Here is a 72,089-nt window from a genome sequence, read left to right as displayed (position 1 = left end):
CCCTGTAACAACACACACTGTATACAGTATATAGAATTTTCTATATACCCGTATAAGTGTGACTTGTGACCAGGTTTAGCGCTTGCGGTCGTTCCTTTTATCCTTAGGATACCCGCCACCCCCTCCCAATAAATATTTAACCCCCTGATCCCCCCCTGATCACATCCAGTTAACCCCTTCCCCCCTGTCACATTGCACACTAATACACACGTTATATAGTTTTACTGTATTTTGTATTAGTGTGATTGTGACTTGAGTTTGCGCTAGCGAGTTAGTTTCTGTCCCAAAGGAGGTTTGGGGTCCCCACCACCCCCCCAATAAAGATTTAACCCCCTGATCCCCCCCTGATCACCCCCAGTTAACCCCTTCATTGCCCTGTCATAGTGTCACTTTTATAGTGTAGAGTTTTTTTCTGATCACTATTATTAGTGACACAGGTGACATTAGGTAGTGTTAGTGTCAGTCTAAAATAGCGCAGATCCCCGGCGCATAGTTAGAAACAACCCCTTGATTACCACACACACACACACGCGCACACACACACACACGCGCACATACACTTCCATTACTAGTAAAGTGTTTGAACAGATCAATATCTGATCTGATCAGAACTATACTAGCGTCCCCATAGTTTAGGGTTCCCAAAACGCTGTGTTTGCACGATCAGCACTGATTCCTGCCAGCACCTGCGTTTAAGCCCTCTGCCCAGCCCACCCCGCCCAGGCAAGTGTAGTAATCAATAGATTACTGTCACTTACAAAAAAACACAACACACAAAACCGCCGTGTTAGCAGGGTCAGGCCTGATCCCTGCTAGCATTAGCAGTTTTTTTTTGGTAGCGCTTGAAATAGTCCTTGACAACCAGGTGCTTTTATTACCTGTGAGTCACACTACTGTACCGGTAAATTTAGTTACCAAAATGTCCAAACGTTGGTACAGTAGTGCAGAGGCTTATAGTATACTGACCATGTCAGATGAGAGCAATAGGGAAGCCTCACTGGCAGAATCAGGGTCAGTATATGAACCTGATGACAGCAGCGGCTCCCTGACAGATAGCTCCGACGACGGATGGGTCCCTGTTAGACCCAGGTGTAGCCGACCCCATTCTGGAGTTGTTGAGATGCAGGAATCGCAGGGTGCTCGTATGGAGCAGAGTGTCAGTACTACAGCCGCTCATCCTTCTGGTGACCTGGCAAGCGCCAGTGGCCTAGTACACCCTGGACCTAGTACAACCAGCATTGCAGTAACACTTAGTGACGTGGCGAGTCCCATAAGTGCAGTTGAAGCTGGTGCGGTGGCTAGCACGAGTAGTGGCCCGCAGCTACCGCATATTCGAAGACAGGCCCGCAGAGCCCATAGTGCCCTCCCTGATGCGCTGGCATATCCCAATTGGCAACCCACTGATTCTACAGCGCCAGTACTTCCCCCATTCACTGCCCAACCTGGAATCCATGTGGAGACAGCTGGTTTTACGCCCCTCAACTTTTTTGAGCTGTTCTTCACAGAAGATCTTTTCAGATCTATTGTGGATCAATCAAATTTATATGCACAACAATTTATCGCCGCCAACCCAAATTCGCCCCTTGCCAGACCATTCGGCTGGAAATCTATAACGGTTTCCGATTTTAAAATCTTTCTGGGCCTTTCCCTCAACATGGGCATAACCAAACAGAGTGAATTGCGGCTATATTGGTCCACTAGCCCACTTCACCATATGCGCATGTACTCTGCCCCCATGTCCAGGGCGAGATATGAGCAAATTCTGCGATTTTTGCATTTCAGCGACAATGAAACCTGTCGTCCTCGGGGAGACCCTGCATATGATCGGCTGATGGACCACTTCAATCAGCGGTTTGCTGCCTTGTTTACCCCCGAACAAGTTGTCTGCGTTGACGAGTCCCTGATTAAATTTACTGGCCGCCTTGCTATGAAACAGTACCTCCCCAGTAAGCGTGCCAAGTACGGGGCCAAGCTGTACAAGCTCTGTGACAGGGCCACAGGCTATACAGTTAGTTTCCGGGTCTATGAGGGAAAAGATAACACTGTGGAGCCCCCCAACTGCCCAGACTACATAGGGAGCAGCGGCAAGATAGTTTGGGACTTGGTGTCACCCTTATCCGGAAAGGGGTACCATTTGTACGTGGACAACTTCTACACAAGCGTGCCACTATTTAGTCATCTTTCTGAATTACAAATTTGCGCATGTGGCACCGTGCGACCTAATCGCCGGGGCTTCCCCCAAAGGCTTGTAAAATCCCATCTTAGTCGGGAGGAGAGAGCCTGCTTGAAAACTGACAAATTGCTTGCAGTAAAGTGGAGGGATACACGGGAGGTTTTCGTTCTGTCCTTCCTTCACGCAGACACGACGATCCAAATTCCTACAGCAACTGGCGTTATGGAGAAACCCCTCTGTGTCCACAAATATAACCTTAATATGGGAGGGGTGGACCTTAACGACCAGCTTTTGGCGCCGTATTTAGTTGCCCATAAAGCCAGACGCTGGTACAAAAAAAATGTCTGTTTATTTATTCCAATTGGCTATGCTGAACGCCTTTGTCCTATGCAGGGCGTCAGGACGAACTGGATCCTTCCGAGAATTCCAGGAAGCGATCATCCTTGCCTACCTGTACCCAGGAGGCATGCCTGCCCAACTTCCCCTTCCAGATGCAGTGAGCCGGCTGCATGAGAGACATTTTCCACATGTCCTCCCGTGTACACAGTGGCGGCTGGTGCTCAAAATTTTGGGGGGGGGGGGCGCAAAAAGAAAAATGTAATAGGTATTGCTTTGCGGCAAAAGACGCAGTAAAAAAATTGCGTGACTTTGAGGTCATGGTATAGGCATGGCACAGGTGATGGTATAGGCATGGCACAGGTGATGGTATAGGCATGGCACAGGTGATGGTATAGGCATGGCACAGGTGATGATACAGGCATGGCACAGGTGATGGTATAGGCATGGCACAGGTGATGGTGCAGGCATGGCACAGGTGATGGTATAGGCATGGCACAGGTGATGGTACAGGCATGGCACAGGTGATGGTATAGGCATGGTACAGGTGATGGTATAGGCATGGCACAGGTGAGGTCACAGGTCGGCTTTAATCACTTACCTGCTCTCCTCCTGGGCTGCCTGCGAGATGTCCACGGCGCTGCTCCTCTCCTCGAGTCCTCTTCTTCTGACGGCGGTGGAATTCCGGGAACCGTCCACGGCACTGCTTGTCTCGTCCTCTTCAGTCTTCTTTGATGGCGGCGGGCTCTCTGGGTCTTCCGATCGGTCCGGGCGGCGGGAAGGAGATCGGGCAGTGACGGTGCGTGACTGACGCACGCACCGGCACCGCCCCCATTGCGACATCAGTGGGGTCAGCAATCGGATGTCCTGGATGATGATTGGTCCAGGCTGGAGACTGGACCAATCACAGCCAGGATATCACGAAAGTGGGGGTGTCCTAGTGCTATGACCTGCGCCCAGGTTACGTCCCAGAAGGCAGCCAATCGGCGCCTCTGCTGGGTCGTAAACCCCACCCCCCCATAGCCACCACATAGGCCGGCGAACGCGATTTTTTTTTTTAAAACTTTATTGTTCTTTTTGTAATCTTTTTTTTTTTTAGGGGGGGCGGCGCCCTGGCGCCCCCTATGCACAGGTCGCCACTGCGCGTACCCCTACCCAAACTCACCCCCAAAGAAGATGCCGTGTCTGTAGCAGGCGCGGATTTAGGCGTGACACCCACTATTATTGTCCCAGATGTCCTGACCAACCTGGTCTCTGCATCTGGGAATGTTTCGAGCGCTACCATACACTAGTGGAGTTTTAGTGTAGGGTACAGCACGACACAGTGTAGGGCACACAAACACAGGGTCTCGAAAGATGTTCAATGGCTATCGACATTTTGAGAGACCCAAGCTGGAAAATCGCAGTTCACAAAAAAAAGTGTTCCGAAAAAAAATAAAAAATCCAAAAACAGTTGTTGTGTCAGTCATTTTTTATGTTCTTCAACTCTTCCTACTATACTTTTACTGTACTTTGTTTGTTTTTCATTCTTTTGTTAACCTGTTTCTCTTGCAGGTACTCGTCAGATGCCACATTGATTTTATATATTCTGACACAAACAGTGTTTGCGAACAGCATATATGGATACCTTTGCTGGCAGCAGCCGTGGTGATAGGCTGATTTCAGCACTGCAGTTAAAATACCTTTTAGGTATACGTGGAATATTGTCATGTATACCCATCATTAAATTCAGTGGGTGGCTGTTTGGGCGGTTAATGGTGTGTAAGGGATCCGCCTGTCAGTTTTTTAAGCGGATCTGATCGGATCCTCCATGCAGCTCTATGGGGCAGCGGGTGTCAGCGGAGACACCTCCGCTGACACCCGCTGCCATCCGCATCCGATCCTGTGTGTGAAATCTGGACGGATGGAAACCCTATTTTTCCATCCGTTCAGTAATCGGATCGGATCTGATGAGAGCGGACAAGCGGTCCGCTCTCATCCGATCCCCCATAGAGGGCAGCGGGGGCTGAGACACCTCCCTCTCCGCTCTGCAAGCGGAGACGGAGCTGTCATCCGCCGGCTCAGCGGGGATCGCGGATCGATCCCCGCTGAGCAACACGGATCCGCCTACGGAGGCGAACCATGCGAAAGAGCCCTAATACTACACAATATTCCTGTGCTGATTTCTGTTAGGTTCTCTTTTTTTTCGTTCAGCCCACAGGCTGCATGAAAAAAAAAAAACCTACACTATATGCCAAACAAGGACCAGCTATGTACTGGTACGTTGCTGGACTTTGAGTGGTTATACCAGGATGATGCCTGCAGATTTAGGAATGGCTCCAATCATCTCTATGGCCTAAGCTACCGGAAGCTACGAACATTTCATGACTTCTGTTTCGACAGAAATAAACAGCGCCATTGGGAAATTGGGAAAGTATTTTATCACACCAATTTTGGTGTGGTCAGATGTGTTAAGGTCAGAGGAGAGATCTAGAGTCTAAAAGACCCCAATTTTTAAAAAAAGAGTACCTGTCACTACAGATTGCTATCATAGGGGATTAAATTCACTGTGATAACAATAAAAATTATTAAAAAAAAAAAAAAAAAAATGAAAGGAAAGGTGTCAAAATAACATAAAAAAGCAAAATAAATAAAAAAAATAAAAATCAAGCCCCCCCCCCGTGCTTGCGCGCAAAGGCGCACGCAAGCGTTGGTCTAGTGTCATATGTAAACCGCAATTGCAGCATGCATGTGAGGTATCGCAGCGAACGCCAGGTCGAGTGCAGTAATTCTTGCAGTAGACCTCCTCTGTAAGTCTAAAGTGGTAACCTGTAAAGACTTTTAAAGGCTTTTAAAAATGTATGTAGTTTGTTGCCGCTGCACAGGCGTGCGCACTTTTTAAAGCATGTCATGTTTGGTATCTATGTACTCGGCCTAAGATCATCTTTTAAATTTTCTCAAACAATTTGGAATTATATAGTGTATTTGTGAAATAAATTAAAAAAATAAATTTTTTTTCGCAGAAATTACGTTTGGAAAATCTGTGCGCAAATACCATGTGACAAAAAAAATTTGCAACATCCACCTTTTTGTTCTATAGGGCCTCTGCTTTAAAGAAATATATAATGTTTGGGGTTCAAAGTAATTTTCTAGTATAAAAAAAATATTTTTTCATGTAAACAAAAAGTCACAGAAAAGACTTGGTTTTCAAGTGGTTAGAAGAGTGGGTGATGTGTGGCTAAGATTGAGCATAAAATGCCGGGACAGTTCAAACACACCCCCAAATGACCCCTTTTTGAAAGGTAGACACCCAAAGCTTGCTGTTTGCTGAGAGGCATATTGAGTTCATGGAGTATTTTATATTTTGCCCTAAGTTTCGGGAAGATGACAATTTGTTTTTGTTTTTTTTACAGAAAGTTGTCACTAAATGATATATTGCTCACGCATGCCATGGGTATATGTGAAATGACACCCCAAAATACATTCTGTTGCTTCTCCTGAGTACAGGGATACCACATGTGTGAGACTTTTTGGGAGCCTAGCTGTGTACGGGACCCCGAAAACCAATCCCCATCTTCAAGTTTTCTAATGGCGTAAATTGCTTATTTTACCTCTGCACTACCGGTCACAATTTCAGAGGCCCTGAAATTTCAAGATAGCACAAAACCCCCCCAAATTACCCTATTTTGCAAAGTAGACACTCTAAGCTATTTGCTGAGAGGCATGGTGAGTCCATGGAATATTTTATATTTTGCCACAAGTTTCTGGAAAATTATTGTTTCTTTTTTTTCTGTTGTTTTTTTACACAAAGTTGTCACTAAGTGATAAATTGCTCACACATGCCATGGGTATATGTGAAATGACACCCCAAAATACATTCTGCTGCCTCTCCTGAGAACAGGGATACCACATATGTGAGACTTTTAGGTAGCCTAGCTGTGTACGGAACGCCGAAAAACCAATCCCCCTCTTCAGGTTTTCTAATGGCGTAAATTGCTTATTTTACCTCTGCACTACCTGTCACAGTTTCAGAGGCCCTGAAATTTCAAGATAGCACAACCCCCCCCCCCCCCCCCAAATGACCCTATTTTGCAAAGTAGACACTCCAAGCTATTAGCTGAGAGGCATGATGAGTCCATGGAATAGTTTATATTTTGCCACAAGTTTCGGGAATATTATTATTTTTTTTTTTGTTTTTTTACACAAAGTTGTCAGTAAATGATATAATGCTCACACATGCCATGGGTATATGTGAAATGACACCCCAAAATCCATTCTTCTGCTTCTCCTGAGTACAGGCATACCTCATGTGTGAGACTTTTTGGCAGTCTAGCCGCGTACAGGACCCGAAAAAACCAATCCGCACCTTCTGGCTTTCTAAGGGCGTAAATTGTTGATCTCACTCCTTACTACCTATCACACTTTTGAAGGACATGAAATGTCAAGATGGCACAAAATCCCCCCAAATGACCCCATTTTGCAAAGTAGACCCTCCAATCTATTTTCTGAGAGGCATGGTGAGTATTTTGCAGCTCTCATTTTTTTTGGAAAATTAAGAAAAAACAGGAAAATTATTTCTTTTCCTCTTTTTTCAATTTCCAAAACTTTGTGACAAAAAGTGAGATCTGCAAAACACTCAACATGCCTCTCTGCAAATAGCTTAGGGTGTCTACTTTCCGAAAAGGGGTCATTTGGGGGGGGGGGGGGTTGTGCTGTCTTGGCATTTCACGGCCTCCGAAACTGTGATAGGTAGTCAGGAGTGAAATCAACAATTTACGCCCTTGGAAAGCCTGAAAGTGGGGATTGGTTTTCGGGTCCTGTACTCGGCTAGATTGCAAAAAAAGTCTCACACATGGGGTATCCCCGTACTCAGGAGAAGTGGCAGAATGTATTTTGGGGTGTCATTTCACATATACCCATGGCATGTGTGAGCAATATATCATTTAGTGACAACTTTGTGTAAAAAAATATATATATATTTCCCGGAACTTGTGGCAAAATATAAAATATTCCATAGACTCACAATGTCTCTCAGCAAATAGCTTGGGGTGTCTACTTTCCAAAATGGGGTCATTTGGGGGGGGGGTTGTGCTATCTTGGAATTTTAGGGCCTCCGAAACTGTGACAGGTAGTGCAGAGGTGAAATGCACAATTTACGCCATTAGAAAACCTGAGAGTGTTGATTGTAATTTTCCTGAAAGTTGTGGCAAAATATAAAATATTCCATGGACTCACCATGCCTCTCAGCAAATAGCTTGGGGTGTCTACTTTCCAAAATGGAGTCATTTGTGCTATCTTGAAATTTCAGGGCCTCCGAAACTGTGATGGGTAGTGAGAAGTAAAATCAAACATTTACGCCCTTAGAAAACCTGAAGATGGTGATTGATTTTCGGGGTCCCGTACAAAGCTAGGCTCCCAAAAAGTCTCACACATGGGGTATCCCCATGCTCAGGAGAAGCAGCAGAATGTATTTTGGGTTGTCTTTTCACATATACCCATGGCATGTGTGAGCAATATATCATTTAGTGACAACTTTGTGTAAAAAAAAAAAAAAAATATATATATATTTCCCGGAACTTGTGGCAAAATATAAAATATTCCATGGACTCACCATGCCTCTCAGCAAATAGCTTGGGGTGTCTACTTTCCAAAATGGGGTCATTTGGGGGGGTTTTGTGCTATCTTGGAATTGTAAGGCCTCCGAAACTGTGACAGGTAGTGCAGAGGTGAAATGCACAATTTACGCAATTAGAAAACCTGAGAGTGTTGATTGGATTTCGCGGTCCTGTACACAGCTAGGCTCCCAAAAAGTCTCACACATGGGGTATCCCCATACTCAGGAGAAGCGGCAGAATGTATTTTGGGGTGTCATTCCACATATACCCATGTCATGTGTGAGAAATTTATCTTTTAGTGACAACTAGGGATGCACCGAAATTTCGGCCACAGAAATTATCGGCCGAAAATGAGCCTCTCTCATTTCGGCCGATAATGGGTTAACAGTGCCGAAAATAAAAATGGCCGCCGTGGGGAAGGAGGAGGGCGCAGCGCAGCGCAGGGCAGGTTTCAAAAGTCCCGCCTCTGGCCGGCCGTCCGCCTCTTAATAATGTCCCTACTACTCTGTGCATTATGAATGGACATACTAGGCGGGGGGCGGGGCGAGCGGCCGCTATAGAGAGAACTATTGTGATCCTTCACTGTCAGCTCCTCACGTCTATGTATGAATGAGAACTGAACTGAGCTGACACCGGGCGGGGGGGCGGGCGGAGCGGCCGCTATTAGCTGTGACTATGTGAGAGTTTCACTTCCCTGACAGGCACGTATCTCCGCTGACAAGGAAGAGAAGCTCTCACATAGTCACAGCTAATAGCGGCCGCTCCACCCGCCCCCCCGCCCGGTGTCAGCTCAGTTAAGTTCTCATTCATACATAGACGTGAGGAGCTGACAGTGAAGGATCACAATAGTTCTCTCTATAGCGGCCGCTCGCCCCGCCCCCCGCCTAGTATGTCCATTCATAATGCACAGAGTAGTAGGGACATCATTGAGAGGCGGTGCCGCCGGCCAGAGGCGGGACTTTTGAATGCAGGAGAGGACACCCGAGGAGGAGGACGCTGAGGCAGTGGGGGAAGGGGGAGGGGAGCTGAGGCAGCTTACCAATGCTATTAGTATTATGAGGCATGAGGGGTTAATGTATTGTCACTGCTGGTCACTCATCTATTAGTGACTGACCAGTGGCAGTTAATTAACCCCTTTTGTGCTGCATTAGTGCAACCAGTGTCAGTGTTAATTAACACTGGTTGCACTAATGCAGCACAAAGGGGTTAATTACCTGCCACTGGTCAGTCACTAATAGATGAGTGACCAGCAGTGACAATACATTAACCCCTCATGCCTCATAATACAAATACCATTGGTAATTAAATTAACCTCTTGCCAACCCATCACAGTACATATACTGTGACAGGGTGGCAGCGACAGGTGTAGGTGTACGTCGCTGCCTGTTTTTGGTTTATGTCCCTGTTCTATCCATTTCAAATTTTTTTTGGGGAAAAAGTCATTTTCGGTTTCGGTTTCGGTTTTCGGCCAAGGGCATCCTGCATTTTCGGTTTCGGCCCAAAATTTTCATTTCGGTGCATCCCTAGTGACAACTTTGGGTTATCTTTTAGTGACAACTTTGGGTTAAAAAAAATGTTTTAATTTTCCCAAAACTTGTGGCAAAATATGAAATATTCCATGGACTCACCATGCCTCTCAGCAAACAGCTTGGGATGTCTACTTTCCAAAATGGGGTCATTTGGGGGGGTTTTGTGGTATCTTGACATTTCAGGGCCTCCTAAACCGTTATAGGTAGTGAGAAAATGCAGAAAAATGTACGCCCTTTGAAATTCTGATGGGGTGGGGATTGGTTTTCGGGGTCCCGTACACAGCTAGGCTCCTAAAAAGTCTCACATATGTGGTATCCCTTCTCAGGAGAAGCAGCGGAATATATTTTGGGGTGTAATTACACACATACCCATGGCATGTGTGAGCAATATATAATTTCAATGACAACTTTGTGTAAAAAAAAAAACATTTTTTTTTTTAGTCATTTTTCAAACACCTGTGACAAAAAAATGAAATATTCAATGATCTCAACATGCCTCTCAGGACATTCCTTAGGATGTCTACTTTCCAAAAAGTGGTAGTTGGGGGGGGGGGGGGGGGGTTGTACTGCCCTGCCATTTTAGCACTTCATGACATGAGATAGGCAGTCAGAAATTAAAGCTGCGTAAATTTCAGTATTTACACCAGTTTGTAGATGCTATAACTTTTGTGCAAACCAATAAAAATACGCTCATTGAATTTTTTTTTGTCAAAGACATGTAGCTAAATACATTTTGGCCAAAATATATGACATAAATTGAGTATATTGGATATTTTTTAAAAAGACAAAGTTGAAAATGTAATTTTTTTCTCAAAATTTTCACACTTTTTTATTAATATCGCAAAAAAATAAAAAGTGCAGAGGTGATCAAATACCACCAAAAGAAAGCTCTGTTTGTGGGAAAAAAAGGATGTAAATTTCGTTTGGGTACAGCATTGCATGACCGCGCAATTGTCAGTTAAAATCACAAAGTGGCAAGTTGAAAAAAGGGGTCTGGTCAGGAAGGGGGTAAAATCTTCCGGGGCTTAAGTGGTTAAAGTGGTTGGAAAATCCTATAATCCACTCTATTATAATGTACAATGTGTGTTGCTGTAATATAATTGTGTCAAATACCTTTGTTATAACGCCGCTGGGTGCTTATGTGACCTGCCGGAGTTCTCTACCCCGCTCCAAGAGAGACGGGCCCAGATCCCCTGCTGCCAACCGTGAGAAGAGGAGGAGAGCAGTGGGAGGTCAGCTGGGCGACGCTGTAACAAAGGTACTTGGCACAATAATATTACAGAAACACACACATTGTACATTATATAATACTGTAATAGAATGGTTTAAAGAATTTTACACCACTTCTGGACCGGAAGGGTTTGCCCCCTTAATGACCAGGCCATTTTTTGCAATTTGGCACTGCGTTATTTAACAGGGAATTGCGAGGTTGTGCGACACTGTACTGAAATAAAATTGATGTCCTTTTTTCCCCACAAATAGAGCTTTCTTCTGGTGGTATTTGATCACCTCTGTGATTTTTATTTTGTGCGCTATAAACAAAAAAGAACGACAATTCTGAAAAAAAAAAAAACAATATTGTTCACATTCTGCTATATAACATTACCCAAAAAAAATGTAAAAATATTTTTTTTGTAACATTTTAGGCCAATTTGTATTCTGCTACATATTTTTGGTAAAAAAAAAATCGGAATAAGCGTATTTTGATTGGTTTGCGCAAAAGTTATCGCTTCTACCAACTACGGGAAAGATTTATGTAATTTTTATTGTTTTTTTTTTTGCTAGTAGTGGCGGCGATCTGCGATTTTTAGCGGGACTGCGACACTGCAGCGGACAGATCGGACCCCTAACTGACATTTTTTACACTTTTCAGGGGACCAGTGACATTACTACAGTAATCAGTGCTGTAAATATGCACTGTTACTGTAATAATGACATTGGAAGGGAAGGAGTTAACAGTGGGTGATCAAGGGGTTAAATGTAAGCCTAGGGGGAGTGTTTCTAACTGTGGGGGGGGGCTTTTGAAATGATCACTGAGACCTGTAATCCTAAATAGAAGGATCACAGGCACTCTGTGATAGTTCCAGAGAGAAGAGTGGTCAGCTGTGCCGGCCCCGTGCATCGGAGTTCCCACTGCCGAGAGGGGGCGGGAGCGCGCTGCCGGCGGCACGTGCTCGCCCCCTAGCAGCAGGTGCGCGACCATGTAGGGCTACATCAATTCACGCAGGAGGGCCTGCTTGGCGCAGTAAAACTGCGGCGGGCAGTCCTTAAGTGGTTAAACTAGGGCTTATTTTCGGGGTAGGGTTTATATTGCAACCATGCTGGAAAATCACAGTAGGTCTTATTTTCAGGGTAGGTCTTATTTTCGTGGAAACATGGTAGCTGTATAGTGTAGTGAAAAAATGAATACTAGATCTAGAAGAGAAACTGTTTAAACCACTGGCAGACTGCACTATAGCAGAATGATGGCTACAGCGTGGCCAGCTAGTTCCGCGCAAGCGGGCGGATTTCCTCACTCTGTCCCCGACGATCGGGGAAGAGCGGCGGTGATCACCGACTCTCCTCCCCTGGCCCGACTCCCACTGTGTCTGAATACAGTGGGAGCGAGCCTCCGGCAGCGCGTGCATGCCGCCGAGAGGGGGCGGGATCCAGCGACGTAGGCCTACGTCGCTGGACCCAGGAGAGCCACTCTGCCGCAGTAGGCTCAATGTGAGCGGTCAACAAGTGGTTAAGGTTATATTCGTGGACACAGATAGGCTTCTCCAAAACACCAGTTGCTGCATGAATTTGGACCGTCGTGTCTGCGTGAATGGAGGACAGAACGAAAACATTCCGTGTATCCCTCCTTTTCACTGCAAGCAATTTGTCAGTTTTCAAGCAGGCTTTCTCCCCCCGACTAAGACAGGAATCTACAAGCTGTTGGGGGATAGGCCTGGCGAATAGGTCGCATGGTGCCACATGCGCCAATTTGTAATTCGAGCAGGTGACTAAAAAGACCAGGTGCTTGGGTATGATGTCAGCTGGAATGTATGCGTAGTGATGAGCTCAGGTCAGGGGCATTATTTGAAAGCAGTGGGCTTGTGTGCAAAATTATAAGTTGGGCCCTCCCAGCTAGAAAAAGTGCAGCACGCCACAGCATAAATTGGGTGTGATTTTCATTGCGCTGAATACTGGCTGTAGCTTAAAGGGGCGCGGGGTGCAGGGGTTCAGTAGTAAGTGACACAAAGGTTCAGGAGTTAGTGAGGCAAGGTTCAGGGATTATTAGTAAGTGACGAGGAGTTCAGGACTTAGCGAGGCAGAGTTCAGGGGGTTGAGAGTAGGTGATGCAGAGATCAGTAGTAGATGACACAGAGTTAAGGGGTCAGTAGTAGATGACGCATCTACACACACATTATATACTCATATGTATATATATATATATATATATATATATATATATATTTATACATACATACATACACATGCCATTAACCACTTAACCACTTAAGCCCCGGAAGATTTTACCCCCTTTCTGACCAGGGTTTTTTTTGCGATTTTTTTACTGCGTGACTTTAACGGACAATTGCGCGGTCGTGCGACGCTGTACCTAAACGAATTTGACATCCTTTTTTTCCCACAAACAGAGCTTTCTTTTGGTGGTATTTGATCACCTGTGCGATTTTTATTTTTTGCGCTATAAACAAAAAAATAGCGTAAAGTTTGCAAAAACAACAATATTTTTCACATTTTTTTTATATGAAATTCCCCCCCAAAAAAATGTAAAAATCAAAATTTTTTAACATTTTTGGCCAATTTGTTTTCTGCTACATATGTTTGGTAAAAAAAAAAAAAAAAAAAAAATCGCAAAAAGCGTATTTTGATTGGTTTGCGCAAAAGTTATTGCGTTTACTAACTAAGGGAAAGATTTCTGTCATTTTTGGTGGTTTTTCTTTTTTAACGCGTAATGGCGGCGATCTGCATTTATTTTTTGCGGTACTGCGACATTGGGGCGGACAGATCGGACCCTTGACTGACATTTTTGACACTTTTGGGGTTACCAGTGACATTACTGCAGTAATCAGTGCTATACATATGCACTGTTACTGCAAAATGACACTGGCAGGGAAGGGGTTATCTTTATTGGGGAAGGAGGAGTTAAGTGTGTCCCTAGGGGCGTGCTTTTTACTGTGATTGGACATGGCTACTAGTGTAGGAACAGTGATCAACGGTCCTACATAGTAGAACCGTATGATCACCATTCCTACACAGGGGAGAATGACAGGTGGCTTGTTTACATCAGCCGCCTGCCTTTCTCCCTCTGCACCGACGATCGGTGAGTGACCGGCGGACATCGGGTCCGCCGGTCACACGCACAGACTTGCTAGGAAACGAGCCTGGGCGGGAGCGCGCCTCCGCGGGCGCGCGCTCGCCCGCTATTGGCTCCCAAGCAAGTGACAGGCTAGTGACGTATATATACGTCACTTTGCCTGGCCGGGGCTGACTGCCGACGTATATAGTCGTGCGGCGGTCGGCAACCAGTTAAGAACAGCCCCACATACATTTACTGCAGCAGGGCAGCCCCTAAGCGCAAAATCACATACCTGTACGGGATTTTTGTAAATGAGCGCATGCATGGCCAGAACCACACAGGGGGAGCCAATAAAAGGCCACCGGCCACCCGCGATCGTTCAGGAGAATGAAAGAAAGGTGGTCTGCCTATAAAAACAAGGCAGCCCATCGTTCTGTCAGACGGGAAGAGCGAGATCTTGTGCTTTTACTAATCAGGAACACAGATCTCTCTCTTTCTGCAGTCGGTCCACTACCCCCCCCCCCCCCCCCAGTTAAAAAGCATTCCCTAGGAGAACACCTAACCCCTTGATCGTCCCTGATGTTAACCCCTTCCCTGCCATTTATACAATAACAGTGCATATTTTTAGCACTGATCACAGTCCCACTAAAATCACTGTTCGCCGCCATTACTAATAAAAACAATTGAAAAAACAACAAGAAAAAAAAAGAAGTCCATAAATCTATCCCATAGATTGTAAATGCTATAACTTCTGTGCAAACTAACTAATATAGGCTTTTTGTTTTTTACCAAAAATATGAAGCAGAATACAAATTGGCCTAAACTGATAAAGAAATTTGATTTTTTTATTTTTTTTATTAGATGTGTTTTATAGCAGAAAGTAAAAAAAAAAAAAAAAAATGTTTCCCCCCAAAATTGTCAGTCTTTTTTTGTTTATAGCGCAAAAAATAAAAACCACAGAGGTGATCAAATACCACCAAAAGAAAAAACTTTATTTGTGGGAAAAAAGGACATCAATTTTATTTGGGTACAACATCGCACGACCGTGCAATTGTCAGTTAGAGCAACGCAGTGCCAAATCACCAAAAAAAAGGACCTGGTCATTAGGGGGGTAAAACCTTCTGGAGCTGAAGTGGTTCAAGTTTATGTGCGTGTAAAGGCAGGTTTCCCAATACTTTTGGTAATATAGTGTATGTGTGTATACACAGTATCTCACAAAAGTGAGTACACCCCTCACATTTTTGTAAATATTTTATTATATCTTTTCATGTGACAATACTGAAGAAATAACGGAATTTTTGTAAAATCTTACCTGTAAAATTCCTTTCTCTGAGTCCTCCGACAGTCGCCGCCTCTTCATATTCGTCACATATGGGGGTATTAGACTTTGCTCCGAAGGAGTAGCTAGGCAACAGAATATGTTAACAATAAAGCTTTAACATATCCCACCCTCAAGGGGTGGTCCCCTCAGTCAATACCCTCCTACTTCCTGCAACCATATCTCAGTTTTAGTGGAATAGCAGTAGAGTATACATTCAAACCCCAAAAGAGGGGCGGGGGCGGCGACTGTCGGAGGACTCAGAGAAAGGAATTTTACAGGTAAGATTTTACAAAAATTCCGTTTTCTCTTACGTCCTCCGACAGTCGCCGCCTCTTCATATTCGTCACATATGGGGACGTCCCAAAGCAGTGCAAACATGAGGGGTGGGAAACGCATCCGCGCCGAAAGGCAACGCAGTCTCCACATCAAAGAAAGGAACCTTACCAAAGGAAGGAAACCAGCTGGGCAACAGCAAAAATAAGTGCTCAACAGGAGCAACAACCCAGGAAAAGACAAAAAACCCAGGGGATACAAAAAACTATCCCAACAGCCAGGAGTCCCCACAAGGGACCCTAGGGAACAGCCGCACTAAGAACCTTGCGGCCAAAGGAAGCATCCGCCGATGCCTGAACATCTACTTTGTAGAATTTTGTGAAAGTGTGCACGGTCGACCAAGTCGCCGCCTTACACACCTGGGCTACAGAAGCCCCATGACGGCAGGCCCAAGACGTACTCAGAGATCTAGTAGAGTGCGCCTTCACAGGCACAGGGGGAACCTTCCCCTGCAAGGCATAGGCCTGTTCAATGGTCTGCCTGATCCATTTGGCGATGGTAGAGGCCGAAGCCGCCATGCCCTTCCGAGGACCCTCTGGAAGAACAAACAAGGAGTCCGTCTTACGAAAAGACTCAGTCGATTTAAGGTAAACCCTTATCGCCCGAACAACATCCAGAGAGTGCAATCTCATCTCCTTTGGATGTTTAGGCTTCGTGCACAACGAAGGCAAAACAATATCCTCGTTAAGATGGAATTCCGAAACTCGTTTCGGCAGAAAAGAAGGATTAGGTCGCAAGACCACCTTATCCAAATGAACAACCAGGTACGGAGACTTGCAGGACAAAGCCGCCAGTTCCGACACTCTGCGAGCCGAAGTGATCGCCACCAAAAAGGCGACCTTTTTGGACAACATAGACAACGAGATCTCCCTGATCTGTTCAAAAGGAGCACGTTGTAACACAGATAGAACGAGATTCAAGTCCCAAGGGGGCAAAGGATCCCTCCTAGGAGGAACCAGATGCCGCACACCCTGAATAAAGGTGCCAACCAAGGAGTTGGAAGCCACGGGACGTTGAAACAGAACGGCCAGCGCAGACACCTGACCCTTTATCGTAGCCAGCGCCAAACGCTGATCGACACCCGTCTGAAGGAAAGACAGCACACGGGAAACCGAGTACGTGCGGGGTGAAAACCCCCTGGACTCACACCAGGCAAAATATGCCTTCCAAGTACGGTAATAAACCTTCCCCGAGGAAGACTTCCTCGCGTTGATCAAAGTATGAACGACCTCTGGAGAGAGACCCTTCTCCTTCAGGACCTCGGTCTCAACAGCCAGGCCGTCAAAGCCAGCGACTGTAAAGCAGGATGGTAAATCGGTCCTTGAGACAGTAGATCGTCTCGAAGAGGCAGACGCCAAGGGGCGTCGACCGCCAGATTCACGAGGTCTGCGTACCAGGACCGGCGAGGCCAGTCCGGTGCCACAAGAATCACCGTGCTGCGTTCCGAGTGTAACCTGCGAAGGAACCTGGACAGCAACTGAATCGGTGGAAACGCGTACATCAGCCTGTACTGATGCCACGGGGCCACTAACGCGTCCGACGCGTCTGCCCGAGGGTCGCGCGTCCTTGCCACGAACCTCTTCACCTTGCAGTTGAGGCGAGACGCGAACAGGTCCACATCTGGAAGACCCCACTTCGCGCACAACATCTGGAAGACAGTCGGGTGGAGAGACCATTCCCCCTGATCCAGGGTCTGGCGACTCAGATAGTCCGCCTGCCAGTTCTCCACTCCCGGAATGTGAACCGCCGTTATCGCCGGGACATGAGTCTCGGCCCAAGATAGAATGTCGGCCACTTCTCGAGCCGCTCGGGCACTCCTGGTGCCCCCTTGGTGGTTGATGTAGGCCACCGCCGTGGCATTGTCCGTCTGCACCCGAACCGGGCAGCCCTGCAGCCGGTCCGTCCAGCGATGAAGACAGAGCCTTATCGCACGCAATTCCAGAATGTTGATCGGGAGGGAAGACTCCCCCTCCGACCAGGTCCCCTGGGCGGACAGAACGCCCAGAACACCACCCCAGCCCGACAGGCTGGCATCCGTGGTGATTACCGTCCACGAGATCGGACGAAACGACTTGCCCCCGGACACCAACGGGGACTGGAGCCACCACAGAAGGCTTTCCCTGGTGCGATGACTCAACGAGATCTGAAGATCCAGAGATTGAGGTCGCCCGTCCCACCTGGACAGGATCTCCGCTTGGAGACCCCGCGTGTGAAACTGCGCGAAAGGAATCGCCTCGAAGGCCAAGACCATCAATCCCAGACATCTCATACACGTCCGCAGAGACGATTGTGGAACGTCCCTGAGGGACCTGACTTCCTCCTGAAGAGTCCTGAGTTTGTCTTCCGGCAGGAAGACCTTCGCCTGCACCGAGTCCAGTATCATTCCCAGATAGGGGAGACGAACCGACGGACTCAGTGTCGACTTTGGAACATTTATCGTCCAACCAAACTCCTGCAGAGTTTGCATTGTGACAGACAGGTCCTCCTCCAGACCCTGTCTGGTCGCAGACCGAACCAGAATGTCGTCCAGATACCCCAGGACAGAAATGCCCTGGGCCCTCAATAATGCCAGAACCGGTGCAAGCACCTTGGTGAAGACCCGCGGAGCCGAGGCGAGACCAAAGGGCAACGCCACGAACTGGTAGTGATCCTCCGCAATGGCAAATCGAAGGTATCTCTGATGACCCTCGAATATGGGGATGTGAAGGTACGCATCCTTCAAATCGATGGAGGCCATGAATTCCCCCGGAACCAGGGCAGCCACCACCGAGCGCAGGGATTCCATGCGGAACTTGCGAACCCGCACAGAGCGGTTCAGAGCCTTCAAGTCCAGAATCTGACGAACCTTGCCCTCCTTCCTGGGCACGGTGAACAGATTGGAATAAAACCCCCGAAATCTGTCCCGATGAGGCACCGGAACCACCACTCCCTGAGCCCTCAGGTCCCGCACCGCCAGGTGCAGATCCCGCAGGCGCTCTGGAGACAGTTGAAGATTTGAGGGAAAAAATCTGCTCTCCGGCCGAGAGAGAAACTCGATCTTGTAACCAGATCGAACGATTTCCAGAACCCATCTGTCCCGCACACGGGCCAACCAGGGCTGAAGAAAACCGAGCAAGCGTCCCCCCACCCCAAAACTGGGTGAGGGCGCCCCTTCAGGCCGAACTGTTATGGGCTGCAGGTCCGGATTGGCCGGACTTCTGTTTCCCAGACCAGGGCTTCTTCTGAGAGCCTTGGCCTTTGAACGGTTTGCCCTTGTAGTGCGGCCGAAAGGCACGAAAGGACCCCTGAGGGGGCCGAAAATTAGCATGCTTCTTCCCAGAAGCCCCCTTAGCCTTGGGGAAATGGGGCAAGAGAGTGCTCTTACCCCCGGTGATCCCCTTAATCAACACATCCAGGGACTCCCCAAAAAGGCGAGACCCATCATAAGGCAGATTGGCTAAGGTCTTACGTGAAGATTGGTCCACCGACCAACATTTCAACCAAACCAGACGGCGAGACAACACCGCCACGCTGTGCACACGTGCAGCCAACGGAATCAGGTCCAGGTCCGCATCACACGGATACATGACACCCTGGTGGATCTGATCCACCATATCCAGAGTCGCCGCCGAGGCCGAATCGGCCACTAGGACGCGCCTAAGCATCTGCGTCCAACTTGCGATCGCCTGGGCCGCCATGAGAGAAGCAAACAGAGCCTTAAGCATAGAACCCGTAACAGAATAAGTATGACGGGCAAGAGACTCCAGTCTCCTATCCGTGGCATCACGGAAAACAGGGGAACCCTCTGCAGGAATCGCAGTGGCTTTGTTCAAAACCGCAATTGCATGATCCACTGGCGGAGGCACACACCACCGTTCATCAGTGGCAGGCGAGAAAGGATAACGCAGCTTGAATTTACTTGGTACCGCAAAAGGTTTGCGCAGATCGCGCCATTGATCCTTAACAGCGCGCTGAAAATCAGCATTGCAGGGAAAAACCTGCGGCGTCCTGCGTTTTCTCTGCGTCCCATAAGCCGCCAAGGCAGCGGGGGGACACACTTCGTCCTGCAAACGTAGCGTCTGCTTAATGGAAGCAATCAACTCATCCATGATTGCAAGCTCTTCAGGCGAGCCAGGGGGAGAATTATCAACCCCCTCAACTTCAGCCTCTACCTCAGACCCCACTAGATCAAGAGAGGAGCGGGCCCCCGATAAGGAGGTCCCTGCCAGAACAGCCCCATCACCTTCACCCTCAGAATCAGAGGACAGAGCAACTCTGGGCCGTTTAGTAGATTGAGCAGCCACCAGCATTTGCACCTGGGCAGCAAGGCCAGCCACAATAGCGGCTAAATCCCCCCCTGGGGGGGAAACAGCGGTCCCCTGGCTTTCCACCAATACTGTAGGAAACTTGCCCTCCTGAGAATCCATTGCCCCTGTAATGCCAGACAACCAAGGGTTAACTGCCCCCTTTTAGCAAGCGCGGCAAGCGCAGCCCACCGCACCACACTCAGGCACAATGAGACCCCCACAGGGAATATACAAACTGAATACAGGCAATGGATAGCAAGAACAGAAGGATAAAACCTGAGGAGACCCCGCTGCTGCTGCTGCCGCCTCGATCGGTGTTCCTGGAAAGAGGAAGTGATGCTGCCAGGGCGCTCTATGTAAGCCTATGGAGGCTACAAGAAAATGGCCGCCGTGCATGTAAACCATGCGGCCGGAGCGGGCGCCGGTAAAATGGCGTCGTTTGGCGCCGAAAACGCCGCTCCACAGTGCATAAAAACACACACATTACATCCCAATATAAGGATACATGTTAGATCGCCGCAGCGATCGCTGTATATGCCCAAACATGCCAAGAAAAAACATGCCCCACAGCACACAGCTTCTCACACTGCCCAGCCTGACACACACAGTGTCATACAGCTCCCCCCCCCCCCTTGCAGCCGACAGCATGCAGCCGAGAGATAGGGAGACAAGCAGTGTGATTAAAGGCAGGTTACACAGTCCCAGACTGAGACGCTCCCAGACAGACAGGTCCCCACATAAATACACTTACCTCACATGGCGTGGGGAACCCGCACAGGCGAACAAGCCGCTGCACATGAGGCAGGGAGAGTCGCAATTCAAGACGCACACAATGGAGGTTAAGAAACCGCACAGCGTCCGGTGAGGTAGCCACCTCACCAATCATCCCTGCACCGAACAGGGATGGGTCGTTCACTGTGCCAGGAGCGTTACCTGGCTGAACGCTCGATGGCAGACTGGGAAGCCACTGACCCACGACCTGCGACCAGGGGGATCAGCCCGAGACCCAGTCCGCATGATCCTCTTCGTCCGAAGAACTAACTAATGCTGACAAAAATAACAGCTAAGTAAAGATAGAGAGAAAACTCAAACAAAATATTAAAAAGAAGAAAGAGTCTGGGACAGAAAGTCCCAGCACAGAGAGAGCCAGCCACTCCTGACAAGCTAGACATTAAAACTGAGATATGGTTGCAGGAAGTAGGAGGGTATTGACTGAGGGGACCACCCCTTGAGGGTGGGATATGTTAAAGCTTTATTGTTAACATATTCTGTTGCCTAGCTACTCCTTCGGAGCAAAGTCTAATACCCCCATATGTGACGAATATGAAGAGGCGGCGACTGTCGGAGGACGTAAGAGAAAACACTTTGCTACAATGTAAAGTAGTGAGTGTACAGCTTATATAACAGTGTAAATGTGCTGTCCCCTCAAAATAACTCAACACAGCCATTAATGTCTAAACTCACTTTTGTGAGATACTGTATATATACATATACAAACATACACACCCTAAGCACTTTCAGCATGTGAGGAATAAATGGAAAAATAAAGAGAAAAAGGAGAGAGGTAAACAAAAAAAAAAAAAAAAAAGGTGAGATATGACTAACAAGTAATTTTAAAGTGTCAAATCTGATAGGTGAGGATGTGGCAGAGGTTTACCATGTGACCTCTCCACCCAAAATTAAAATGCGGTGTGGTAGAAAAGCAGCAAATATAAACAAACAGGTAGTTCCCAGAAGCTTATCCCCCCGATTGTGGTTTTCTAGCCTGACCAGGTCGGCATACCAAGCTCAGTGAGGCCAGTCCAGAAGCCACAGGAAGCCACAGGAATGACCAGAATCCCTTCCGTCTCGATCCTGCGAAGAAGTCTTGGCAGCAACTTGAGAGGAGGAAAGGCATACATCAGCTGATACTGACCCCACGGGGCCACCAGCGCGTCTGTGACATCTGCAAGAGAGTCCCAGGAGTGGGCCACAAACCTTTGCACTTTTCTGTTGATCCGAGATGCCAACAGAGCTACATCTGGAGTGCCCAAACGAAGGCACAACTGCTGGAACACCTCCAGGTGGAGAGACCATTCCCCTTAATCCAAGGTCTGTCGACTGAGGAAATCTGCCTGCCAATTTTCCACTCCTGGAATGTGAACAACGGAGAGAGCTGGAACAAAGCGTTCCGCCCATCGGAGGATGCCAGCCACTTCCAAGGCCTCAAGAACACTTTTGGAGCCCCCCTGGTGATTGACAGCAGATCGTCCAGGTAACCCAGGACCGATATCCCCCGCTGTTGTAACAGCGCCAGGACCAGAGCCACCACCTTTGTGAAGATCCGAGGAGCAGATGCGAGATCAAAGGGTAACACCACAAACTGATAGTGATCCTCTCCCACTGCAAAACGCAGAAACCGTTGATGTCCTGCACAAATTGGGATGTGAAGGTAGGCATCTTTGATGTCTATGGAGGCCAGGAAGTCTCCCTAATATAGGGAAGCCTCCACAGTGAGAATGGATTACATCTTGAATTCTTGAACTTGCATGAAGCAATTCAGTGCCTTCAGGTCCAGGATTGGAAGCACCTTGCCTTCTTCCTGGGGACCGTAAACAGGTTTGAATAAAAATCTTGAAAACGTTCCATGCACGGAACCGGAAATATTACTCCCTGTTGTACAAGGTCCTGTACCGCCCCAAAGAGAGCCTGTAAGCGATCCAGGGACAGTCTCACATTGGAAGGGAAGAACCTTACCGCTGGAACGGATCGAAACTCGATCTTGTACCCGAACCGTATGACCTTGTGAACCCATCCGGGATAACCACAGGTCCAGGAACTGGCAAAGACGTCCCCCCACCCCAAATACGGGTGAGGGCACACCTTCAAGCGGAAGGGGCATTATCCTGAGGTCTGGAGAAACTCGATTTTTCGCTTGGAACCACCCGAGGGGGCCTTATTATACTTCTTATGAGCTTAAAAGGACACGGGTCCTTACCCTTGTTAGCCTGTGGGAGAAAAGTACTCTTACCCTCTGTGAGACTTTTGATAATGTCATCCAGGGTTGCCCCAAACAGGCGATCTCCTTGAAAATGCAGATCAGTCAAGGCCTTCTTTGAGGTCAGATCCGCAGACCAACACTTTAGCCAAAGTATACGCCCAAATGGGAGCAGCATCCAGGAAGGCATCGCAAACAAAATGCAGCCCCTGCACCAGTTTGTCCAACAGCTCCTCAAAAGGCAGGAGGAAGATGTTTCCCCTCCAGGTCATGGCGTAGTAACTTAGCCCATTCAGTCAAAGGTTGCAAGACAAGGGTAACCGTAAACACCGGTCTTAGTGCAGACTCCGCCAGGGAGTACATATTGCGGCCACAGACTCGGCCTTTCTATCCGCGGGATCCTAAAGGACCGGGAATCCTCCACTGGGATCATGGTAGCTTTATTCAGTCTTGAGACCAGAGGGTCCACCATAGGTGGTACAGTCCGCTTCTTTATAAGGGACTCCTCAAAAAGGTAGCATCCAGCAATCCGCTTAGGCACCCCAGGGGGAATGCTTTGGGCGGTCCCATTCTTTTTTTAGCATGTTGTCAAAATATGCAGGAAAGGGAAAAACCTTTGCCGCTCTGGATGGCTTGTGAGTGCCAAACGTAACCTGCGCCTCATTTGTAGTCACAGCTGCGTCCTCCATTTTTAGGGTCTCACACACAGATACAACCAGTGCGTCCACCAGTGCCTTTTCTTGCGTGGTGGTGGAGGTAGATAAGTCCTCCTCACTGTCAGAGGAGACAGGGCATGAGGTAGTAGACCCGGCAGGAATACCCGCGTCTGCAGTGGCTGAATAAGACTCAGAATCTGACACATCAGATGGGGCATGTTGCACCAGGGGAACCTGTTAGCAAAAAGTTGAGAACATTGTATTTTTCCCCAAAAGGCCCACCACGCTCTAGCGCCCCCAAGAGGTCAGGCAGAGCGCACTGAAGACCCCCAGCAGAGAGAGAGACCCCCCAGACTCACCACCCTACACCAAAGATGCACCAGGAGGCCCAGAACATCTGAACAGCACATGTCTGCAGCCATATCGATTGAGAAAGAAAGATCTGAGGATCAGTACTAGGGTATAGAGGGGTTCCACCAAGAAAAACACCTCCAGGAACTCCCAAAATATGGCCGCCAGTGATTTTTATTAGAAATCCACCGCCAGATGGCTGCCGGGTGTACCAATATGGCTGCCGAATCTTGCAGAGACCGTGCGGCCTGCGGAGCTACTGAGGACCCTCGTGGGGACACCCCAGCCTCCTGGATGGGATAGACAGGCAGAGGGCCCTGGGAGTGACAGGTAAAAACCATCATCGCCGGCAGGCGCACCCCGCCCTCACCTGCGGCCTGAAGCTTGGTCCCAGCCCCCCGAGAGTAGTTACAACCATTGCAGACCCAGTAGTGAGGGGGGAGGTAGGTGGGGGGTGCGTGAACGGACAGAGGGGAACCCGGGGTTGCGAGAGTCCGACCGTCCTAGGGAGGGGACCGCGTCCACCTCATAATCCACTAGGGGAAGAGGTGGGAACATTTACTCACCATACCAGGAACAGGCGGGTGCCATCTCCTGACAGAACCCCTCTCTGCCGAAGTGGGGAGCTGTCGGCCAATAGGAATGCGACCTGGCGAGACGTTTAACTCACGGGGCCAGTCCCAGTCCAGTGGGACTTAGCGTGGAGCTGGGGTCTGCGCACGCTTGTTGGCTGGCTGGGGTGACCACTGGATCTATATATCCAGCCCGTTGACCAGATCCTGCTTAGTTACTTGTAGATCTCACAGTAAAAAAATCCGGAGAAAAAACTAAATAGAACTATCTAGAAAAAAAAAAAAAAAAACTTTGCCAGGACCAGAGATCCCAGCAAGGAACTAGGTCCTTACTCCTGACTAGGAAGATTAAAACTGACATCCTATAGCAGGGAGAGAGGGTATACCCCCCTGGGACTGCCCATAGGCGGTGACACATTGCAGGGGAGCGTGAGGAGTGCCTGCTTCTCCTATGGTTGTCCTAACAACTTTTCAATGTTCTATTTTACTACCATTGGCATCGTTCATGACTTTTCATCATCAGTGGGTTCATATAGCACTTATATGTGGTTAACCCTTGTGTGACTGGGTTAAGGAGCACGCATGCTCCGAATTGAGAGGAGTACATTGTAAAATCTCAGTTAATGTCAGTTGGTCTGAATCAGTTATAAATATATTTGGACACAACATGTATACTTGGTGTTATGTTCCTGTTCATATTTTTTTAACTTAAAAGTTGACAGACAAACTTTATTACCAATGATATGTAATGTACTTTACAATGTTCCCGACTTATATTTCAGCTTTGTAAAAATAAGTGCAGCGCTAGAAATAGGATACAATATATGTGCATATATGTTTAAAACAATAACATTTAATAAATAAATAAAGTTCATAAAGGTCCAGGGCAACTTCCTATGACTATGTAAATTATGACGAAACATGTCAGGAACGTCACAAGTGCCATCTTATTGTATTCCCTGTACTGTTTCATACGGATGCTTGTAAGTGTACTTCTTTATTTTTCATAAACATTTAAAGCGGTTTTACACTTTGTCCCTGTTGTCTGGCTTATCCCTATACATGTACATCTGAATGGGAGTTCCTGGCATCCATAATTTAAGGCTTCATGGCCACCCTTTGGAACATCCGGTGATCCGGTCACATTTGGGGATATCTATGAATAATATCCAGTCTGTATGACCCATTTACTATATGGTAACTTGGGTCCATACCCTCCGGTGAGCGCATTCATTTTTATTCTGCTGGTGTGGGGCATCTATCTACAATCTACTATCACCTTATAAATTTGGATGCTTTACCTTCACTTGGGACTCACCTTTATGAAGTTTATGTATTAAATTTTATTGTTTTCAACATATATTGTATCATATTTCTAGCGCTGCACTTATTTTTACTTTGCATTTGGACAACATATGTCAGTTGGTGTGCTAGCAGCTCACTATTTTCTTTGTAGTTAGCGCAGTTTGGATACACATTGTTTTCATATACTTCAGCTTCCTGGATTTTTTTTTTTTCATCTGGCCTTCAAATATGAAAGGCAGAGTGATTTGTCATCCAGGTGACGAAATGAAAAGTATGCCATTTGCAATAAACTTTGCATAAAATAGTGAAATTTGTATTTAATTTTAATGGTCTAAAGAATGTCAAGCAAAATAGTCGGCCGTCACGCATGTTAACTTCATCAAATCTGGCTCTTTTAAAAAAGTTTGGACACCCCTGCCATAATCCATTCAAAAGATCGAATAGCTGAATTTAACTGTTCTGAAATAATTGGAAAAAATACATTCAAATAAAAAAGGAGAAAAAAAAACACAAAAATTTGGGAAGATAATGGTTTACTAGAAGAATAAAAGTATTTGTTCTGAAGTTTAGGCATAACAGTCTTGGGTGTTTCAAGTGAGCAACATGAAGTAAATACTGCACAAATAGAATTAAAGCAACACAAACTAATTTAACACAAGCACAGTTACTTTGTATAAAGTTATTTAATGGGGAAGCATCTTAGACATGATCATGAGCTGGGGGCCAGATGTAAATAATAAATCCATCCAAGTGCTAAATATATATTTTATAGACAGGAGCAGAGCAGATAACTGATGCTTACATTATGCACATCAATTATATAGTTTTCTAGGCTGTAAATTAGTTAATGTCTTTTGAAGTGAATGGAACATTTGCGAGGCTCTCATGCCAAAACTTGGAAAATAATTTGGACAGCAAATCTAGTAGATTTTGAATATTACAGAGGTATTAACTTTTCAAGTACTGCCAAATACTAAATTTTCATTTTTTAATAAAGCTATTGCCTGGTTTACACATAAATGAAGAATTCTGTAATATTTTGCAGCCAGTCAAACCAGTCTAGGAGGTACAAGACTTTTAAGGAGCCAGTGGACATGTTCTTCTGATGACAACTAAAATTTGGCCTTTTGGTTATCTATATCCTGGGCATTCATCATCGCCTTCTTCAATGTATAACTCCAAACCAATTCCTAAGTTTATGCCTAAAGCCTATGTATAGGAAATGACAAAGCATCTGTACAGGGATGCACAAATTTTGTGACCTCATCCCTTCTGTACAATGTGGCTGTATAACATGAAGATATAAATAACCCAGCCTACAATCCCAGCAGATGCTATATCACTGTCCTGCCTCTTACCTGCTGTTTAGGGTTACTTATGATGGCCACCCATTACTCTCTTTTACCTAAAAATAAATCACCCAAGCAACTCCTTCCTTGCAAAGTAGCTTACAGAACAGGTTCTTTCATTGAAAGCCTGATTTAGCTTTCAGTTGGTACAACTCTGTGTAAAAACTAAATTTTAGGTAACCAAGTGAACTGACTGATATCCTGGAGTTTTATCGTAAGCATAAACCTAACTTGTTCTCAATTTGTACATATGGCTCATGGGCCTCCAGCAAAGCTCTTAAATACAGTGAACGCATTATAATACACATATAAAAATAAACACCTACAAAAGAAAAAACAAACAAAAAAATATGCAGTTTCTAGGTGTGGTATTGCCAAGCTATAACACCCGAATTATCAATACCTTAACGCCAACAATGTGCAATTTTATAAAGGAATGATGAAGGGCATTTTCAAGACATAGTTCAGCGCATAAAACATTTTCTTTTGTCTATGTGTGACAGCTTTAAAAGGGATTTTCTACTTTCAAAGAATATGTGAAAAACCCTTTTAGTGTATTAGTGACCCTCAGAAGTGGTCAGCCAACCCAACTCCAACATGAATGTAAAGGATGCTCTGTTGGCCTAAACTTAGTTCTGGCCAGCTTTTTCACAGTCACACAACAGCTGCAATGGGCACAGACTACTTCTTAGAATGCTGGGGTGAGGACCACTTGTTGCCACAAAATAAATATCACCACACCCCCTTCAGAAGCTGTGGAACTGGTAAAGTGAATAGGCATTCGGATATTTAGGAGAAATTAAGCAGAAAGCCTAAAGTCATACAATAAAAAGTGAAAATTATTAGCTGTCAGTTAGGCTGACCGCTGTGAAATTATTAGGAACCATTTCCTCAAAGTAATTCATAGTTTCCTTAAATGTCTTACCTATGAACATACAAACAAGCACTGAAATAGATGTCCCTATATTCTGAAATCTGTTTTGGTTACCAAAATAATAGGCAAAATTATAATACACAATAATGGTAAGCATGACATGCAATACAGTAAAACATTGGATCTGTCCCCAGTATACAGTACCCAAACTGAAGTATGGATAGTACCAATATGTTGAACATTAGAATCCACTGCCAGCAATGGATGCGTACCAAATAATAGAATTTGATTTGAGATAAAGATCTAACTAATAACTTCTCTTAAACACTTTAAAATATATATATATGTATAAACACTTTTTAAATATAAGTGTAGTATTTTCATTACAAGTGTACATGAAGGATGGTCTCCGCTTTTGATAAATTCCAGTAACAGTAAAAGTGAAAGGTTTCTCAGAATTTTGTGAACCCAATCCCACACAAAAAATATTGCAGAACAATATACTATGCTTTGATTAATAGGATACTGATGCTTTCAATATTAGACGTAGGGTGCGGTGAAAACATTAGTGATAATAGCTGCTGTAGTTTCCCCGCAATGCATGAGCTGTATAGAGATGAAGTGCAGGATAGTAAGATTAAACAGTGCATAACAAAGCAAACCTTACAGCTCTAAAAGCCTAAGGGTAGCCAGATATTTCATGAACAATAAGATCCTCACATAAATAGCTTCCAGGTATGATATTGAATGACTGCCTAAACGTGCTAAGTATTCCCTTCTAGTAAACAACAAACAAGATTATCATTAGCGATGCTCAAAATTACTATGGATAGTTGTTTATTTTATTGGGCTGCTTACAGCCATTCCTATGCAGAGTCCACTAGTAGACCAGAAATAAAGAACACCTGGAAGTAAAATTAGAAAGGACAGTAAAAGGCAAGTGAAAAGGGTTAATCACACTTCCTTCAATAACAACTTTTACATAGATCTCCAAAAACTGTGCACAGAGCACAACCATATTGCTAGCTCAAGGCTTCTGTTAGCTTGTATTCAATGAAGAAGTTAGTTGCTGCAAATAGTGACTTCCATTTACAGTGACTAATTCATTCAGAGAACACTATTGAAAAGGTAAAGAGTGCACATACCACAAGTACTGGGCCAACAGTATTGCTAAACTCTCCACACAGTTTTCAAACATCCCGTACTCTGGAAAGACAGCAGAGGTAAGTGTAATTATCACTTTACATTTACCTCTCACTGTTATTTCTAGTTATGTTTCCAACAGAAATCCTTGAACAGTGTCTCTTGACCTCTTTTGGATCCTCCACAGGAATAAAGAGAAAGCAGTCCAGTGTATCACTAGTTTTTGGCACCATAATCTTGCTGTTTAACATCTTGGTGCAGTATTGGTAGACTTTAGATGCTAATAGTTCTGCCACCCAAAATGTAAGTATATCCTTCAGTGGTTAGCTAGTGTTAGAGTCAAGATTAGGGTTTAGGTAATATTTTAATGCTAAGTGATTTATGGTCATATGTGTTATGATTTAGAGTCCTGATTAAGTGCTAGGGTTAGATTATGTGTTAGGGTGGGGGCCAAATACAGTTGTTAGGGGCTGGTTAAGGATGAGGGACATCCCAGGACACATTTTAGCACTTGTTTTGATGCAAAAACCCAGAACAAAGCTCCTGCTCTGAAAACGAATGTGCCAGAACCATTTATGGTTTATGCCAGTAAGTTCTTGACAAGAGATCACCGTGCTGAGTATCACTGTAAATGTATTTTTTTCTTGAAAAACAAATAATTCAAATTGAAAAAAGGTACTTGCCACTGTACAGTTAAAAGTCCCAGTCCCACATAGATATACATACACTGCCTTGTGGAAAGCAGATGCATATGCTAGAGCATATCCCCTGGTTGAAATACACAAAGAAAATGTATTTAGGTAAAGAGTGTACTTTAGTCTCTTGAAAAAACATCCAGAAAAAACACAACACACTATATAGCACCTTCTATTAAGCTTAATCGCAAAGTTTACCTTTATGAAAAAAATAAATAAATCCACATATTTTTGCAGGTAAAAAAAGTGCATTTATTTTTTTCACAGGAGCCAGCATAGCATTGCATCCACAATCAGTGGATCATGGGTGCAATGTCAGGCTTCTGCAGACACTGCCTACAGCTCTGTGCTTGTACTTCTGTATGAGCTTTCAGTTTCAGAGTTGTAGAAAGTGTCAATGGACTACAAGCACGCTAATCTGCATGTTTGCAGTCCATGGAAAGTACAAGTCCTGCTCTGTGGAATGTGTATTGTTTATTTTATTAATTTGCAGACCCCTGTGAATGAATGATACGTTTGTGAGAGGGAACCCCCCCCCCCCTCCTCCTGCTGTCACAGGGAAAGCAAGGCTAAGGGGGATAGGAAGGTCTGCTTGAACATGGTACACTCTAAATAAAGATGTAATATATTAGAAAAATTAACTAACAGATCTTCCCATCCACACTATTTAGAGCAGATTCAGGAATCTCCTGCTGCGGCTATTGTATTCTGACAGTAACAGCTGGCCCCTAACAGAATACATCTGATTGGATGCAGCTGCTGTTTGACGAATAATTTTCTGCCTAACTTTAATCTTTCAATGAAAGGATGTCAGGTGGGAGGGGGCTAATTGGGCCATTCACGTGGCAAATTTTGTCAGTTTGCGCAGGAACCAACCAAAATTCATATAGTGTGAATGCAGCCTTAGTTATAATATAGATTTTTTTTCTCTGTACAAACCTGTGGAAAATTTGATTGTCCATTAGCTTTAGTAAAACGAAATGACAAGTAACAAAACTTTACATACATGAAATAGGTTTGTGGATTCTTTTTAAATAAGACAGTACCAAGTGCCTAGAATTCGTAACTTATGGGCAGTCTGATTTGGTTAAAGTGTGAGAATGATTTCAGGATTGCTGAGGAGATGCTTGATCTGGTCGTGAAACTTTTCTCTGTATTGGTTGAAATGCATTATGCTCTCAGGCTCTTCATTAAACCAAAACTTGTCAAATTCATACAAAAGATAACCTGGAATAAAATGACACAATGATTCAAATCTGGAGTGAATGTATACAACATTTTATGTCATAGTGTTCTAAACAGCAAAACCAGAAGATAAGAAGTTAATAATATAATGCAATTTATAAATACTTACAAAAAAACTGATGGAAGCACTTAATCTCAGGAAAGCCAGGAACCATATTATACAAGTGAGATTTCAGGGCCCCACTCTTGAGTAAACTGTAGGCCATTTCTGTTAGGTTTATCCCAACTATTGCATACGAGTACCTGAAATAGATGCAAAGTGATGAGGCACTATAGCCCTTGAAATGTGTCTTTGGACTAATATTCTTTGGATTGTAGACTATAAGATGCAGCATCCTTTCTAATCTTGTGGTGTCCTAGGAAGTTAACATTGACAGGATCTGGATAGCACCACTAATCCAAACAGACAGGTTTTGCCCAAGTTGCGTGAAAAAATTGGATTTTTGACTTACCGTAATATCTATTTCTCTGATATTCATTGACGGACACAGCTCCTTATCTTCTTGACCATTGAGTTATACTGCCCCCTACAGGAATAGGATACTAAGCAGGAAAAAGCTTGACTAAGCCTATGGGGCAGTCCCAGGGGGTATACTCCCACTCTCAGCTATAGGCACTCAATTTTGTTACAAGCAGTGTCAGAAGAAAGCTAACTCCATAGATCGGTGGGTGCTGTGTCTGTCACCATGTGATTTTACGGTAAGTCAAAAATCCCATTTTCTCTTTCGTTCATTGACAGACACAGCTCCTTACCTTCTTGACCACTGGGACATCCCAAAGCAGTGTCAAACATGAGGGGTGGGAACAGCAAGAAAATTCCCAAGGCTAAACCGTAGCCAACCAGGTAACATGGAGCTCAAACATAAACAACTGGAGCTCACCTGAAAAAAAACATACACCCTCAAAGAGGACCAGGTCCTCTAAAACAGCAACCTGCAAAACCTTGCGGTCAAAAGAAGCATCCACAGATGCCAACACATCCACTTTATAAAACTTTTGAAAGAGTGTACAGATGAATAGGTGGCCGCCTTGCAAACCTGCATCACCGATGCCTGATGACGGAAGGCCAAGGAGGCACTAAGCGCCTGAGTAGAGTTCACTTTACAGGGAAAAGAGGAACCTAACCCCTAATTGCATAGGCCTGAATTACTGTCTTTCTGAGACATCTGGAAATGATTGCAGCAGAAGCGGCCAACCCTTTCCGAGGTCCATCCGTGAGAATAAATAGTGAGTCTGATTCCTAAAAGACTCCGCAGCTGCCAGATACACCCCGATTGCCTGAACTACATCCAGGGAATGTAAGGCAATTTCCTTAGGATGTTTAGGCCTGGGACATAGGGAAGACAACACAAAGTCGTCTATCAAATGGAAATCAGAGACAACCTTTGGAAGGAATGATGGACAGGGACGTAGAACCACCTTATCTCTGTGAACCACCAGGTAAGGTGAACGACAAGACCAAGCCGCCAGCTCCGACACCCTGCACGCAGAAGTAATAGCCACCTAAGAGGCCACCTTCTGGGACAAGGTAAGCAGGGGACCCTCCCGAATATTTTCAAAGGGAGGTTTCTGGAGAACTGACAACACCAAACTGAGGTCCCACGGCAGCAATGGAAACTGCACCGGAGGAGCCAAGTGTCGAACTCCCTAGATAATTGTACGCACCAAGAAATGTATGGCAAGTGGACGTTGAAAGAAAACCACCAAGGCAGAAACCTGGCCCTTGATGGTACTCAAGGCCAGGCGCTGCTCAACCCCGTTGGAGGAAAGCCAAGATCCGAGCCACCGAAAAGGAGCGAGGGAGAACCCCAAAAGACTCCCACCACGCAATGTACATCTTCCAAGTATGATGGTAGATCTTCCTAGAGGTAGATTTTTTAGCCTTTCACAGCGTAGGAATCACCGATTCAGACAAACCTCTATCCTTCAGCACCTGGCTTTGAACAGCCAAGCTGTTAAAGCCATTGACTGTTAAACAGGATGGAAGAATAGCTTTTGGGACAGCAGATCTTCCCTGAGAGGAAGTCTCCAAGGAGCATCAGCGACCAGCCGTACCAGATCAGCATACTAAGACCGGCGAGGCCAGACTGGAGCCACAAGAATAACCGAAATCCCTTCTGCCTCAATCCTGCACAGGAGCCTTGGCAGAAGTTTGAGAGGGGGGAAAGCATAAATCAGACAAAACTGACTTCAAGAAGACACTAATGCGTCTGTGGCTTCGGCCAGAGGATTCTGAGACCTTGCCACAAATCTCTGTACCTTCCTGTTGAGCCGAGAGGCCAACAGGTCCACCTCAGGTGTACCCTGCCAGAGACACAACTGATGAAAAGCCTCCGGATGAAGTGACCATTCCACCTGGTCCAATGCCTGTAGACTGATGTAATCCGCTTGCCAATTTTCCACCCCTGGAATGTGTACAGCAGAGAAGGCTGGAACAAATCATTCTGCCCACCTTAGAAAGCCGGCTACTTCCTGAGCCGCCAGGAGACTTCTTATGTCCCCTTTGTGATTGACATAGACAACGGCCGTGGCTCTATCCAATTGAATTTCGCACCCCTGAAGACAAATTGTCCAATGATCCAAAGTCTGATCGAGTTTCAATACATTGATTGGCAGTCTGTGCCGAGAACGCCACCCCACCCGGACAGGCTGGCATCCGTGGGGGACAACCGTCCTGTACAGGGGAAGAAGGATTTTCCCTGAAGACACCAGATCAGGGACCCTCCCGTACCCCGGCTCAACAGGATCAGATTGTCTAGAGACTGTGGATTCTTGTCCCATTTCATCAGAATCTCTTTTTGCAGAGATTTTGTGTGGAACTGTGCAAACGGAACCACCTCAAAGATAGACACCATCAGGCCCAGCACCCGAATGCAAGCCCAGAGGGATGCTTGTCTGCCGGATAACAGAAGCTGAATTGCCTCCTGCAATTCCTGGAGTTTTTCCATAGCAAGAAACACTCTGGCTGAGGGCGAGTCCAGAGTCAAACCCAGATAGTCTAGTTTTGTGGACAGAACCAGAGCAGACTTCTGAAGGTTCCGAATTCAACCGAACTCCCTCAGAGTTCGCAGAGTAATCTCAAAGTTGTTCATCAGAGCAGTCGGAGACTCCGCTCACAGAAGATCGTCCAGGTACCCCAGTACAGCGATCCTCCGCTGACGCAACAATGCTAGCACCGGGGGCCAACGTGTTTGTGAAGACCCAAGTAGCGGAAGCGAGACCATACGGTAATGCCACAAACTGATAATGCTCCTCGCCCACGGCAAAGCGGAGGAAGCGCTGGTGACTGGCATATATTAGAATGTGAAGGTAGGTGCCCTTGATGTCGATAGAAGTGAGAAAATCCCAAAATTGGACATACGTTGCCTTCCTTCCTGGGAACTGTAAAGAGGGTTGAATAAAACCCCTGAAAACGTTTCTGAAGTCGGACAGGGACAATCAGCCCTTGAAGTAACAAGTCTTGCACTGCCCCAAATAGACCCCGTAAGCGTTCCAGGGACAAGTGCAAGTTGGAAGGGAAGAACCTTTCCGGAGGATAAGACCAAAACTCGATCTCGTAGCTGGACCGAATGTCTGAGACCCTGAGTGAGGAAAAGGCCACTTATGAGCCAAGAAGAATGGCCCACGTCTACGACAGGGCTTCTTGCCCTTGGTAGCCTGCAGAAGAAGAGTACTCTAACCCCTTGTGAGACCCTCAATGTCATCCAAGGAAATGTCATGCCCAAACGGAGGGCAGTGGCTTCAGCTACCCTCACTGGGGCCACCCCATATAGCTCCCGATCAGTAGGCCGCAAAGCCGCAGCCTAAACTTTTAGCCAAATCCAGCCACGTGAGGCGCAGACCCGCGGGTGCTAAACCATCCACTGCCCCAGCCCAACTGCAGCAGGGAGCCCAGAGGACATCCCTGCCCTAGGTACCAAGCCCCCCTTAAGATCATGTGGCAAAAGCCAGCTCATAACCTCACCCAGGGAGGGGGGGGGGGGGAAGACCCACAGTGACCACTGAAATTTTAGAGGGGCTGGGAGGAAGGAGGGGAACCCAGGGGTCCCACCATGCCAGGGAGGGGCCTACGTCCACCCCCAAAAGTCTCCAGCGGAAGAGGGGGGAACAGCTACTTACCATACCAGGAAACACAGTGGGCACCGCTCTGGACAGACCACTGCTCCATCGGAATGTGGGGGCTGTCGGCCAGGAGGAACGCTGTGACTCAGGCTGAGGCCAGGTCGCATGCATCCTTGCGAGAAGTTTAACTCGCAGCTCAGCCCCCTCCCAGTAGAGCTATGTTGTGGCTGACCTAGAGGGGAGCTGAGGCCTGCCCGCGCTCGCTGGCAGTTGATTGTAGATTCTCACAGGAACAAAGTAACAAAGATAAGAAAAAGGCCAGAGATCCCAGCAAGGAACTAGGTCCTTACTCCTTACTAGGCAGAAAAAAAAACTGTGGCTATAGCTGAGAGTGGAAGGTATTATACTCCCCTGGAACTGCCCCATAGGTGTAGTCAAGCTTTTTCTTGCTTAGTGTCCTACTCCTGTAGGGGGCAGTATAACCCAACGGTCAAGATGATAAGGAGCTATATCTGTCAATGAACGAAAGAGAAATATAGCCCCAATATATATTATATACACAACACTGTAAAGGAGCAATTGTGAAATTAAAGATTTATGAATCCAGTCTACACTAGATGGAATGAACATAATCTTTAGCATTGTGAGGGATGTCTTGGAATGACCACGGAACCAATCTTCAATGTTTTCACAACAGGGCAGTTTGACTTAAAGGTTAAGTTCACCTTTACAAAAAAAAAAAAAAAAAAAAAAAAATGAAATCAGGTAAAAAATATGCATTTAGGTTAAATTCACATCTATGTGGGTGGCTGCGGGTGTGGGAATCGCAGAAATTCCCGCACCGTCAGTTAAAACGCGCTGCTGTGAAAATATGCGCGGGGTTACTATTTATTCTGTATGGCAACCCCACACATGTAAAAATGCAGCATGTGTGTGGGTACAGGAACTGCAGGGAAATTGGTTCAAAAGGACCATGCGATTTCCCTGCACTGTGTTCTTATAAAAGGTGCATGCACCATTTTCTGTGGTAAACGCAGGCACGGCAGCCCATTCAAATGAATGGGCTGCCATGCCTGAGCATATGCGGCCCCACACACACGCATATGTGTGAACCAAGCCCTATTTTTTTTTTTTGTTAGAAGCCTGTAAAGCATTGCATCCATGATCATCAGATTGTGGGTGTAATGGTACGGTCCTGCAAACTATCTGTGCAGCTTTCTGCCCGTACCTCTAATATAAGCAGGCAGTTACTGAATGACAGGAAGCTCGATTAGTCGAGTACTTGTACGTTCCCATTCACAGAACACTGTGAATGAATGATGCAGCCGGGTGGGCAGAGCCCCGCACAGCCACGTTTTTTTTTTAGATTGTGACAGCAAACAGGGGGAGAAGATTCCCCATTTGCTGTCAAAGGGGGATCAGGGTGGTGGTGTTTTTGGGTGCTGGTACATCTAAAACATGTTACACCCTGAATATAAAGGTTACAAAAGATGAACTTATCCTTATATATTGCACAAACTTAAAGTTTAGCAACTGGAATATACATCACAATTACGTTCAATCAATACCTCCCTTCTCTGACAGCTTGTAAATTGTTGAGTGAGAGTAATTCAATTTAGCTATTGTTACTGTGCATTTAGGGTTATCTGTGGAGTTTATTGCATCCCCAAAGACTCTGTTTTGACAATTTCTTTTATGCAAAACCAATAAATAGATAAAACTAAAAAATGCATATATAGCACAAATGCTTTAAAAAAAAAAAAATTAAATCAAGGTTTATCATTTGAAGTTAAAAAGTACATAAACAGAAAAAAAAAGTCGAAATCAAATTTATATTTGGTGTAACAGCATCAATTCTTCAGGTACACTTGCACACAGTTCAAGTGGTAATAAACCCAAAAGCAAACATTTATTAAATTGCAGCTTGCCAATTCCTAGATGTGGTGGCTGCATATGTTTTCTTTTAGGCTTTCTTCCTTTTATTTTTTCTACCTGATGATCCAGCCAGTACGTCCATTTTTTTTTTTTAAACAGAACAAGCTCTCCTGTAATTGTATCGGTTCAGACAAACCAGTTACCACTGACAGGGGTGCTTATAGTGATTATCTTTTATTTATTAATGTAAAACCCCTATACCCAAAAAAAAAAAAAAAAAAAAAAAAAAAAACTTGCTGTAACTGCAATGTTGGCAAAGTTTAGCTTCAATTTGTTAGTGCATCCGGAAAGTATTCACAGCGCTTCACTTTTTCCACATTTTGTTATGTTACAGCCTTATTCCAAAATTGATTAAATTCTTTATTTTCCTCACAATTCTACAAACAATACCCCATAATAGCAAATGTGAAGAAGTTTGTTATAAATCTTTGCAAATTTATTAAAAAAAAAAAAATGAAAAAAAAAAAAAAAAAAGGAAATAAGTATTTACAATCTTTGCTCAATATTTTGTTGAAGCACCTTTGGCACCAACTACAGCCTCAAATCTATTTTGTGTATGATGCTACAAGCTAGGGATGCCTATTTTTGGGCAGTTTTTCCCATTCTTCTTTTCAGGACCTCTCAAGCTCCATCAAGTTGGATGGGGAGCGTCAGTGTACAGCCATTTTCAGATCTCTCCAGAGATGTTTAATTTGGTTCAAGTCCCCCAAAAAAAATACAGAACCCCATCCTGCAACAGGTGGACTTTACTGGCAATACTGTGAGACCAACACACTTATTGTATAAAAGTATCAAATATTTTATTTTAACATGTAAATGATAAAACAGGATGTTAACATGACATCCAAAGCTACAACAGAAGATACAATAAAATCAATAGAAATGCATAGGATAACAGCATGTGGCCCTAGTACAGCACCTCCCTAACTCATACATCTTGGGTTAAATTTCCCAAAGGGGGTGTCCATGTACTGGGTCGCTTCCGCTGGTCAACGCCTTTCGCTTTGATGCATAGTTTCAAGACTAATCTAGGAGGAAATCCAGGTAGGTTATATGCATGTCTTTTGGGTGGACACAGGGACCGCAAAAGTATCCCGTCTGTCTCTAGAAAAATATCTCTGCCCTTGAGGTTCAAGGTTGAGAATGTATACCGTGACAAATAGTCCTTTCTATAGACGGTGCAGGACATAGAAATGTTGGTCCAACACTTAAAACCACATGTAGGTAGTGGGAACACGCATTCTCCCTGTCCTGGTGCAGCCCTCTAAACATCTTTCTAAGAAAGGATCCCCCAGCTAGATGTAGCTGCCTCAAAGCCAGATCTCCATCCGTTCATCAAGAAGGGTTCAAGTCTGGTCCACTCAAGGACATTCACAGAGTAGCCACTCATTTGTTATCTTGGCTGTGTGCTTAGTGTTGTTGAAAGATGATCCTTCGCCCCAGTCTGAGGTCCAGAGCGCTCTGGAACAGGTTTTCATCAAGGAGGTCTCTGTACATTGCTGCATTCATCTTTCCCTTGTTCCTGACTAGTCTCTCAGTTCCTGCCACTGAAAAAAACATTCCCACAGCATGATGCTGCTGCCACAATGCTTCACTGCAGAGATGGTATTGGCCAAGTGATGAGCGATGTCTGGTTTCCTCCAGACATGTCGCTTGCCATTAAGGTCAATCTTTGTTTCTGACCAGGGAATTTTATTTCTCATGGTATGAGAGTTCTTTATGTGCCTTGTAAAAACATTGAAAACCATTTATCATTTTCTTTCCACATCACAATTACAATTATGTGCCACTTTGTGTTGGTCTATAACATAAAACCCCAATGAAATACATTTACGTTTTTGGCTGCAACATGACAAAATGTGGAATATTACACAGGGTGTTCAGCTGAGCATGTGTGAGGAGTGAGGGAGCATGGGAGTTGCAGACTGTGACCCCCCCCCCCCCCCCACTGGGACAGAGAGAGGCCTGGGGACCAAGAGCGGTGACCCGGTACATCAGAAGGAGCATCGGGAGAGACTGGGACAGTGTCGCCCCACTGAGCTGACAGAGTAACAGAGGAGCCGAGGCGAGCTGGGACAGGGAGGCGACAGAGAGAGGCTGAATGGGAGAGGCAGCGGGTGAGTGTATCCACATACCAGAGAGGGGGTGTGTGTGTGTGAAGCGAGCAGAGCAGGGAGAGACAGGCCGGCTGGGGGAGAGTGAGGTAGCTGACAAGCCCTACAAGGAGACAGTACAGGTGAGGCACAACTAATATATCACATTGACTGACTGCAACAAGCTGACATAGTGTAGTGGGGACACAGTTTGAGGAAGGTGTAGGTTGTAGCATGAGTAATTGAGTGCTGAGGAGTAACTGAGTACTGTGAGCAACTAAGTACTGCTGAGTACTGTGAGTAACTGAGTGCTGCGGAGGACAGTTACTGGGTACTATGGAGTAACTGAGTACTGGAAAGGACTGAGTGGCTAGGTACTGTGGAGTAACTGAGTGCTGCAGGGTGACTGGGTGCTGCGAAGTACTCAAGTAGTGTGAATACCTGAGTAAGGGAGTACCTGAGTATTGTGAGTACCTGAGTATTGTGACTGTGTAGTGTCGAATACTGCTGAGTAACTGTGTGTGACTGAGGAGTAACAGTAATAAATTAGAGTCAGGAAGCTAGTTAACAAATAGGACAGAGTTAAATTCCCAATCCCCATTAGATTAGTGGGTACGATGCCCGGCGGGTGTGGAGATGCGACTCGGTGTACATCATCTGGCATGTTTGCGTGCCTCAATCATCCGATTGAGGGCGAATACAGCTGCACAAAATGTAAGCACGTTGCTTCCCTGGAAGCTCAGGTCCAGAATCTAGGGAAGCAACTGGCAACACTGAGAAGAATCTCCATACTTAAGGAGAGCTGGGAAAGTACCCGGCATGTGCCAGCACAGAGTAGAGTAGTTCGGTGACAGTTAGGAAGGGTGGAGGAGAAAACGTAAAGGAGGCCGATCCTGGGCTGGAACATTCCAATAAATATGCCCTGTTGGGGAAACCAGTCAGGGGCCAGCATTGCTGGAGCAGAGTGAAGTCCCCAGCTGCCAGGGGAAGAACTCCTCCAGTAAGTGTGGGAGCAAGGCTAAGGGTAGGGAAAGGCTAGGGGTTCTCATAAATACTACCTGTACCTCCAGCCACGCCAGAGAGGCAGTGGGAGATTAGGGAAGTTAACAAGTGGCTGAGGAGCTGGTGTAATAAGGTGGGGTTTGGGTTCCTGGAGAACTGTGTCGGCTTTAGTAGGGATGGACTGCACCTAAATGAGGAGGGTGGAGCCGTACTGGGAGAGAAGATGGCCGAAAAGTTAGAGGGTGGGGGGGAGGGTTGGGGAGGGACCAGATGTACAATTAGCCAGTGGGGAGCAAGGTTCAGCGGGCATTATTGGGGGCATTAGCGGTAGGGTGACCAGAGATCCAAAACCCAAGGTAGGTAGGCTGACAAATCGAAAGTGCAGCCTCATAACAGGATACAGTATGCAACCGGACAAAATTACGGGGTTTGCATACCAATGCTAGAAGTCTGGCCAACAAGATGGGAGAACTGGAGCGGTTATTGTATGAGGAGGAATTTGATTTTGTGGGTATTTCAGAGACTTAGTTTGACAGCTCTCATGATTGGCTGGCAACCATTTAGGGGTATTCCCTTTATCGCAGAGATAGAGAGGGTAAAAAAAGGAGGAGGGGTATGCCTGTATATCAAGAACAATATGCAAGTGAATATGAGGGATGAGATCACTAGGGAGGAGGTGGAATTCCTATGGGTAGAGCTTCAAAGGGAAGGTACTATGGGGAAAGTAATATTGGGTGTATGCTATAGGCCCCCCAACCAGAGGGAGGAGGGGGAGGCGGACCTCCTATCACAGCTCGAAATGGCAGCAATGTCATTATAATGGGGATTTTAATTATCCGGATATAAACTGGGCAGAAGGAAATGCGCCTTCATCTAAGGCTCGCCATTTCTTAAATATTTTGCAGGACAATTTCATGGGTCAGATGGTGAACGCACCAACGAGAAACAATGAGTCACCTACTGATTACTAACAATAGAAACCTGATTGCGGATGTAGAAATACGGGGCAACTTAGAAAACAGTGATTATAGGTCAATTTGTTTCAGTATAAAATCATAGAGATAGAAAACACAAAGGTAATACGAGGACAGTGAATTTCAATAGAGCCGGTTTCCCTAAACCGCGCACTATGCTAGACGATATTAAATGGGACAAAATCCTAGGAACAAAAAACACAGAGGAAAAATGGGAGTGCTTTAAGAACATACTAAATAAAGGTATTGGCCAGTGCATTCCAACAAGGAATATGTTTAAAAGAGCTAAAAAAAAAAAAAAAACCCTGGGTGGCTAAACCAATGTAAAAATGCATTTAAAAACTAAAGAAAATGCCTTCAAAAAATACAAGGCTGAGGAGTCATTGGCAGCATTCCAACATTACAAAAAATTGCAATACGAAATGTAAGAGCGCAATCAGGGCAGCTAAAATAGAACACAAAAGGCACATAGCAGAAGAAAGAAAAAAAAAAAAAAAACAAGAAAACACTGGCCCCATAAAGGACGACAAAGGGAATTTGGCCAAAAAGGACCGAGAGAAGGTGAAGGTGCTAAATAAATTCTTCTCAAAAGAATTGGGGCTACATTAACCCAGCTAATAATGTTAAATTTAATAACACGTCACAGGAAGCACCTCCATGGTTAACAGAAGACAGATTTAGAACTAGAATTGAAAAACTTAACATAAATAAGTCACCGGGACCAGATAGCTTATACCCAAGGATCCTTAAAAAACTCAAGCCAGGTGATAGCCAGACCATTGTTCTTAATTTTTATGGATAAGTCTACTGACAAGAACAGTACCAGCTTATTAGAAAAAAGCCAAAGTGGTATATTGGAAAATGGAATATTTAAAAAAGGACCAAGATATATCCCTGGGAACTACAGGCCACTTAGCCTAACATCAATAGTCTGCAAGCTATTGGAGAGGATGATAAGGGACTATATACAAGACTTAGTAATGAAAACGGTATCAGTAGTAGTAATCAGCATGGATTCATGAAAAATCGCTATTGCCAGACCAATCTACTAACCTTCTATGAAGAAGTGAGCTGCCATCTAGATAAGGGAAGGCCTGTGGATGTCGTTATCTGGATTTTGCAAAGGCATTTGATACAGTTCCCCACAAACGTTTACTGTACAAACTAAGGTACGTAGGTATGGACCATAGAGATTACCTGGCTTCAGAGGCGAGTCCAAAGGGTGGTTATAAATGGGGAGTACTCGGAATGGTCTGGTGTGGAAAGTGAGGTCCCTCAAGGATCTGTCCTGGGACCAATCCTATTTAACTTTATACATAAACGACCTAGAGAATGTGATAAACATCGCAATCTTTATTTTTGCGGAAGATACTAAATTTAGCAGGGCAATAATTTATACGCAGGATGTGGAAACCTTACAAGAAGACCTTAACAAAATAATGGGGTCGGCATCTACATGGCAAATGAGGTTTAATGTTGAAAAATGTAAGATAATGCATTTGGGTGCTAGAAATACGAATGCAAGTTACTCACTATGGGGAGAGCCTTTGGGGAAATCTAAGATGGAAAAGCACCTGGGAGACCTAGTAGGCGACAAGCTCAGCAATGGCACGCAATGTCAAGCTGCTGCAAGCAAAGCCAACAGAATATTGGCATGTATTAAAAAGGGGATTCACTCCAGAGCTAAAACGATAATTCTCCAACTCCACAAGACTCTGGTCCGACCGCATCTGGAGCATGCCGTCCAGTTCTGGACACCGGTCCTCAGGAAGGATGTGCTGGAACTGGAGAGAGTCCAGAGAAGGGCAACAAAGCTAATAAAGGGACTGGAGTATCTCAGCTATGAAGAAAGACTGCAAGCATTGAACTTATTCTCTCTGGAGAAGAGAAGCTTGAGAGGGGATATGATATCAATGTACAAATACCGTACTGGTGACCCTAGCATAGGGAACAAACTATTCAGTGAAAGGGAATTTTAAAAGGACTCGCGGCCATTCACTAAACTTAGAAGAGAAGCGGTTTAACCTTAAACTGCGTAAAGGGTTCTACGTATACCGTCAGAGCGGTAAGGATGTGGAATTCTCTTCCAGAAGCAGTGGTATCAGCGAGGGACATCGATACTAGTTTCAAAAACTATTAGATGGGCACCTTAACGACCACAACATACACGGGTGTATAACGTACTTTTGACATAAACACACACACACACACACTCATCGGTTGAACTGGATGGACTGGTGTCTTTTTTCAACCTCACTAACTATGTAACTATGTAGGTTAAAATAGAATTGTGAAATCAAAGAGAATTGGTGGTAAAAGAGGAATGAAATTAGGGTAAGGAAAAGCAATGTTCTACTAACAGGTTGAGGTGGATGAAGACATTGCAATATAAACAATCTTTTATAGACTGAACACAGCAACAAGATAGGAGGGAGTCTTACTGCATCAACGTCTCTCATGGGCAGAAATTTTAGGGAAGACAGGTATTTCCAGACGTGCTGTCTAAGCTCTTCTGCAGCATTACAAATATGAGGACTGGAAACGCAACGGTCGGTCAAGGAAACGTGACCAGTGCAGCAGATGAAAGAAGCATCATGCTGACTTCCATTTGCAATTGGAAAATGTCCAGTGACACCATCAGCTCAGACATACGGGACACCAGCAGGACTTTGTTGGTACTCCCATCTACAGACTGATGAAGTCTGGTCAGATGTGGTCTCCATGGAAGTCTTGTAGCTAGAATGACATATCTCTGATGTGGACACAAAACCGAACAGCTCATGCACAAAACACAAGATTGTGCAGAAAAATGGCAGAAGATGCTCTGGAGAGAAAAGTCCACATTTTAAATTATTCGCTGTAATATACAGCAGTTTGAAGAAGGCCTAGAGAACGATCGAAGGATGAATATCTGCAGACAACAGTGAAGCAGGGCAGAGGTTCCTTGCAGGTTTGGGACTGTATTTCTGCACACGGAGCTGGGGATTTGGTCAGAATTAATGGTCTCCTTAATGCTGAAAATTACAGGCAGATACTTATCCTTCATATAATACCATCAGCAAGGCATCTAATCAGTCCCAAACTTATTCTGCAGAAGAATAACGACCTCAAACAAAGTCAAAGTCATAATAAACTATCCTAAGCAAAAAAAAAAAGAACAAGCAAGTTCTGAAAAGAGGAGGTATGATCTAAATATCATTGAGTTGGTCTCTGATTACATTAGCAGACAGAAACTACTGAGACAATCTAAATGCACAGAAGATCTGTGGTTAGTTCTCCTAAATGTTTGGAACAACCTACCTGTCAAGTTAACCACTTGCCTTCTGTGCACTTAAACACCCTTCCCATCCAGGCCAATTTTCAGCTTTCAGCGCTGTCACACTTTGAATGACAATTGCGCGGTCATGCTACACTGTACCCATATGAAATTTTTATCATTTTTTTCACACAAATATAGCTTTCTTTTGGTGGTATTTAATCATCTCTGGGTTTTTTATTTTTTACAAAAAAAAAGAATAAATACAAAAAATTTTGAAAAAAAAAAAAAGTTTTTCTTATTTTCTGCGAGTAAATTTTGAAAATAAATTTTTCTCCTTCACTGATGTGCGCTGATGAGGCGGCACTGATGGGCACTGATAGGCTGCACTGATGGGCACTGATGAGGTGGCACTTATGGGCACGGATGAGGTACTAATATGCCGCACTGATGAGCACTGAGAGGCGGCACTGAGAGGCAGCACTGAGAGGCGGCACTGATGAGCACTGATAGGCGGCACTGCTGGGCACTGATAGGCGGCACTGCTGGGCACTGAGAGGCGGCACTGCTGGGCACTGAGAGGCGGCACTGCTGGGCACTGAGAGGTGGCACTGCTGGGCACTGAGAGGTGGCACTGCTGGGCACTGACAGGTGGCACTGCTGGGCACTGACAGGTGGCACTGCTGGGCACTGAGAGGCGGCACTGATAGGCACTGGCGGATGGCACTGGACACTGACGGGTGGCACTGATGAGCGGCACTGATGGGCAGCACCATCAGTGCCCACACTCAGTGCCCATAGTGCTGCCAGTCAGTGCTCATCAGTGCCTAGATGAGCAGGCACTGATGGGCACTGACTAGCAGCACTATGGGCACTGATTGTGGGCATTGATGGGGGGCACTGATGGCGGGCACTGTGGGCACTGATGTGGGGGCACTGTGTGTGTGTTTTTACCTTTTAGTAATCAGGGCACTGGTGATCGGTGCCCTGATTACATTGCTGTGTGTCCCCAGCGGCTGTCGGCTCCCCCTCCTTCCTCACACTGCAGGCTCCGTGTGAGGAAGGAGCGCCGGCGATGAGAGATGATCTCATATGTTTACATATGAGATCATCGCTCATTGGACGGCCAGATCACGTGGTGAATGGCCGCTGTGATTGGCCATTCACCACGATCTGTGATCGGCTGTGTCCAAGGGACACGGCCGACACAGATTTTCCCCGCAGCGCGCTCGCGGGAGCGCGCTGGGGGCGTGTCACTGGGAGGCCGTTTAAAAACGGCCTCCCGAAAATTCGAGTCCGCGCTGCAGCCGTATATAGGCTGTAGCGCGGACGGGGGGAGGTTAAAAACGGTGTGTATGCGTACCTAGAAGAATTGATGCTGTTTTAAAGGCAAAAACCAAATATTGATTTTATATAATATTTTTCTTCTCCTTATGTGCTTGGTAAGTTGTTAATTGATACATAAAAACTAATCATTTAATTATTTTTAAAATAGCATCCTTTTAAAACGTTTATTTTAAAAGTATCTAAACATTTTACAGTACTGTATTTATTAATTTTATATATAACATTATAGTAAAAAAAAAAAAAAAAAAAAAAATCATTCCTATAAGATCCCGGAATGTTTTCAGCTAAGTGTATGTTATTTTGATTACTACTGCCATCTAGTGAAATCACTGGGATGTTACAGCTGGTGATGGCTGTGCAAGCATCACAATATGCAATGAAGCAATACAGTGGTTTTAGCCAATGACCTAAAAAAACAAGTAAGCTGTTCAGGAGGAGATTTTTAATTAAATCTACGACTAGACCAAGAATTTGTACCATCAAAAATAATGGCATCTAGCATATTGTTTTTTTTTTTTAACTCCACGGAAGACACACAATTTTGCAGAAACACCTTTCAGCAATTTCTTTGCTACTTTCTCTTGCCATATGCATGTTACAGAAGAAGTTCTTTGCCATATTCTTACCCAATTTTTGGATGATTGGAATGAGAAAGAATTTGCCGGGATTCTTCTGTATAATGTCTGCTAAAATACCTGCAACACAAAAAAGAAATAATTCAATGGCTAAAGATGAAAAGTAAAGAGTTTATATACAGTTTTTTTTTTTATCCAATAAGTAATACGTTTTTTTTTATAAGATTTAGGTTTATCCTGGCCCTCATTTTCTTCTTTACATGTGCTTTTAAAAAACTATCATCAGTACTTACCTAGGTAGATGCAGCATCAGTCCAGTCCAGTGCAGCATTTATCCTCCACTGCCTCTAAAACAGAGAACTAAGAGATCAAAGACTGATAATCAATGAGCTCTTGGTCTTCGGTGAGCAGAGAGCCAGTAACTCTCAGTCACCGGCTTTGTGCTCTGCCCCTCCAGCGCTTACTGGAGCTGTGGAGGGGTCGAGAGAGGCTGGATCAGGCTCACAGTGGTGCGCTGAGAAGCTGAGCCAGCTGCCGGTCCAGGTATCTGGGTGGATCCTAACAATAAAGTGGTGTCAGCCAAAAGCAGACTTTAGACCTCTTGTTGGCTGAATACGGATCACAGGAGTACAGAATGAAGTGCACTCCTGTGACCCACAGGAGAAGTAGGGCCAAAAGAATTGGCCCTATTTCTCCTTTAACAAAACAAATATCTAGACAAACTTTATTTTATCACTAATATTAAAATATCCTTATGTGATGATATTTTCTACAAGAGGATACATTATTAAAATTCACACTTTCAAACTTAAGGGCAACTGGCTCGATATATAGGATCTTTCCCCCATGTCATTGGTAGCTCATAGAGCTGTTTTCTTAATATGTAACTCCAGCCCTTATTAGTCCCTAGATATGGCTAGCTGGTTCTCATGGTATGGCGTTAACTCTCACTTTCTAGCCAATTGACAATTCTGTGCTTTGTGTCGGATAAAGCTTGCACTATCATTTCTCTGATCAATTCAAAAGCTGGGCCTGCTGGATATCATTTGTCTGTTTCTCTAATAGGATGTTTTACCTTTTTCTTGCTGACTGTGTTTGTTACACACATGGTCCCATAGTATTAAGTAGTCATCTAGTAGTGATTAGAGAAAGCAGATGGGAACAAATGAGAATCTTGGTCAAACCATAGCTTTATTGTTTGTATTGGAGCTGGAGTATAGGATGGGGAGGGGGGATAAGGTATAAAAGGGGATGCTGGTTTTATCTCTACTATTTAAAACATTTTCAATAAAAAAAAAAAATAATACATTTCCCAGAATCAAGGGTATACAGTATCCCAGCATTATTAAATCACAGTATTGTAAGTACAAAAAATATATCTTTCTAGCCATGAACTTTTATGTTCATCCTGAAAAAACAGACAAAATTACATGGCATCCGTCTATCAATAAGCACTGTGGGTGTTTCACAAACATTGACTGTGGAGTCTATTGGTGTCAGTCAGACATACCCTGTCTGGTGGACACTATGTGGGATAAGAGATGAGAAATGAAAGACTAGGAAACAGAGCTTGTTCATATAAGGAACAAATATGGGGTTGCCATGTATACCTACAATTACAACTATACATACAGAGATGGTTTCAAAAAAGTTTAACACAAATTGATAAGATTATTTACATTAAGTTCATCTCTTTCACAAGTACATCTAAAAAAAAAAAAAAAAAAAAAAAACACATTAAAATGTTACAGTTCCCCAATAAGTAGGAATAATAATTTTTATAAAACCATTTTGATGACTGTGTGAGACACTTACAGTAAATTTGCCAATCCAAGCATGCCCATGCCACGAAAATCAGTTTTTGGATCATCACCTTGAAAGCCAATGTCACCCCACTGTTTAGTTATTCTGGACTTCAACTTCTCATGTGGCATAAGCAAGTCCCAGAGCTGAAAAGACAAATAGAATATGTTTAATGCAGTGCATGCATTGTATTACTTTCCTACTGGACTCCTAAAGGAAGAATGTAAAATCTAGTATATAATCCAGTATTTACTAGAAATCATTAAGATGTATGTAAATCCTAACCATGCATAGCACAGGAAGAAGCAGAACCGTTCCTTCTCAATTAGATTTTTAAGGGGGCAATGAAGATTTACTAGAAAAGATTTGTAAAAAGGTATCAAAGTTTAATACAAAAATATATACAGATTCAATATAGGACAATCATAGACTTAATAAAATACAAAGCGGATCAAAGATACAATTTGACCAATACTTGTATCCATTATCCATGATCAGGGACAGTGGATATAAGCCTTGATTTCAGCTTTAAATGTATTTTGAAACATTCTAGTTGGTATAGTCCGGTCCAAAAATATTGGGACATCCAACACAATTCTAATCTTTTTGGCTCTATACACCACCACAATGGATTTAAAAAAAAAAACCAACAAGATGTACTTTAACTGCAGACTTTGAGCTTTAATTTGAGGGTATTTACATCCAAATCAGGTGAAAGTTGTAGGAATTACAACAGTTTGTATATATGCCTCCCACTTTTTAAGGGACCAAAAGTAATGGGACAATTGGCTGCTCAGCTGTTCCATGGCTGGGTGTTGTGTCATTCCCTCATTAACCCGTTTACAAGGAGCAGATAAAAGGTCCAGAGTTAATTTCAAGTGTGCTATTTGCATTTGGAATCTGTTGCTGTCAACTCTCAATATGAGATCCAAAGAGATGTCACTATCAGTGAAGCAAGCCATCATTAGGCTGAAAAAAACAAAAACACACCCATCAGATAGATAGCAAAAACGTTAGGTGTGGCCAAATCAACTGTTTGGAACATCCTTAAAAAGAAAGAATGCACCGGGGAGCTCAGCAACACCAAAAGACTCGGAAGACCACGGAAAACAACTGTGGTGGATGACCGAAGAATTCTTTCCCTGGTAAAGAAAACACCCTTCACAACAGTTGGCCAGATCAAGAACAGTCTCCAGGAGGTAGGTAGGTGTATGTGTGTCAAAGTCAACAATCAAGAGAAGACTTCACCAGAGTAAATACAGAGGGTTCACCACCAGATGTAAACCATTGGTGAGCCTCAAAAAAAAAAAAAGGAAGGCCACATTAGAGTTTGCCAAACAACATCTAAAAAAGCCTTCACAGTTCTGGAACAACATCCTATGGACAGATGAGACCAAGATCAACTTGTACCAGAGTGATGGGAAGAGAAGAGTATGGAGAAGGAAAGGAACTGCTCATGATCCAAAGCATACCACCTCATCAGTGAAGCATGGCGGTGGTAGGGTCATGGCGTGGGCATGTATGGCTGCCAATGAAACTGGTTCTCTTGTATTTATTGATGATGTGACTGCTGACAAATGCAGCAGGATGAATTCTGAAGTTTTTCAGGCAATATTATCTGCTCATATTCAGCCAAATGCTTCAGAACTTACTGGACGGCGCTTCACAGTGCAGATGGACAATGACCCGAAGCATACTTTAAAGGCAACCAAAGAGTTAAGGGAAAGAAGTGAATGTTATGTAATGGCCAAGTCAATCACCTGACCTGAATCCGATTGAGCATGCATTTCACTTGATGAAGACAAAACTGAAGGGAAAATGCCCGAGAACAAGCAGAAACTGAAGACAGTTGCAGTAGAGGCCTGGCAGAGCATCACCAGGGATGAAACCCAGCGCCTGGTGATGTCTATGCGTTCCAGACTTCAGGCTGTAATTGACTGCAAAGGATTTGCAACCAAGTATTAAAACGTGAAAGTTTGATTTATGATTGTTAATCTGTCCCATTACTTTTAGTCCCTTAAAAAGTGGGAGGCACATATACAAACTGTTGTAATTCCTACACTCTTCACCTGATTTGGATGTAAATACCCTCAAATTAAAAGTCTGCAGTTAAAGCACATCTTGTTTGTTTGTTTCATTTCAAATCCATTGTGGCGATATATAGAGCCAAAAAGATTAGAATTGTGTTGATGTCCCAACATTTATGGACCTGACTGTATTACATATGAAGAAGGAAGCACTGGGAGGACTGCAGCAGTGTTCTTATAAACAATGTTTGTATATAATGAAACTAGCAGGCAGGTGACACAGTGGTGGTGATGCCATCTTTGCTATGCTGTGCTAGTGGTACAGAATCACAAGACTGAATTAACAGAGTTGTGTGACTCCTACAAAAAAAAATGCCATTCAAGCGGAGTTCCACCCAAAAGTTGAACTTCCGCTGATCTGCTACCCCCCCCTTCCGACAACACATTTGTCACCTTTCATTGACAGGTACCCTTCCCCACTTCTGGGAGACAGCGCTGTGGCGCAGTCCCTCAGAAGTTTAGCCCCCTTCCTCCTTTCCCTGCCACCATGCCAATTAGAAAGCGCAGCACGCTTCTCGCACGTGCAGTAGGGAACCAGCTGTGAAGCCAAAAGGCTTTACTGTCGGTTTCCCTTATGACAAATGGCAGCGGCAGCACCTGACAGCAGATCTGAAAATCGGTTGGGGCACCGACATCGTGGGCTCCCTGGACAGGTAAGTGTCTATATTTTACAAGTCAGCAGCTACAGTATACGTAGCTGCTGACTTTTTTTTTTTCCCCAGGCGGAACTCCTCTTTAACTATAAATGAATATGTGAACCTAGTGTTATTCTCAAAAAGACACAATGGTTGCCAAGATATGGAGCATTAAATAACAAGTTTGGGATATAACAGTGTATGCAACTGCTTTTCTCCCTATAAAAAGGGAGTTTGAATGCAAACCAAACTTGATGAAGCCTAGAAGGAGGTCAGAATAAATGCAGAGAAACTTCAAATTTTATTACAAACAAAGCAGACCTGTAAGCATGTAATATTTGCCTATCTACAAAATTCCTCAAAGTGGCCATAAACGACCTGATCTTTGAAAATGTAAGAACATGGTGGTGGTGGTGTGGTGGTGGTGATGATAACAAGAGGTTTTTAGAATATGGAGGTTTTTAGAATATGGTAGCATTTTCTTTCTGGAGTAAAGGGGGACAAGAGTGTCATTGTGCACATACCACTCTAACATCAGGGAGGATATTGTGGGCTAATCACAATGGCACAGTGATGTGATTAAGGGTGGAAGGGTATTCTACTGTCAGGCATCTGTCTTTGATCAGTCCTGGCAATCACTATTGCAGAAACCCAAAGATGATCTCACAAATATATAAAAGTAGAGGTAATTTCATCCACTGCTTCTTACAATTAAATAGTTATTACTCACCTCCATAAGCTGCTGCTCATGCTCAGGGTTATCAGAGTCATATGGCTGTTTTCTCACATCCTCTACCTCTAAAAAGAGCTTCTTATACCCAGAGATTTGCAGCAGGCATATCCTCAAGTTTATCTGAAATCTGAAACACAAATAATCTAAATTATAAGCTGCGCAGCACATTGATTGATAACATAAAATCCTGCACAAAATGTCTTTGCAATAGTACTGAGCTCATTACACAAGTACTCAATTTCTAACATAGATATTGATAAAATGCAACTCGCACCAACATAACAACCAACTTTTTGATCACTATTTTTTTAATGCATCCTAAATTCATTGTTCCTCTTACTGTATATTCATTTCACACGATGGAAAACTAAATTGCCACAGAAACTGTACAGCAGGCACCTTTGGGTAGATGCACATAGCTTTATTTTAGGGATTAACAGAAGACCCCATACTGAGCATGCTCATTAATGCTCCAGCTTGGAAAAGAATGTTGACAGCTAGTTTGATGCCTCCCACATCCTCATAACCAGTTGATAGTTTTGATTGCCAGCCTTGGTGGCCTATTGCAAGGTGCAAGGAGCAGGCCAGCTCTTTACTTCATTCACAAAACCTTATATTAAAAGGGAAGTATGGGCTTCCTTTTTTTAGCTTGCACTTATTTTAGGTGAGCTAATAATATCTAAAAATATTTCTAGCCCTCTCAGAAGTGCGCCCATTCTGTTAAAATCTAGCTAAATACCTGTGGGAGGGGCTACAGACTTTCCTGCAGTGTCATGCTGACAATGGGGGTCTGGATGCACCCACTTATCTTTCATCTGCTTAATTGATGTCAGCTCTCTGCTCGCTCCCGAGACTTCACAGAGCACAACTGCTCCCCCCCCTCCCTTCTCTTCTTCAGCCTGTTCCGATCTTCAGAAGAATCCAGCAGCAACAGCAGCACTTCAGTGACTGGAAGGTAAGAGAAGTAACCGAAAGTGCTGTGTATGAAAATCTACCCTATATTTCTACTAATATAGTGGAAACTATTTATTTTTAAAGCAAAATACACATTTGGATTTGAGAGCAGACAGGCATTACATGCATTACTCTAATAGCAAAGTAAAATGAAATAAAATCAGAGCGAATACTGATCCTTCCTGCCTTCCATGTGCCATAGCAGTCCATCCTTATTGCCTTCCATGTGCCATAAAAATCCATCCTTCCTGCCTTCCATGTGCCATAGTGATACTTCCTGCTCTCCATGCTTCATAGTAATCCATCCTTCCCACCTTCTATGTGCCATACTAATCCATCCTTCCTGCCTTCAATGTGCCATACTAATCCATCCTTCCTGCCTTCAATGTGCCATAGTAATCTATCTGTCCTGCCTTCCATGTGTAATACCGATCCTTCCTGCCTTACATGTGCCATAGTTAACAATCCTTCCTGCCATGTGCCATAGTAATTCATCCTACCTTTCATTTGCAATATAGTGATCCTTTCTACCTTCCATGTGCCATAGTGATCCTTCCTATCTTCCATGTGCCATAGTGATCCTTCCTACCTTTCATGAGCCATAGTAATCCTTCTGGCCTTCCATGTGCCATAGTGATCCTTCCTGCCTTCGTGATCCTTCCTGCCTTTGTGATCCTTCCTGTCTTCCACGTGCCTAAGTGATTCATCCTGCATTACATGTGCCATAGCGATCCCTCCTTCCTACCTCCCATGTGCCATAGCGATACCTCCTTCCTGCCTCCCATATGCCATAGTGATCCTTCCTGCCTCCCATGTGCCATAGTGATACCTCCTTCCTGCCTTCCATGTGTCATAGTGATACCTCCCTCCTTCCTGCCTTCCATGTGCCATAGTGATCCTTCCTGCCTTCCATGTGCCATAGTGATCCTTCCTGCCTTCCATGTGCCATAGTGATCCTTCCTGCCTTCCATGTGCCATAGTGATCCTTCCTGCCTTCCATGTGCCATAGTGATCCTTCCTGCCTTCCATGTGCCATAGTGATCCTTCCTGTCTTCCATGTGCCATAGTGATCCTCTAGACCAGTGATCATCATGGGAAATGTAGTTCCAAAACATCTGGGGTGCCAAGGTTCGCCATCACTGCTTTAGATTGTATAGCTGCCTGACTTTCTGATCTGGTTCTGATCTGGGAGGTGCAAGCATAGCAGGTAGCTATACAGTCTAGAGATCGAGGCTGAGAGTTAACACAGTGTGCACATGCAGGCTCTTTGTATAAGCAATGTGCATATCAAGGCTTTGTCTGTGCAAATAGTGGGCAGGTCTAGGCTGTATCTCTGTGTACACAGTGCACATTTTTGGCCATTTGTAAGATAATTCAGTAACAAGTTTGTGCTATGTTTGGAGGAGGAGCTTTGAGGGCCATGTGTGGGCAGTGACAGGATGAGAGGAAATTAGCAGCCCATGTCCACGGAAGGAAGGAGGGGGGAATGCAACTAAAATCTGGGAGGGAGGGGAGGGAGCCCCCCAACACCCTCCAGATCCTGACATGCATATGAAACGTCTGTTCCAGCAGTAGATTCGACAGCACATCATTTACTATCTGGCCAAGCAGCTTCTGTTTCCTGCATGGGGTCATAAACTGAGCCATGTGACCAACGTGCTCGCTCTAGCTTGATGCTTGGATGCGTGCCCGTGTAGGAAGCACGGCCACATCTCCCAGGTGAGGAGGGACAGAGGGTGGGTTGCTGAGGTTGTATGCACCCCTATGAGCTTTCAAACAGCAAAAACAGATACAGGAAAAATCAAGTGCACATGCTGGAAAAACAAAAGAAGGTAGGAAAGAAAGAACAGCTGATTTGTGATGATGGTAAAATAAGTGCTTAGTTATTTAACCTATCCCACACTTCCTCTTTAAAGTGTTTTGGAAAACTTGGGGAAGGTTAGAATCTCTGCAAGGTATTTATTTTGCTCTGTGTGCCATAGTTGCAGAGATTTCCCTTTTCTGGTGACTGCTGCCACTGGGACTAGATGTAAAGGGAATCGCTTTTATTTCTGTAACCCTTTTGAAGAGATATCCTCTAATTTCTTGTTGCAGAACAAGAAGTGAGAGAAGAGCTCCCATTACATCCAAAACAGTAAAAAATTGTAGGAGTTCCACTATAAAGATATGTATTTATACTGCTAGGTACTAATTCACTTAAGGCATAAGGCTCAGTATCACACATCAGTTGCCAGAGAAATTATAAATGGGCATATGGTCCCATTGCTGATGTGAGGTTGGTGAACTGGCTAAGCAAATATACTGTATGTGCAGTAAAATAGGCAGGATATTTGTGAAGTATATGGCCAAAAGCTAACAAATAATTTAGTGATTCAAGTTTCTAATGCCAAAAGATGTAGCAGAATCTTAATTTGGTAAAATATTTTGCTCAACTTATGTATTAGTCACGTGTTACTTGTTTTAAAAAATGCTGTTGTTACTTAAATTAAAAGGGAGAACATGGGGTGGGACTGGTGCAGTAATGGTTCTTGCCCCTTATACCAATATAGGAGTATAATAACATACCAAGAAGGTGGTGTAGAAAAGCTTATGACCTGTGGGCTATGCAGACAGAGGAATCATATGACCTGCACTATCCTTGCACAGTAGCTGGGAGACCTTCTGGATAAACCAAAAGACACATATTGAGGAATTCATAAAATGTGACTACAACACTCTTTCGAATTCAAAGTCTTACCTGCAACAAATGTTGGTGCTTACCCCGTAAATTTATGTACCTGCTGGAAAAGGGTACAAACCTATAACTAGCCTTTGCAGTAAGTTATACAAGGAAGGGCAACGTACATCACAAAGCTTTCCCAGCACACTTACCAGCTAGGCTGCAAAAAAAAAAACAAATTGACCCCACACTTTAGACAGGGTCAATTTGGGATTTTTTGCAGGCTAGCTGGTAAATGTCCTGGAAAATCTTTATTTGTTTGTAATATTGGGAGGGGGCAACAGCAAGCATGCCACCCTGAAACACAGTGCATAAAGAAAGGTACTGTGCCTGTCTCTATATGCCAACTTAGAGGTGGTCTTAAATACATCCATTTCCGTTATCTACAAACTGGAGGTAATTGTTTTTAAATTTGGCACAGCCACAGGGCCATGTTGTGAAGTGGTGCTATTAGGAAACTACCTAAATCTGTGGCATGTAAAGCTATCAAAACTGGTGGCAGGGCTTTTCTGAATTTGGCGCAGGACATACAACCAATAAAGTGGCATAAATAAGTGGATGCCAACCTTTTTAATCAATAATCTTTGCTTTTATATGCAATTGTTATGGAATTAAAGACAAAATATCTGGTGATCATCCAGTCTCCTGTGTCCTCTGCAGATTTTTGTTCTATCCCAAGGTTAAGATCTACAATAGCCCTTGTAAAGTGTTTATGAGAGTTTTTAAAAGGGGAGAACATTTCTGAACATATAAAATATTGAAAAAACACACTTCACCACATGCTCTTGCATGCAAGCTTGATACATATTGGACATTGACCCACTGTGTGATATTCCCCTCATCAGTCAATCATGCAATAAAATACCTCACAAGCAGTTGACTTGTAGATTGACCCTGAAGTTGACTAGGAGTTTGACCCACGCTGTGATATTATATAACCTTTTGAAAAAAATAAATCAGATTTTGGCTCGGTTCACACCTGTGCGTTTTTTGGTGCTTTTTACAGAAATGCACTACAGTCCATTTAACATGGTTTTCTATGCTTTTTTCAGCTGCTGCATTTTTGGGAAGGGTAAGTGACTTTTGTAAACGCAAAACGGTGCGTTTTTTGCTTTTTTGGGCCTCTAATGCAATTTTCATATGTCTTCGGAGCCTCAGCAACTTTAGGAGCATTTCCTCACACATGCTCATTATGGGATCCATAGTGAAAACAGAAAATAATAGACAGCTATCTACAAGCACACTGCTCTCTCTTGTCTCACAGAATGGCTGAAATATTTAATAATGTACGTGTTTTTCGTGCATTATGGGCATTTAAAGGCATCTCCTGAGGTTATCTTTTAAAAAGCTTTTAACCTCAAATGCTCATAACTGCTGCTAAATGCTCATAACTGTGGTATGTGAAAGCTGTTAAAACAGACGTTTTTCACTGTCAGTTTACAGTGTTCAGGAAATGTTTTCAAGTTGCTTTAATGAAGGCTCCCTAGCCAAAACGCGTCAGCATATACTCTGCACCTTGTCGCAGTAAAGTACTTTTATGCAAGAGCACGCCGAGTCGCCAGCCCTTCTGTCTTTCAACTGCCCTGTGTACCATGAGCCCTTATAGTGCCAACCCTGCTGTGCCATTGATGGCAAGAGACTGATATTAAGACATTCAGCTACTTATCCTAGTTGTACTGTATACAAAAATGCTGTTAGTAGACTTTATATAATATAGAATTCAAAAGATGGAGATCAGTTTTAATGTTTAAGAACATTAAAGCTCAGTTTTAAAACAAGTAACCTGCAATTCACATAAAACCTAGCAAGCAAGAAGTTTTAGCCCCCGTTCACATGCAGGCGACGCTACCTCGCACCGCGACCTCCGAGGTCGCGGTGCGAGCAGCGCGCCGCGACCTCGGAGCGGCCGCCACGGACTTCATAGCATTGAAGTCTATGGCGGTCGCCTCCTGGTCGCCCCAAAGAAGCTCCGGACCCTTTTTCTAAGTCGGAGCGACTTGTGTCGCTCCTATTAGAACGGGTCCGCAGCTTCCCTATGGGAGGCGACCTGTGAGGCGACCAGGTCGCCTCACAGGTCGCCCCAGTGTGAACCGGCACTTATGGTTTTCACATTTATATTAAAAAAATAAATAAATAAATAAAATAAAACCTGACATATAGGAGCTGTGACATAACCTGTAAAATGAGGCTGCTAATGACAAATGCACTAAAATTGCTTAGATGAGTACATAGTATCCAAATATAAAATGTAGATAATTGTAGAATATTGCGCTCAGTTTAGGGAAGGATAAATAACGGTTTATTTATGAGCAATGAATGAGCAGGTGCCAAACACGTCTCCAATGTAACTGGGCTGACACAGGGTACATACCAGGTAAAACACAAACCTTTTATCCTTTTCCACATTGATCTTCTTTGCTTTTATTATATCAGCTACATATTTGTCAACTTCATTCTCCTTGATATTTACTGCACATCTCAGTACCTGTAACATTCACAAATAATAATAGTGAGCAAAACAATATCTAGGTTTTGTAAAACAGCAGAAAGAGATTATTACAAGCACATCTAAACTAAAGGCATAACTTGATAAAACCTTGTTTCAGAGCATTTTAAAGGACAAGTTCATCTTTGTTACAAAATCCCCCCAGCCTCAACCCCAAGCCCCCTCAATACATCTATTTATGCAATACCAACCCCTCCATCTCTCTTCCTGGCCCGACAGATCTGGACTTACTTCCTCCGATGCAGGCGTAATGTCCCATTCAATATAAACAAAATCAGGGTGAATAAATCTGCTTTATAATTTCTGTGCTTTAGATTTGTAGTTGTTTGCCCCCAAGGATTTAAACATTGATCTATTGCCACCTGTAGCTCCCCAGTCACATAATACATATATATCTACATCTACCAATCACATAATACATATATATCTACATCTACCAATCACATAATACATATATATCTACATCTACCAGTCACATAATACATATATATCTACATCAACCAATCACATAATACATATATATCTACCAGTCACATAATACATATATATCTACCAGTCACATAATACATATATATCTACATCTACCAGTCACATAATACATATATATCTACATCTACCAATCACATAATACATATATATCTACATCTACCAGTCACATAATACATATATATCTACATCTACCAATCACATAATACATATATATCTACCAGTCACATAATACATATATATCTACCAGTCACATAATACATATATATCTACATCTACCAGTCACATAATACATATATATCTACCAGTCACATAATACATATATATCTACCAGTCACATAATACATATATATCTACATCTACCAGTCACATAATACATATATATCTACCAGTCACATAATACATATATATCTACCAGTCACATAATACATATATATCTACCAGTCACATAATACATATATATCTACCAGTCACATAATACATATATATCTACATCTACCAGTCACATAATACATATATATCTACCAGTCACATAATACATATATATCTACCAGTCACATAATACACAGTCAAAAACCAAATACAAATCAGGGCAGCCTCAAATAATAACAAACTTAAAATTCTTCTGTGCCCAAACACACCAAGCAATATATGTTGCAATAGCACTGTATCAGTGGTTTCACAATACCCTCCACTTGTTCCAAAAAATATACTATAAAAAGTGCAGCAAAACTATAAATTACATCTGTATCCTAATATTTATTCATCACAAAAAGGGATTAAAAACACTTACAAAATCTTTTTTAAAAGCATGCATTGAAATATCCTAACCCATGGCTCACCACACAACCTTGGATGACCAAGGTCTGAGGTTACGGCTTGGCTCCTCCCAAGTCCAATCACAGGGCGTAACGCGTATAGTTTGGAGGAGCTTAGCCCACGACATGAGACTTCGGACATCCAAGGTTATGGGTTGAGCCACGGGTCATGAGAATATTTCAATGCCGGCTTTTTTAAAGATTTTGTAAGTGTTTTAAATCAGTTTTTGAGATGAATAAACATTAAGATAGAGGGCACTATGGTTCTTCCTCTTGTACCTTTTATCATGGGGTCACTTTGATGACTGAGCAATTGAGCGAGAAGGGGGACACATGGTATACTCTGGAGCAGGAGGAGGAGGAGAACTATAAATCTGATGACCTCGCAGTGGAGAGTATTACAGGCGAATAAGATTCTGTAGTTGGGTCGACTCTAAAGAGAAGGAGAGCAGGTTTTTCACCCAGAGGTGAAGGTCACTGTACACCTAGTGAAGACAGAATATTTGAAATCACTGTTTACACTGGGGTGTAAAACATGAGTAAGTGGGACTGTTTTATGGACTTATCTTTGAGGGTGTTTTAAGATTAGGTTATGTTATAGTTGTAAAATTTATATTTGTTTATACTCACATGTCATTTCATGTTGTAAATTATAGTTGTGCTGCACTTCGAGTACAAAATACACAGTTTATATAGGCTATAGTGGGAGTTGGAGACCTCCAGTGCATAGTATCTATGCAGACATGCCCCTGTAACCTAACATACGGGTGGTACTCGCACCTGAACCCTTATGGTTCTAATGGACCTTCAAAAACCTTCACAGTATAAGATACAGTACATACATATGATGCTAGGACTTGTAGCCCCCACAGTAACATAATCTACAGTGTTTATCAGACCTCTGGGTGAAGGTGGTTGTGATCAGTGGCTGGGTTTCCCCCACTGTCAAATCAGGGAATCAGGGAGGTGTGGGCGCCGGTCCATTCATAACATGTTAAACCATGAATATTGGTGTAACGTAACATATTACGAAAGGGAAAGCTATCCTTTAGGGTGTACCATGTAACTTGCTACTATAGAACAGTTTCTGCACCCTCCAGATTCACTCCCAGTGAAAGCAGGCAGAGGTGCTTCTCTTCGCACCCACTGTTATTATTTAAAGACTGCTCAGTTGTAGCAAGCAGCCCAAAGATGGAAAACTATTATATGAGGGGAGCAATATCTGTTCTTCAATGGACTCCAAGACAAGGATTTTACGAGTACAGAAATTCTATTTTCTCAATTAAGGGGCACAGTTTGATTGTAATATGCAACAAGGGTTATGTCTTAAGGCAGCCCCCCCCATCATCATCATAACTCTTTATTGGGCACAGGTAGTTATCAGCTCACAACATTTCTGGCAAAATCAACAGGTATTTTTTGCGCTCCTCAAGCAGATATAACTTTTAATGGCATAACAAAAAAGCAAAATAACAGAAGCCTATTGTTAAGGTATTCATACACTAACATAACCTGAACACTGTACTAGAAATCTTACCTTGTTTTTTGAATGGTCCAAAGAGTATTCTAAAAAAAAAAAAAAATAAAAAGAAGCCTATTATATTTTTTCTTTTACAAAAGAGTTTATTAGCAGAGGTAGAAAAGGATTTACATTGATTGTACACATCATGTAGTACAAAAGGTAAAGTCAGGTTAGCAAAGATACAGGTAATGTAACCAATGAACCTCTTACAGCCCATTCAGACTGGCGCGATCTGACTCCGAGGGGCGACCTGTGAAGTCCCGGTGAACAGCGTGCACCGCGACTTCACATAATGGAAGTCTATGCAAGTCGCTCCCAGGTCGCCCCAAAGTAGTACAGGACCCTTTTTCTAAGTCGAAGCGACTTGTGTCGCTCCTATTAGAACGGGTCCTGTACTACTCAATGGCGAGCGACCGACCGCGACTTTGTCGCCTGACAAGTCGCGCTAGTCTGAATGGGCTCTTAATGAGAGTTTAATCAAGATACATTCTTATGCAGCATAGGAGGTTTGTAAAACTTTCCTGTGTAACCTATAGTGTTGGTCCATATGAGAGTTCCAGTGACCATCAAGTAGAGGAATAAAAACAGCCTACAAAACCTTTAAGCAAAAGGGAAATAGGGTGAAGAAAGGAAAAAGCAGGAGGGAAAGAGGTAAGGGAGTCCCAGGGGTCCATTATCCAGCTTAATCATATAGATAGGAGACATTTGGTAAAGCGTAACTCCACTTTTGTTGAAAAAAAAAAAACATTCCCCTTTGGGTGATCTATGTACATTACAAGGCTTTTAACAAACTTTGTTTCAGATTCCTACCTTTTGTTATTCTGAAGAACTCCCTGTCTGGATCCATGTGGGAAATGGAGTCCAATGGGATTGGTTTCATAATTATCAATCAGCTGTGCACCTGCAGAGCTCTAATAAGGAAAGCTGCTGGGTCCACATCCCTTTAGACGTGATTTCCTTTTGAAAGTATCTCACCAAAAATTACATTTTTGTTGCAGGGGATGCCTGAAATCTGACATAAGGTAGACTTCTGGGAAAATTTGTGAGCCAATCACACAAGCAACAAATTATGTTTCTGGGGGGCGTTCTATACACATTCTGGGTACAGAACACCTCCAGGTAGCCATATTGAATTGAATTGAAAAAGGTAAGGTCATTTTCAATATTTATTTAATTTTTACCCATGAAAGTGGAGTTACCCTTTAGGCCCTGGCTTTGAATAGGATTTCCAAATCTGAAGAAATTTGGGGTAAGAGTGTGCCAGAAAAGCAGGCAGTTTTTCATTAATCATAATATCTGCAAGTCTCTTTTTGACTGCCTCAAAGCATAAAATAGGGGTTTTCCAGGCTCTGGCTATGGTAAATCTGGAAGCTACAAATATACAGGTAACCAGCGTTTGTTCTAAACCAAAAATTTTGGAACTGGTTTGCTCATTAAAGCTTTGCTGGGAAATTTGTTTGTTCACCACTGGACAAGTTCACCATATGTGGGTCATGCTGTCATTTTCAATTCACAGGAAACTGTGAATGAGTAAGGTGGCCACTGGCCAGCCACACGCTCGGCCACGTTTTTTTTATTTTTCTATTTTGACAGCTGGTGGGGGGGGGGGGGGGGGGGGGAGTCGGCTTTGAGGGTCCCCACTAACTGTCAGATCGAGGAGTGGCCAGTCTATTCATAACATGTTACACCCTGAATATGGGCGTAAGATGTAACTAACTTATTACTAAAAGGTGAACTTAACCTTCAAGGTGTAACATGTAACAGGTTACTATAGACGAGTTCCCACACACCCCTGATCCACCCCCGTGACAGCAGGCAGAGGTGCTTATCCCCACCTCTACTGTTACTATTTAAAAACAGCAAGCTCCACCCACACAGCTGCATCATTCTTTCACAGGAATCTGTGAATGGATGCACTACAAGTCATGTTTGTCACTGTGGCAGATGACTTGCAGTTCTTAAAGAACTGCGAGGGTGCTGGTGAGCACTCTCATAGTTCATTGACACCTCCTACAGGTTTCATGGGTTCCACCCACACAGCCATGTCATTTATTCACAGGAATCTGTGAATGGATGAACTACAAGTCCTGTTTGTCACTGTGGCAGGTGGCTTGTAGTTCTCAATGAACTGCGAGGGTGCTGGTGAGTGCTCTTGTAGTTCATTGACACCTCCTACAGCTTTCATATAAAAAGATAAATTGAAAACAAAAAGCAAAGAGGGAACCCAGTGGACTTTCTAGGCACCCACTAGTTATATTAAAAAATATATATATTATTGAGGTCTATGTGTTAAAAATGCTTTTTTAAATTAACCACTTGCCGACCGCCGCAAGTATATATACTGCGGCGGTCAGCCCCGTGCAGGCAAAGTGACGTACCGGTACGTCACTAGCCTGTGAGCCAACAGGGGGCGGGCGAGCGCGCGCCGCCGGAGGCGCGCTCCCGCCCCCGCTCGTTCACGGACACCTCTGCGCGAGTGACCGGCGGACCCAATGTCCGCCGGTCACTCGCGATCGTCAGTTACAGAGGGAGAAAGGCAGGCGGCTAATGTAAACAAAGCCACCTGTCATTCTCCCTTGTGTAACAGCGGAGATCTAACGGTCCTGCTATGTAGGATCGTAGATCTCTGCTGTTACATGAACAGCCACATCCCTGCACAGTTAGAAACACACCCCTAGGGACACACTTAACCCCTCCTTCTCCAATAAAGTTAACCCCTTCCCTGCCAGTGTCATTTTTACAGTAACAGTGCATATGTATAGCACTGATTACTGTAGTAATGTCACTGGTACCCCCAAAAGTGTCAAAAATGTCAGTCAAGGGTCCGATCTGTCCGCTGCAATGTCGCAGTCCCGCAAAAAAAAAAAAAAAAAAAAAAAAAAAAAAAAAAAAAAAAAAAAAAAAAAAAAAAAATCGCAGATCGCCGCCATTACTCGTTAAAAAAAAAACAAAAACAACAATAATGACAAAAATCTTTACCGTAGTTAGTAAACGCAATAACTTTTGCGCAAACCAATCAAAATACGCTTATTGCAATTTTTTTTTTACCAAACATATGTAGCAGAAAACAAATTGGCCAAAAATGTTAAAAAATTTTGATTTTTACATTTTTTTTTTTGGGGGGGGGGGGGGAATTTCATATAAAAAAAATGTGAAAAATATTGTTATTTTCTCAAAATTTACGCTTTTTTTTGTTTATAGCGCATGATCAAAAAATCGCACAGGTGATCAAATACCACCAAAAGAAAGCTCTGTTTGTGGGAAAAAAAGGACGTCAAATTCGTTTAGGTACAGCGTCGCACGACCGCGCAATTGTCCGTTAAAGTCACACAGTGCCAAATTGCAAAATACCCCCTGGTCTTTCAGCAGCCAAATCCTCCGGGGCTTAAGTGGTTAAGGAAGCTATGTACAACACCTAGTCCAGCCTGGGGTGCCTTGGCAAAATGCCTGAAAATTGCCCAAAATTTGTATACAAAGCCTGCCTTTTAGTTACACTAAGTCACGGGTTTTCATTGTGCACCATTACATCCTTCTAGCTTCCGGGGTCCTAACAACCAATGGTATAATCAGTTGATATGAAGGATGAAAGTCGCCTGCATAGCATCCTTGTTTGACCATCCTCTGCCTCTCTCTATCAGTCTTGGGGTCACATAAGCTGAGTGATTGAGAAAAACTGAGGGAGAAGAGAAACATTGGAATACTAGTCAGCACCTGTTTGCAAACGTCTATTTGCTTTGGAGGAATAAATCACCTCCAGCATTGGGTGTCCAACATGTGTGATGTTGCTGCATTATGTAAAACTATTAGAATAGTTTTTACATTTTAGAATGGGGTGCCTCGAGACATAATTTTAAAGGGTGCCTTGACTGAAAAAAGGTTGAGAAACACTGAGTTAGTCGATGCCCTCCCACTAGCCATGATCTACCTAAATTGTACAGAGAAACACAGAGACCCAGTGGTGACATTGCTGTGTCTAAAATAAAGTATGTGATGAAAGCAGAAAGGTTTTATTGTATTAGAATGTTGATGAAGTGGAAGGGAGGAGACAGGGAAGGTAAAATATAAGCAGAATAAATGTATTACCTATCCTGTGAGTCCTAAAAGCTCCATCCTTGGATCCATCACAAATCCGCTGCAACTCACATTTGCCTTGAATTTGTCTTAGAAACCATTTGAACCAAAATCTGAAGTAGTTGCTGTAGAGATACTGCCAGAAGTACAGAAGCATCCTAAAAAAGTGAAATATAATCAATCATAATCCTGCATTTTTGTTTGAATATATTCTTCAATCCTCCCTCTCTCTCTTTCCATAATTCTTTCAGTAAAACCCTGATACCAAAATGCAGTGACCTAAAGCAACCAATCGTAAGGGAGATATTCTTCGGTGCAGCTCACAGGAAGTGACAAGGACACTGCATTTCTGGCAAGATAAATAGGTGTTTTCTGTACTTCCTGAAAAGGTGCTTTATTTGGAAAAAAAAATACTAATGCAGCCAGCAAACCGAAGGACCAGAAGCTGAAATATATTACATTTTTGTTCTTGGGTTTAGGTATTTTAAAGATGAAGTGAAGGGGAGACAGCGCTCAAAATTATATTTAAATACAAGAATCAATAAACAAAACACTCTAAGTGAAATTATTAATATAGTGACAAATCACTTATGGGGATTTTATATAACAGATCACTTGTTAAACATACTCTAAGACCACTATCTGGTGAACCAGAGGGTTACCCTTAAAGTGCTTAACTTATATGGTGTCTGTGCTTAACCACTTGCCGACCGCCGCACGACTATTTACTGCGGCGGTCAGCCCCTCACAGGCAAAGCTACGTAGTACTACGTCACTAGCCTGTGAGGGTCTAGGGAGCGAGCGCTCCCGCCCCCTAGCGGTCACGGACCCCCCCCCCCCGCGCGTGTGACCGGCGGACCCGATGTCCGCCGGTCACTCGGCGATCGTCGGTGCAGAGGGAGAAAGGCAGGCGGCTGATGTAAACAAGCCGCCTGTCATTCTCCCCTGTGTAGAAACAGTGATCATACGGTTCTACTATGTAGAACCGTTGATCATTGTTCTTACACCTCAAGCCACAGCCAATCACAGTTAGAATCACGCCCTTAGGGACACACATAACCCCTCCCTCTCAAAAAAAGTTAACCCCTTCACTGCCAGTGTAATTTTACAGTAACAGTGCATATGTATAGCACTGATTACTGTAGAAATGTCACTGGTAACCCCAAAAGTGTCAAAAATGTCAGTCAAGGGTCCGATCTGTCCGCCACAATGTCGCAGTACCGCAAAAAAAAAAAAAAAAAAAATTGCAGATCGCCGCCATTACGCTTTAAAAAAAAAAAACATATGTAGCATAAAACAAATTGGCCGAAAGTGTTAAAAAAATTTTAATTTTTACTTTTTTTGGGGGGGGAATTTCATATAAAAAAAATGTGAAAAATATTGTTATTTTTTCAAAATTGACGCTCTTTTTTTGTTTATAGCGCATGATCAAAAAAAAAATCGCACAGATGATCAAATACCACCAAAAGAAAGCTCCGTTTGTGGGAAAAAAAGGACGTCAATTTCGTTTTGGTACAGCGTCGCACGACCGTGCAATTGTCCGTTAAAGTCACGCAGTGCCGAATCGCAAAATAGGCCCTGGTCAGGAAGGGGGTAAAATCTTCCGGGGCTTAAGTGGTTAATGCCTACAATTTATATACAGGCATTCCCCAGGTTACGAACACAATAGGGACTGTAGGTTTGTTCTTAAGTCTAATTTGTTTGTAAGTCGGAACATGTACATTATTAAGTGTAACTCCAGCCAAAAGAATTCATGAGGATACAGACAGCAGTACAAACCTCATACAGTACCATCTTCAGTATAACAAAAAATGGTTTCAAAGCACACACAATTGAATGGGAGGTCCACATGAGCTCCTGCTGGGTCACAGGGATAATACTGTACTTTAACACAGTCCTGCTACAGTATCATAGAAGTACAAGTACAGGGCATGCTCCCAATACAGTGGTACAGGTAGTGGGCACATAGTACTTTAATCTCACCAGTTCCACAGGTCCCAGACAGTAGTGGGATGTGAGTAAGATGCTTCTGGGCAGTCCTGTATGCGGGGCATACAGTACATGTAGTACTGCAGCGTGCATTGTGTCTCTGGCACAGGAGCCAGATGAAGAAGCCGGAAGAAGCCGGCAGTGACGTCACGCGGCCCCCGTTCGTAAGTAGGAGGCGTTCGCAACTCGGATGTTCGTAAGTCGGGGACTGCCTGTATACAGTACTTGTACTTTTAAAAGTGCTGATGCAAAATGTGCAGCAAAAAAAGTTCTGAATGATGGTTTCAAGGTGCTTAGTGCTCAGTGCAGGTAAATGTCCACATGCAAGATCAGGGAGGGGAATCCGTCACCGAGTATTCAGCCCACTTACCAGACGACCCCTTGGGGTCTAGCGGGGGTAAATGGTCTCTTTGGGATGGTTCCCAGTTGTTCCCAGAGCCGTTTCACTTATATCTTCCCACTGGGATGTGGCCGGGGATCTGCTCCACTGTCTCGGAAGGTGCCGGATGAGATTCCAGATGATGAGATTCTACAGATTTATTAAATGCAGTAGTCACTTACATGTCAATACGAGTAGTACAGCTAGATCGCGTAACGATGCGGATGCCGGTTTGCGTTCCAGAAGCCGGAAGTGACGTGGGGCGTAGTACGGGACCGGGCGCGTTTCGTCATCAAGCATATGACGTCATCAGGGATCACGCTTCTGGAACGCAGCCGGAACGCAAACCTGCATTCGCATCCTTCCGCGATCTAGCTGCACTACTCATATTGACATGTAAGTGACTACTGCATTTAATAAATCTTTGCCTATACATACTACACCATGAGTCTCCCTACTTCCTTTATGCCCCACTGAGACCACCACATCTTCAAACGGGATATTTAGTGGAATCTCATCCGGCTTCTTCCGAGACAGTAGAGCAGATCCCCAGTCACATCCTAGTAGGAAGATATAGGTGAAACGGCTTTGGGAACAACGGGAACCATCCCAAAGAGACCATTTAACCACGCTAGACCCCAAGGGGTCATCTGGTAAGTGGGCTGAATACTCAGTGACGGATAACCCTCCCTGATCTTGCATGTGGACATTTACCTGCACTGAGCACTAAGCACCTTGAAACCATCACTCAGAACTTTGTTTGCTGCACTTTTTGCACCAGCACTTTCAAAAGTACAAGCACTGTATATATAAATTGTAGGCATTGAGCACAGACACCTTATAAGTTGAGCACTTTAAGGGTAACCCTCTGGTTCACCAGATAGTGGTTAGAGTATGTTTAACAAGTGATCTGTTATATAAAATCCCCATAAGTGATTTGTCACTATATTAATAATTTCACTTAGAGTGTTTGTTTATTGATTCTTGTATTTAAATATAATTTTGAGCGCTGTCTCCCCTTCACTACATTTCACACCATCCACTGTTGTTTTTGACTAGCAGCTCAAATATTCTCTTTTTCACGTTTATATATTTATCAAAAATCCTAGGCACGATCACGTGAGTATTTACTACTCACATTTTTTCTTCCATTTTAAAGATGAACTCCAGAAAGCAAAAAGTCCTGAGTAGTGACGCTGAAACAGCACTGCAAGGGTTAACGACTCCTTTTATCTAGAGCCCTGGTCCTCAACCCTGGTCCTCAGGGCACACTAACAGGCCAGGTTTGCAAGATAACTAAAATACATCCCAGGTGATATCATTTGCTGCTCAATGATTGCAGTATTCTAGTCTGCATCTCCCCAAGGTAATACCTAAAATCTGGCCTGTTAGTGGGCCCTGAGGACCGGAGTTGAGGACCACTGATCTAGAGGACCTGAAAAGCACTTTTACTTACCCAAATTTCTGCTCCAATAGTGGAAGGTTCCTCAGCGCCTTCATGTCCATGGCAGGGCTTTAATGACGTTAGAGGACCTGCCACAGCTGGAGTGCAGAGGAGAACGGGGGATCGGGTAAGTAAAACATCTTTACCGGACCCCCTAGGGATAAATGAGCATTTAACCAGTGCAGTACAGGCTTAGTCCCCTGCCTTCCGCGGGAGACCCCCATCAGAGTCCCCTCCCTTCCGCGGGAGACCCCCATCAGAGTCCCCTCCCTTCCGCGGGAGACCCCCATCAGAGTCCCCTCCCTTCCGTGGGAGACCCCCATCAGAGTCCCCTCCCTTCCGCGGGAGACCCCCATCAGAGTCCCCTCCCTTCCGCGGGAGACCCCCATCAGAGTCCCCTCCCTTCCGTGGGAGACCCCCATCAGAGTCCCCTCCCTTCCGCGGGAGACCCCCATCAGAGTCCACTCCCTTCCGCGGGAGACCCCCATCAGAGTCCACTCCCTTCCGCAGGAGACCCCCATCAGAGTCCCTTCGCTTCCGCGAGAGATCCCCATCAGAGTCACCTCCCTTCCACGGGAGACCCCCATCAGAGTCCCCTCGCTTCCACGAGAGACCCCATCGGAGTCACCTCCCTTCCGCGAGAGACCCCATCGGAGTCCCCTCCCTTCCGCGAGAGACCCCATCGGAGTCCCCTCCCTTCCGCGAGAGACCCCCATCGGTGTCACCTCCCTTCCGCGAGAGACACCATCGGAGTCACCTCTCTTCCGCGAGAGACCCCACCGGTGTTCCCTCCCTTCCGCGAGAGACCCCATCGGAGTCACCTCCAGCCATATTTGCCCCGCTGGCTGTAGTTTGGAGACCCCTGATCTACACCATGACATCACTGAGAGAACTTGTGGAACACTGCATGAATAATAGGAGTTGCTGTATAACCTGTACACCCGATACTCAAGCAGAGGTGTAGCCGGCAACATACTAATCTAACATGCTTAATAAACCTGGAATGTGAAAGCACTCCTGCAGCCTTCATAAAGATGACAGAGCACTTATTAAAACAGACAGGTGATTATTTATAACAAGAGCAATGCTATATTATATCTCATCAACATGCCAGGCACGTTATTGAGGAAGGACACACATAAACACACTGATCTCTGCACGGCCGTATAATGAGCCAGTATGCACCATCAGTAGCCCGATCCCCCATCCTCACCTTGTCCTGTGCTATCAATCCCGACCCCTGCCGATTATCAATGCACACATAGCCTGCTGAACAGAGCCTGTCAGTCCACGTCACAGGTCTACTAGAGCGATGCCTACCAATTACAGGAGCCATTTTGTTGAAGTCAATGATAGGAATCGTCCACTGATCTCACCAAACATGGCGTCCGCGCTGCAATCTCCAACAGCTGACTAGAGACATTATTTGCTGTAAAGACTCGCGCTCTAGTATGTTTTACCTCAGAAGAAAGCGACTAATGGGTCGTCTCCATAGAGATAAAAACAGTTGTTAGGAATCATGGGCTTAACGGCAAATTGCGCAATGGAATTGTAAAATGAAAATTCCTAAAACAACAGTAGTATCTGGGAGACATGTATTGTCTGCACAAAAAAAAAAAAAAATGATAAATGTTTATTGGACACAATACTAATATACACCTTTTATTTTTACATAAAAATATACTTCTAACCCCACACAATTAACCGCTTCTATACCAGGCGAATTCAGCCAATTCCTACATGTAAAAATCATCATTTTTTTGCCAAACATTATATATATATATATATATATATTAGCAGAGACCCTAGGGAATAAAATGGTAAAATGGTGGTCATAGCATTTTTTTCTGTCACACGGTATTTGCGCAGCAATTTTTAAAACTCAATTTTGGGGAAAAAAAACTACTTTCATTAGGGGAAAAAAACAGTAGAAAGATGATGTAACGCCAAGTAAATAGATGTCATGCTTCAAAACTGCGCACACTCGTGGAATGGCACCAAAACATTGTTACTTAACAACTTCAGCTCCAGAAATTTTTACCCCCTTAATGACCAGGACATTTTTTTGCATTACCGCACTGCATTACTTTAACTGACAATTGCGCGGTCGTGGGACACTGTACTCAAATAAAATTGATGTGTTTTTTTCCCCACAAATAGAGCTTTCTTTTTGGTGGTATTTAATCACCTCTGCTGTTTTTATTTTTTGCGCTAAAAACAAAAAAAGTACCACAATTTTGGAAAAAAAAAAAAAACAATATTTTTTACTTTCTGCAATAAAATATTCCCAATAAAAACATGTAAAAAAAATCCTAATAAGTGTATATTGATTGTTTTGCACAAAAGTTATAGCGTCTGCAACCTATGGGATACATTTGTGGACTTTGTATTTTTTTTTATTGTTTTTACTGGTAATGGCCGTGATCAGCGATTTTTAGCGGGACTGCGACATTGCGGCGGACAAATCTGACACTGACACTTTTTGGGGACCAGTGACACCAATACAGTGATCGGTGCTAAAAAAAATGCAGTTACTGTATAAATGACACTGGCAGGGAAGGAGTCAACACTATGGGCAATCAAGGGGTTAGGTGTGCTCCTAGGGAGTGCTTTCTAACTGTAGGGGGTGTGGATGCACTAGAGGAAAAGAGAGATCTTGTGTTTTAGATCTCTCTTTTCCTCCCTGAGAGACCAGCGGTCTGCCTTGTTTACATAGCCAGATCGCCATTCTGTTAATCCGCTGACCGATCGGTGGATCCCAGTGGCCGTCACGGCCGCCCAGACCAGCTGATTGGCTCCCGCTGTGTCCAATCACAGCGGGAGCAGCGCTTCGGCGACGTGCACGCACCCCACGTTCACGTTCTGTTCACAAAATAATGTGCGTGTACATGATTTTGCACAGCCAGGTCGCCCTGCCGTGGTATATATGTGGCAGGCGGTCCAGAAATGATTAAATATCTCCATAGGCGACGCTTTAACATTTTTTACAGATTACCAGTTTGGAGTTACAGAGGAGGTCTTGTGCTAGAATTATTGCTCTTGCTCTACTGTTCGCGGTGATACCTCACATGTGGTTTTAATTTTGTTTACATATGCGGACGCGACCTAGACCTATGTATGCATTCGCTTATGCGTGTAAGCACACGGCAATGGGGGACGCTTTGATTTTTTTTTTTTTTTTTTTTATTTTATTTTTACACTTTCCCTTTAAGGTTTTTTTTATCACTTTTATTCCTATTACAATGAATGTTCACGGCAATACCTCAAGTGTGGTTTGAATGTCATTTACATATACGTGGACGCGACCTACGTATGCATTCGCTTATGCGTGCAAGCACGCAGGGATGGGGGATGCTTTCATTTCTTTTTTGTTGTTTATTTGATTTTTACACTTTCCCTTTAAGTTTTTTTTTTTTTTTTTAGCACTTTTATTCCTATTACAAGGAATGTAAACACCCCTTGTAAAAGGAATAGGACATGACAAGTCCTCTTTATGGAGAGACGTGGGGTTTTTAAGACCTCTCCTCTCCTGTAGGCTAGAAAGCCTGCGATAACAAAAAAAAATAAATAAATAAAATCTCAGGCTTCCCAGCCGAACACATGGCAGTGTTTACAACTGCCAGGGGCTGGACGTGACATCATAACCTCGCTCCCGGCCTCCGAGAGTCATAG

General features: G+C 44.1%; 1 protein-coding gene across 1 annotated transcript; it reads right to left on the bottom strand.

Annotated features, from left to right (window-relative positions):
- Positions 1–30,680: 30,680 nt before the first annotated feature.
- On the bottom strand, positions 30,681–69,763 carry ELMOD2 (ELMO domain containing 2). The gene is made up of 9 exons (XM_082269883.1): positions 69,631–69,763; positions 64,618–64,763; positions 60,550–60,578; positions 57,590–57,687; positions 51,527–51,656; positions 48,087–48,220; positions 46,323–46,391; positions 31,137–31,270; positions 30,681–31,009 (listed from the first exon to the last, which is right to left on the bottom strand). The coding sequence occupies exons 2-9, from the start codon at positions 64,760–64,762 to the stop codon at positions 30,870–30,872; spliced, it is 879 nt and encodes a 292-aa protein (XP_082126009.1). The 5' UTR covers position 64,763; positions 69,631–69,763; the 3' UTR covers positions 30,681–30,869.
- Between the last annotated feature and the right edge of the window lie 2,326 nt (positions 69,764–72,089).

This window comes from Pelophylax lessonae, assembly GCF_965119305.1.
Source record: "Pelophylax lessonae genome assembly, chromosome: 1".
In the NCBI taxonomy this organism is placed as follows: Eukaryota; Metazoa; Chordata; class Amphibia; order Anura; family Ranidae; genus Pelophylax; species Pelophylax lessonae.
The sequence above is the reverse complement of the archived record's forward strand: the minus strand, read 5'-3'. Positions and strand labels throughout refer to the sequence as shown.

Coding starts and splice junctions, on each gene's coding strand:
- ELMOD2 (XM_082269883.1), bottom strand. CDS start 64,762: ATGCTTCTGTACTTCTGGCAGTATCTCTACAGCAACTACTTCAGATTT. Junction 51,657..57,589: donor AATGTGGAAAAGGATAAAAG/GTTTGTGTTTTA, acceptor TTTGTGTTTCAG/ATTTCAGATAAACTTGAGGA. Junction 48,221..51,526: donor ATGAGCAGCAGCTTATGGAG/GTGAGTAATAAC, acceptor TTGTCTTTTCAG/CTCTGGGACTTGCTTATGCC.